Raw genomic sequence first — 72,089 nt, forward strand, 5'->3', positions numbered from 1 at the left:
GGTAGGAAATGATGGGATTAGCCTTTAATCAAAATTAAAGAAGGATTAGAAGATTTTGGAAGAGGTTAGTGGTCTTAAGGAAATTGGCCAAGTTTTGGGCAAAAAATAAATTTTTTATTTATTTTAGATTTTTTGGTCAATTTATTAATTAAATAATTAATAAATAAGGAAATAATGTTTAAATAAGATTTAAACATTTTTGGGAGGGATTCCTTAATTAAATATTTTTAATTAAGATAAAGGGATTTAATGGCATAAAAATAAATTAATTAATAAATGATGATGTCATCAAGAATTTTTCAAAAAATAAAATACTTTATTTTCTAAAGGATTTTAGGTGTCTACAATAGGAACTTTCTATTTCTAGTAAGTTTTTCATATGAGCTTGGAATGATCTCATTTTCTATAGGAAGGTTCATTTTAGAGTTGTAAGCCTACCATAAAAATCTCATTGCTCAAGCATGAGTATTAGAGAAGTTATTGCAGATTTTGGGTGGAAAAATTTGCAGAAAAATCTTTAGGCTCACCGTTGGAGGCCTCAGAGTGCTTGGATGAGGTCTGAAAACTCGATGGAAGAGTGCTAGCATAATTCCAAGCTTGTAGATTAGGAGTTGGCATTTCCAAAAAGTGGTTATAATAGCCAATTACAGCAATGGTTCATGAGTTATGGCCTTTCAAAGTTGGGCTACCCAAAATATCTAAAATAATTGTCAAAGATGTATTTGGCCGACTCTATATGTATTGTTAAGGTCTGTCAGCCCTAGGTATTAAGTTTTAATGTCTAGATCCTTCCCAGGTGACATAAAATTGCCTATTTAAGAAAGGCCTAAACTGTTAGAATCATGATATATTTGTCATTAGTGCAAACACTTATTCAATTCTGAATGCTTATCTAGCTTATCACGTATACCGAGCATTCAGTGGTTACCTTATAAGTTCAGCAGTGTTCACCGAGCAAAGCAAGGTTAATGAAGAAATCAGTGTTCACCGAGCAAAGCAAGGTAAATGAAGAACTCAGTGTTCATCGAGCAAAGTAAGGTAAATGAAGAACTCAGTGTTTACCGAGAAAAGCAAGGTAAATGAAGAAGTTAGTTTCTACCGAGTGATACTATATCTATCGAGTCACCAATGGTTACCGAGTTCCAAGCAGTGTTGTGTGGCTAGTATGAATCGAGCCTCTACTTATATCGAGTGCATGATGATGTCGAGTAATGCAGTGGATGCCGAGTATCAGAAGGTCACCGAGTCAGCTTGAGGAACCTGAGTTTTCTACTATCTGGCCGACTCAGTAATGTTTTGTTCACTTATGTTTTGACCGACCTTGCAGTTGTAAATAATGGAATGGTATATATGTAATGTATGATATCATTTGTAGTATGGTATGGTGTGTGTGAAAAATATATAAAGGAATAGATTGATGTTCACATGTAAAGAGGATATTGAAAATCAGCAGCAAAGTAAAAGGGATACAACAAGTTCAACATAGGAGCAGAAAAGTTATATCTATCACATCAGGTGATCAATGCAAAAAGGATCTTATCAGCAAATAGTTGTAAGCAGAACCACTATTTCATCCTAACAAGTGAATCAGTTTACAAATCCTTTAACAAGGTAGACTTAACAATCTTTTTTGTAAATCTCCTAACAGAGTGCATACTTCACTGTATGTTTGGAAATCCTCTAACAAGGTGGATCTAGCAGTCCTACTTGATCCTAACAGGGAAGATCACCAGAAGTGATCATTGTAAGTCTTAACAAGCCAACTTTATACTGCAGCATTGAAGTTTTGTGGGCATCATCCCCACCCCAGTTTTACTTTCTATTTGGAAGGTTTCTGGGTCACCAAATCTCTATGTACATGTGCAATGAATGTTTGTTCTTTTAGTTATGCAGTAGATTAGATGAATGAATGGTGAAAGGTTAAAATGCTGAATTATATAAAAAATTTATAAGTTGTTGATTCACCCCTCCCCTCTCAATAACCTATCTCATCCTGAATATTTCCAACATGAACATTGTCTAGGATGGCTTTGGGTGATAGTTCACAACTTGTCTTGCAAATTATTTTAATGAAGGTGCCCATGTGGGTTAGCATATTATACTTGTGAATTCTATAATTCTACATTTTTTATGCAAATAAGAAGTCGATATTTTGTTCTTGCATTTTCTATTGTTTATTTTCTTTTTTTTATGAGTTTATGGTATTAAAGGGGGCACCCTTCATCATGTTGTCTAGTGTGGAGCTTGATCAGTCCCCAAGTGGGAGATTGTTAGTTTGTGGTGACTGATCAGGGAAGTATTGTACATACTTCATAACTCTTTGGTGAACATTTTGGGCCCTATTTTATCAGGCCATATTTTATCATAAATATTTCATCAGTAATTATGGGCCGACATATTGTAATTATCTATAACCCTAAAGTGACAAAAATACTTGTATAAAAGGGCTTAGGGTTAGGGATTTTTCTATAAGGTGTGATGTGAAAATTGCTTCTTGTGGTAGTATTGAGCTATAAGGGATTAAAGATTATAATTAGGTTGTAATCAATGGATAATAATAATATTGGACTTGCTATTTGGTGAATGTAGCCCAAGGATTGGTTGAACCACATTAAATCTTGGTGTCTTGTGTTCTCTTCTATGCAATCTATTATTTTCTGATATTGTTTATATTTGCATGTAATTGTTATTTCTGTCTCAAGTGAATCCTAACAGAATGTTCCAAAGCCCACTAAAGAAGTTGTTCAGGTTGATGATATAAATAATGATGAAGAGGATAGGGAAGATGAAGTAGTTAGTAAGGATCTACATGAAATTTAGAATATTGAAAATTCAAATCCTAAAAAGATTGCAACAAAGGTAATGGCCTTGCTCCCTAACTCTTTCAGCAAAGCATTGGTAACATCAAGCTTAGAGGGGACAACATCCAAGTCACAAGAAATTGGGTTAAACATTGTTTAACCAAGCACTCAATTGACTATTGGATCTATCTTATTGAGTTTAGAGATGAATACAATTATCACTATTTCATCGACCAAGATACAAGCTCCACTCATCCCAAATTCTAGCCAAATTGAGTTACAACAATGCATTGTAAGTACTTCTACAATTGTTTTTATTTCTCCAGTTAGTAATTTTTTTTCTATTGTAAGTGATTCCACAATAAGTGCAAAGATAGTTGAAGTCAAGCCTTAACCGAGCACTGAGGATTTGAGTAAAGGTAAGGAAACTGTTCCTTCACCTCTTCCAAAGGGAAAAGGAAAAGAGACAAAAGTCTCCATTGATGAAGCTGATCTAGAGGAAGACATAGTAATTATAGATTGGGATCTATCCAATCTTACTCCTAATCAGATGGACACTCTTGGAGAACTTTGGAAGAAAAGGGGTAGATAGCAGAAGCTAAGAGCAGAAAAAAAGAAAAGAAATCAAGTGCTTGAAGATATCAAAGGTATATTTATTGATAAATTAAGCATTGAAGTTGATGAGAAGAAATCTATCTTAGACCAAATTGTTGACATACTTCACAATTTTAATGAAGATTTGAATGGTCAAGAAAAGCTACTACAAAGGGTAGAGAGAAAATTTGAGAATAAATTTTTGGATCAAGTGGCATAGAAGATTTCCATAGATCAAGTGGAATTGTCCACTATTCTTAATACTTTTGAGAGCACTATAAATAATGGTGTTTCTTTGTTTGTAAAGTTCATGATACTACAAATTTTACCAAGAAAATCAAAGACAAGTTGTCAAAGATTGATACCAATCTAAAGGCAACTTCAAACTAGTTGTCACTTGATCCGAGTACTAGCTCAAAACATTTTGTTAAGATAAGGTATCTAACTGACTTACAGATAAAGTTATTGAGAGAAGAAGCAAGAATTAGGGCTACACTATGAGAAATTTAGAGAATGATAATTTCTAACATGGATGTAATACAGAAAACACATTGTTCATACAAAGACATTAATCCATGACAACAACTTTTCTATTGTTGATCATATGATGGAATTGTCAAAGTTTAGATAACTTTGCATACTTCAAAAGTTGTGCAAGAAAATTGGGACAAAACCGTATCTCTAATTTTGAAGGTACATAGTGATTTTCTCTCACATTTTGGTATTACCTTGTAGATATGTTTTTTTTAGCATTTCTATCAAAAATAAGGGGGAATATAGAATATTACATATATATAAGGGGGAAATATGATTATTTAGCAAGAATCTATGTATACAATAGAGCTACAATAACAATTTTAAAAGATAAAAAATAGAGTTAGTGCTAGCCAAGTATCAACACAGTAGTCAAAACTGAGCTACAGACCCAAGTATGCTGATAGGGGGGAATTTTGACTCATCATTTTGACTATTTAGATTTTTTTGGTATGATAAGTGTTTTTGTCACCAATGCCAAAGGGGGATATTTTTGACCTTATTGTCAGACTATTTTTCAATTAGTGCCAAAACACTTAATCATTTGGTTGGTTACATTATTACCAAGCACCACGGAGTTAACCGTGTAGACAATGTCAACTAAGCCACTATGGAGTGTTAACCGAGCAAGAGAAGAAAAAAGAGTTGTTGGAAATCTGATTGAAAAGCTCATTGTTGAAGATCACAGAGGGAGATTGTTGCAAAGAAGGAAGATTGTTTTCAATCATTGTTTTGTCATTGATGTCAAACCTGCTATTTGTAGGAATGATATTTGGTTATAAGATCCAAGTACTATCACTTAGTTGATTGATGAAGAGGATTGATCAACAAGATGTAACAAGAGCACCCAAGGGAAAGGTTGAGTTATGATGTTGTAATGAAGTGCAAGGATTAGTTAAGACAATGGTTAAATGATGTATTGATAGCATACTCAAAGATATAGAGGTTGGTCACACTTAGAAACATTGGAGGAAGAAGTTTTAACAAGGTGGAATGCAAAGCTTAAACTAAGATCATTAGTGGGTGTCGAGCAAGTTAGTTGAAGTTGAGCGAATTCTCAGCAGGAGACAAGTAACAGTAAATTCTAGTGTGTATCAAGTGATCTTTAGGTACTGAGTGAAAATCAAGTGTTGAGCATCAAAAAATCTTAGTTGGTGCCAAGTGAAGATCAGGTGCCGAGCATCAAAAAATCTTAGTTGGTGCCAAGTGATCTTTAGGTGCTGAGCATCAGGAAAAACATAGTTGAAGCTGAGTAACATAGAATATGCCGAGCACCAGTAATTCAATAGTGCCAAGCTACTGCATTATTTAAAATGACAAAGATTCACCAAATTTGAGCTGACAAAGTGCTTCTATTGAATTTTTTGAATGACTTGGAAGATAAGGATGATGAGTTGTTGGCACATAATTCTATGTAAACCATTTTTGGGCAAATTTAAGAAGATTATTCAAGAGGTTTCTAGAGGAAACAAAATATGGGTTAGATGCAATGAATCCTACCTAATCCATGCGAATTGAAATCAAAGAATGGAAGAATCGAGCAGCAAAAGAACTCCAAGCCTTCTATTTAAGGAGTCATAGATCAAGAAGCAAATGTTGCTGGTACTATTGCTGTTAAAGTGCCAAACTACAAAGTAGATAGAAGGGTATCAAGGAAGTGACATCTAGGAGAAGGAAGAGCACAGAGGCTCTGCTTCGATAAGTGGTCATGAAGAGATGATTGCACTAGTACATTGAACATGGAGACTCAAGGAGACTAAGCTTAAAAGGAGGGCAAGCTGTCAAGAGTTGCAAAGATTGAAGGCTAGGCAAGGGTATGAGTTGAGTAGTGATCTAAGATCTGCAAGTTAAGTTGTATGTTGTAGTTAGGTCAAAGATTTTCTAATACTCTCTAGCCATTTTATTAGATATGAAAATCCTATGGACTTAGGTTGGTCTAACAACCATTTCTAAATCCCTTAATAGGGTGGCATTCCAAGTGAATGTTCAAAAGTCCTCTAACCAGACCCACTTCTAACAGGGTGGTTAAATCCTCTAACAAGGTCACATTTGACAGTATGTTGTAAGCCTTTCATAGGGCATCACTTCAGAAGAGTGAGAATTGAGTAGCATGTTACTGGTGGTTTTTTCCAAATTGGGTTTCCATTTAAATCATTGTGTTATGTGTTGATTTCTTATGTGTTATGCTTGCATGTTGATTTATAGTAACTTGTTGATTGGAAAAGTTAAAGCTTGGATGAATGAATAGTTAAATAGACTCACTACACTTACTGAAAAGTTTGAATAGGACATTTGGACCTTGAATAACTGATTCACCCCCCCCCCCCCACATTTATAACAATTGGTATCAAAGCCATCTACTAATTTAGTTTCAAGGTACTAGAAGTAGGAAGATCAAGATGTCCAAGAGAAAAGTTCCCAAGCTCAACAAAGACAACTTTGTTGCATGGCAGAGTCTAATGAAATTGCACCTTGGATCAATAGGTGACTATGCACAAACCTCAATTATAATAGAACATGTAAATCCAGTAGGACCTCTTACTATAGATGATTTGAACAAAAAGAAGGAGCATAATCAAGCAATTCTAGAGATTGCCTCTGCACTTAATTATGCAGAATATGATGACATCAAAGACTGTGACATTGCATTCAAGATGTGGAAAGCCTTCTCAGATCTCTATGGAGGAGATCAAAATGTCTAGAAAGCAAAGAGAGAAAGCCTAAGAGGAAATTTTGATGACATAAAAATGGAGGAAGGTGAAAATGTTTCTCAGTATGCTGCAAGAATGAAAGAAGTGGTAAGTGTAATAAGAAGTCTAGGTGGTCAATTGGAAGAAGAAACTATCATCAGCAAATACTTAAGAACTCTACTCCCTATCTATGCTATTAGAGTTTTAGCCATTCAAGAGTTGAGGTGTGTACAAGGGAACACACTAACCTTTAAAGGAATAGTGGGAAGACTTATTGCATTTGAACTGTCCAATTTTGACAACTACAAACTTGAGAACCTTGAATCTACTTTCAAGGCCAAGATGATAATAAAAGACATCAAGGAGGAGACATCAAGCAAGAAGAGAAGAAAAAGAAAACATGCATCTAGTGATAGTAGTGCAGACGAGGAAGATGTGGAACAGTTAGAAGCACTCCTGGCTAAAAGATTCCATAGAGGCAAAGACAAATTCAAAGGTAAGCTCCCTATCATATGTTTTAATTGCAATGAAGTAGGTCATGTTGCTACAAGATGTACATAGAAGAAGAACTACAAAGAAGGAAATAAGTACAGGAACAAGAGAGAAGATGATAACAAAGACTACAAGGAGAAAGGCAAGAGATGTTACATTGTTGAAGAAGATTCTGATGAGAATGATGATGAAGTAGTGTATGTGGCCATGAAGGATGAATCAGATGAAGATGAAGAAACAACATTGGTTACATGTGTGATCAAGAATGACAATTGGATCATAGAAAATGGATGCTCACATCACATGACAGGAAATAAAAGTAAGTTCATTACCTTTACTCAATATGATGGAAATAGTGTTAGATTTGGTAATGATGCTCCATTTCAAATCAAAGGAAAAGGCTTTATTAAACTCACAGAGAAAATTTCATGTGATAATGCATATTATGTTGAAGGATTGAACTACAACTTGTTGAGTGTATCATAGTTAGGCAATGTAGGTTGCAAAGTTGAATTTGGAAACAAAACTGCCAAGATCTATGACACTGATGGAAATCTAATAGGAAAGGGTGAACAAACTAGGTGTAATTTGTTACCTAGATATGGAACATGCAACATGTCTTGTTGTTAGATTTGATGATGTGTGGTTGTGGCATAAAAGGTTGTGTCATGTTAACTTTGATAGTCTAATTAGCATCAGCAAGAAAAAGAAAGTCAGAGGGTTGCCCAAGTTGAAGAAACTTGAAAACACAATGTGCAAACAATGTCAACTAGGGAAGATGACTAAGTCTAGTTTCAAAATAAAAACATACACTTCCAAAGAAGTACTAGAGTTAGTCCATACAGACTTATGTGCTCCAATAGAAGTACAAAGCTACCTAGGAGACAGATACATAATGCTATTTGTAGGTGATTATTCTAGGATGATGACTGCTATGTTTTTAAAGAAAAAATTTGATGCATTTCAAATGTTCAAGTGGTATTTGGCTAGAGTTGAGAAGGAAATAGGAAAGAACCTGAAGTGCCTAAGGTCAAACAGAGGAGGTGAGTTCACATCAAAAGAATTTGAAATATTATGCAATGACAAAAGTATCAAAAGAAAAACATTAGCACCAAGAACTCCACCACAGAATGGTATTGTTGAAAGAAGGAATAGGTTAGTGATTGACTATGCTAGAACCTTGATGATGGAGAAAAATGTTGCTCTAAAGTACTAGAGAGAAGCTGTAAGTACTGTAGTCTACAGATTGAATAGAGTTCAAGTCAAGAAAGGTACAAATGCAACACCTTTTGAATTGTGGTATGGTCACTCACCCAATGTTAAAAATTTCAAAGTATTTGGTTGTAAATTTTATATTCTTAAAGATACTAGAAATGGCAAGTTTGATGCAAGAAGTGATGAAGGTATATTCCTTGAATACTCCACTAGAAGTAAAGCATATAAGTGTTTGAACACTAATACTAACAAGATTGTGGAAAAAGTAAGTGTAAATTTTGATGAGGATGCAAAAGTTCAGGTTGATGAGTCAAAGAAAATAAAGGACTATAAATCCTTTGTATATTTATATAAAGGAATGATTTTAAAGACAATATTGCAAACCAAGTTAGGAATTAGCAACAAATTTCAGTATTTGCTGAGTCTCAGCTAGTGAATGTCGAGCTACATTCAGAAGTTGAGCCATAGAATGTAGAAAATGCTCATTCTGATTCTGAAAATAGTATACATGAGAAGAATGATGAAGTGCCAAATGAAGAAGAATGAAATGACTCTGAAGCTGAAGGATCAAACATGGAAAGAAGGACAGAACCAAGATCATCCAAGTATGTGAGAAGACATCACCTTGCAGATCAAATCATTGGTGACAAGGATGCCAGACCTATGACAAGGAATAGACTGAGGAATGAATCATGTCTGCTAAGCAAGGTTGAACCTAAAATAGTGAAAGATGCACTACAAGATGATGATTGGTATATAGCCATGGAAGAAGAGATAGATCAGATTGAGAAGAACAAAACATGGTCTCTAGTTCCAAGACCAGCCGATAAGAATGTGATTGGTACCAAATGGGTGTTTAGAAACAAACTTGATGAGAATTGTGAGATAACAAGAAACAAAGCCAGATTAGTCTGCAAAGGCTATGCACAAGAAGAAGGATTGGATTATGGAGAAAAATTTGCCCCTATTGCAAGAATGGAAGGAGTAAGAACATTACTTGCATACACTACATATAAAGGTTTCAAAGTGTACCAAATGGATGTGAAGTCTGCTTTTCTAAATGGTATACTAGAAGAGGAAGTCTACATAGAACAATTAGAAGGATTTATAGATGAGAAGAACAAGGACATGGTTTGCAAACTGCATAAAGCACTTTATGGCTTAAAGCAAGCACCTAGAGCATGGTATGAGAGACTGCACAAATATCTTATGAAGATATGATTTGAGAGAATAGATGACAACAACAACTTGTACATCAAAGTTGAAGAAGGAAAAGACATTTTGATATCAGAAATCTTTGTTGATAATATAATATTTGGAGAAAAAGATGTTCTTTGCAAAGATTTTGCTGATCAAATGAAGCATGAATTTGAGATGTCAATGTTTGGAGAAATCAAATTCTTTGTTGGATTACAAGTACATCAATTGAAGCATGGCATATTTGTGACCCAATCTAAATACATCAAAGAGATACTCAAAAAATTTGGGTTAGAAGATTCAAAACCAGTCAGCACACCAATGGCAATAGGACACAAACTATCCAAGAATGATGAATCTGCTAAAGTAAATTAGACATTGTATAGGTCAATGATTGGAAAGCTGCAATATGTTGTACATAGTAGACTAGAGATTGCATTAGCTATTGGAATAGTAGTAAGATTTTCTGCAAATCCAAGAGAAAATCACTTAATGGCAATAAAGAGAATACTGAGGTACCTGAAAGGAATTGATGACTTTGGTTTGTACTACAAGAGGAGTGAAAAGTTTGAATTGAGAGCCTACACTGATGCACATTGGGGAGGTAAAATTGATGATAGAAAAAGAACCAATGGAGGAGCACTTTTCTTAGGAAAAATTTTGATTACATGGACCAACAAAAAGCAAAGTTGCACCTCACAGTCCACTGCTAAAGCTGAATATGTTGCAGCTACTATAAATTGCACGAATATTGTATGGATCAAACATTTGTTGCAAGGTATGAAGGAAGAGGTAACTGGGCCTAAGATACTTTATTGTGCTAATACAAGTGCTATCAACATATCAAAGAATCTAGTAATGCATGCTAAAACCAAGCACATTGCAATCAAGTATCACTATGTAAGAGAGTTGGTGGAAGACAAACAAGTGAAGATGGAATATGTTAGCTCAAAGGAACATATTGCTGACATCTTCACAAAAGCACTATCTAAAGATGCTTTTGAATACCTTAGAGGTAAGTTAGGGGTGATACCCCTAGCCAAGGCTACTTGAAGCAAAAGCAAGACTGCCCTGCATCAAATGAGCTAATTGTAGAAGATTTTACACATTGATGCACGTGATGTTTACTTTGGGATTCATGCCTAAAGTAGTAGATGTGCTGAAGTTCCATATTAGTCACAAGCAAGGTGACAAAGGGAGACACTAAATGAACCTGTAAAAGCTACACTTGCATATAGATGCTAATATGTCTTTGGCATTGTTGTCAAAGAGGGAGAAATAATAGAAAATTGATCAACAATTGTTGAAAATAAAGAATAAAAAAAGAGGGCGAAGTTGTGAGAAACTGATTACATGCTGATGATCTGGTGATCAAATGAAGATAGAGGGAGATGTTGATTAGAACAACAGAAGATGAGCAATACAGAGGGAGAAAGACAAAGAACAAAGAGGCAATAACAAAGAGGGAGAAGCTGAAATGAAGAAATTAGAATAGTAGAAGGAGATGTGAAGCTACAATTTACTTTTTGGCATTTGACTTATTGTTCTAACCTAGCTAGCATCTGGTTGAATAATTTAGTCTAATGGTTGATCAGTTTGGATTGCTATCAATGCCAAAGAGGGAGATTGTTGGAAATTTCATTGAAAAGCTCATTGTTGAAAATCAAAGAGGGAGATTGTGGCAAGGAAGGAGGATTTTTTTCAATCATTGTTTTGTCATTGATGTCAAACTTGCTATTTGTAGAAATGACATTTGCTTATAAGATCCAAGTACTATCACTTAGTTGATTGATGAAGAGGATTTGATCAACAAGATCTAACAAGAGCACCCAAGGGAAAGGTTGATTTATGATGTTGTAATGAAGTACAAGGATCAGTTAAGATAATGGTTAAATGATGTATTGATAGCATACTCAAAGATACAGAGGTTGCTCACACTTAGAAACATTAGAGGAAGAAGTTGTAACAAGGTGGAATGCAAAGCTTAAACTAAAATCATTAGTGGGCGCCAAGAAAGTTATTTGAAGTCGAGAAAATTCTCAGTAGGAGCCGAGTAATAGTAAATTCTAGTGTGTGTTGAGTGATCTTTAGGTACCAAGTGAAGATCAAGTTCTGAGCATCAAAAAAATTTAGTTGGTGCTGAGTGAAGATCAGGTGCTGAGCATCAAAAAATCTTAGTTGGTGCTGAGTGATCTTCAGGTGTCAAGCATCAAGAAAAACACAGTTGACGTTGAGTAACACAGTATGTGCCAAGCACTACTAATTCAATAGTGTCGAGTTGCTGCATTATTTCAAATGATGAAGATTTTCCAAATTTGAGCCAATAAAGTGGTTGTCTTGAATTTTGTGAATGAGTTGGAAGATAAGGATGATGAGTTGTTGACATAGAATTCTATGTAAACCATTTTTATGTGAATTCAAGAGGATTATTCAAGAAGTTTCTAAAGGAAACAAAATTTTGGTTAGATGCAATGAATCCTACCTAATCCATGCAAATTGAAATTAAAGAATGGAAGAATCAAGCAGGAAAAGAACTCCAAGACTTCTATTTAAGGAGTCATAGACCAAGAAGCAAATGTTGTCGATACTATTGCTGCTAAAGTGCCAAACTACAAAGTAGATAGAAGGGTGTCAAGGAAGTGACATCTAGGAAAAGGAAGAGCATAGAGGCTTTGCTTCTATAAGTGGTCATGAAGAGATTATTTCACTGGTACATTGAGCATGGAGACTCAAGGAGACTAAGCTTGAAAGGAGGGAAAGTTGTCAAGAGTTGCAGAGATTGAAGGCCAGACAAGGGTATGAGCTGAGTAGTGATCTGAGATCTACAAGTTAAGTTGTATGTTGTAGTTAGGTCAAATATTATCTAATACTCTCTAGCAATTGTATTAGATATAAAAATCCTATGGACTAAGGTTGGCCTAATAGCCATTTGTAAATCCTTTAATAGGGTGGCATTCCAAGTGAATGTTCAAAAGTCCTCTAACCAGGCCCACTTCTAACAGGGTGGTTAAATCCTCTAACAAGGTCACATTTGACAGTGTGTTGTAAGCCTTTAATAGGGCAAGCCTTTCATAGTGCATCACTTTAGAAAAGTGAGAATTGAGTAGCATGTTACTGGTGGTTTTTTCCAAATTGGGTTTCCACGTAAATCACTGTGTTATGTGTTGATTTCTTATTTGTTATGCTTGCATGTTGATTTATAGTAACTTGCTGATTGGAAAAGTTAAAACTTGGATGAATGAATAGTTGAATGGGCTCACTACACTTGGTGAAAAATTTGAATAGGAAATTTGGACCTTGAATAACTGATTCACCCCCCACCCCCCCCTCTCAGTTATTCTAAAGCATTTCTAACAAGAGTTAACTGAGCTAGCTATGTTAACCAAGCATAAAGAATAGTAGTGTTGACCGAGCATCTATTCTAGTCAAGTCGTTGCAATGTCAACTAAGCTCTATAATATTTGCTAAGTCATTAGTGTTAATTGAGTTCTCACCTACTCCTGAGTGATCAATGTGGACTGAGCACTAGTTTCAACTGAGTGCTAGAGTTTTTCGAGTTCACTATGTTGTCGAGTGTCAGAATATCACCTAAGTGGACTTTTGAACCTGAGTGTTAGCATTGAGTCAACTTAGTGAAGATTGTTTAATATAATGTTGTAGCTAACTTTGGAAGGTAATTATTTGGATTGTTATTAACATGAGATAACTTGTCATATCCAAGTATGAATGAAATGTATGAAATATGAAGAGTATGCAAGTTTGAAGGCTACAAGAAGTATAAGGAAAAGTAGAGTCTCATTCATTACATTAAGGTGATCTTTCTACATCAAAGGAATCTCATTCAACAAACTAAGTTGTAGAGTAGAGATCAGATACTAATTCATCCTAATAGGTGCATCATTCAAATCCCCTAAAAAGGTGGACTTAACAGTCTTATGCAGAATCTCCTAACTGAGTACATACTTCATTGTATTTTATAAATCCTTTCACAAGGTGGACTTAACAATCCTTATTGCTCCTAATAGGGTGGATCCCCTTAAGTGATAATTTGTAATCCTTATGGGCCAACTTTATATTGTAGTACTAAAGCTTGTGGGTATCATCCCCACCCCAGTTTTACTTTCTATTTGGAAGGTTTCTGGGTTACCAAATATTGTGTCAACTATTATGACTATTTTATTGCTTTCAGTATTTCATGCATGAAATTAGATTAGATTAGTTTATGAAGAATTAATTAGTGAATTGAATTTAAATTTTTATTGGTTCCTAATTCACCCCCCCTCTCAATCACCTAGCCTTTTCTACATTTGCAATAGTTATGTGCTTCCCCCATATCTTGTTTGCTAAATGCATATTTATATTTCTTTAAATGACCCTTTTTGTTCTTTTGGTGCAAGGTGATAAAGAAATCACCACGTTGTGACATTCTTCTATTTGTATCTTACTTCTTCTATTTCTTGTTCTATGTTATGTTGTATAAATGCTATTATTCATACTTATATCCTTGTGTTGTCTGCTTAGATTTGTGACATGGTAGCACCAATAAAACTAAGCATAACTAACATGTATCCTTCTTCGTCTTCTCAATAGATTTCTAATAAAATAAAGCATATCTGACATGCTAAAAAATGTCAAAAGAATTGTCAAGCTCATGCTAAAGCTTGTATCGATGCTTCTCATCAGCTCATGTCTATTGAAGAGGTTAATGATATGCATATTCCTATTTTGGATACTATTACTATTAATTTAGATGAGAAGGACACTTTAGAAGATGAGCATGAGATTATTTATATTGAAGTTGATTTACATAACATGGTTTCTATGCAACTTACATTTACATCTACATGTGAGCATAGTGACTCTCCTAAGAGCCCTTTATATTTAGCTATTGTTCCTACTATGTTGGACATGGCTCCTCTTGAAAGTTATCCACCTTCTCTTATTACTATTGACCAAGATAGGGGAGGAAGGCAACATGCTTGAAGTGAGCTCTCTAGCATAGTAGCATTTTGTGTGTTTTCTTGTTGTTATATGCTTCCCCCATATCTTGTTTACTAAATGCATATTTAGATTTCTTTAAATTACCCTTGTTGCTTTGTTGGTGCAAGGTGATAAAGAAATAACCATGTTGTGACATTCTTCTATTTGTTCTTCTATGTTATGTTATAGATATGATATTATTTGTACTTGTATCCTTGTGTTGTCTGCTTAGATTTGTGACATGGTAGTACCAATTCTTTTTGATCTCCATGATGGTGGTCCAAAAAGACTCTTCTTCATAACTCTTACATATCTTTCTTCTATTGTGTTTTAGATCTGCTTCCTTTAGGGGATGATGACTTGTCATACTTGGTATAATGCTTACATATTATCCTATGATCATATTGACCCAGAGTTAGTAGATTCCTTATGTTCTCATGCATATTATGTATTCATTTCCCTTGGTTTGTCCACTAATGGGGGAATCTCATAGTGGAAACATCCTTTGATAATCCATTAAAGCCATTTCTCATGTTAAATTTTTAGCAATGACTTTAACATGGGGGCATACGCTATACTTATTCTTGCATTCCAATCATGGGGTAGTAAATACAAATTTTAAGTCTAGCTTAGGGTACTTTAGTCTTAGTTGCTTGGTATGCTTCATAAGTTAGCATCAAATCTATGCATTAATACTTCATCCTTCTGTTGCAATGCACATATTTCATGAATCCCTTTGTGGATCATGCATGATCCTAAAGAATGGATTCTCTATACACACATTCAATCTAGGAAGTGTACATTCTTGACATTGGGTATTTCCTTCCTTCACATGCTCACATGCTAAATCTCATCTATGGGCTATTCATACCAATTTTCTAAAGTATCATATATGGGTAATGTATCCTTTCTAAACCTTACCATAATGATATGAAGAATGTTGATCTACAAGTGGGTAATCTAATGGGTTGACTAGAGGGTTACCATCCTATTAGACTATTTCAATGCCATCTTTTGTGGTAGTTCTTTCAGTGATTCATAGTAAGGTGGGCACTGTACTAGGTGAGATAATCACCCTTTTAGTTTTGAGTTAGTGATCACTCTCTCATTATAATTTTGGAGTTAGCAAAGTCTTAATCCCTTAGGGACTTGATTCTTTCTCTCCAAGATCTTAATAAGAGTATCTTATGCCTTGTGCTCTACTTTACCAAGAGTTTAGATCAAGTCCATACTCTTGCTAAAGTGGGAGCTATATCTATCATCTTAAATTGGAAGCACTCTAATTTAATGAAGGTTTAGCACCTATTAAATGTGAGATCATCAATTTCCCTCTCTCTTTCATTTCTTCTTCCCTTTTCCATCCTCCTCCTAGGTAGAATTGGGGTAAAACCTAATAGATTCTCTTGAAAGCTCCTATTTTCATAGTGATAAGCTTGAGTTAGGATCTATTTACCCTAGGTCCTTCCTTTTCATCTACCTTTCCACTTGGAATCTACTCCTAGCATTGAAATAGGGTTTCCTCATAATCTAAACATGACTTCTAGGTTTTGAGACCTGTTTTGGGGTCCCTAGAGTATCCCTAGTGTTTGTGCTCCTAATAATTAGGGTTCCACATTGTGCCTCTGATTCTTTAGGGAACATTTCACCTTTGATGGGCCAATTAGGGGCACACTACACATGTGATGAGGCCTTATTTTGGCCCCTTTTCTTCGGGTCCCGTGTTTTGGATAATCAGGTGTTAACTTCTAGGATAGTTAGCTTGCAAGAGTTAGTATATCCTGATCTCTATATAAACCCTTCCATTTTCTCTATTTTTCATATCACAACATATTTATCTCAAAGATTCAAGTGTCCACAAGCTCTAATTTCAAGCATTCAAGTTTCAAGCCTTCAAGAATCCATTCAAGCATTCCTCCATTGAAGATCAATGATTCAAGCACTCAAGAAATTGAAGGAGTTTATCTTCAAGCTCTCCTTTGATCAATTCAAAATCATTTGGAACATCTTCTATATCCATTCATCTTCATCTCCTTGGTCTAAACCCAATAGTGAAGTCAAGCACATTGCATTTGATTCAAGATATCTAACTTTGTAAGGTGAATTCATACATTTACTTTGCATTCATGCTATTTCAATTATTTCAACTCAATAGCTCAAGGCTAATTCCTAAATTGGGCTTTGACTAAGGAAACTCCTATTGGGATTACAAGTAGAAAGAGTAAACTTCTGAGTGGGGGGGTGGTGAATCAGTAGTTTAAACTTGGACCTATAAAACTTTCACCATTCATTCATCATATGCATTCAATATGTAAACTAAAAATAACATGCAAAGCATATGCATCTAAATCATGTAAACATGTAAGCAATCACACACATAACACCAAATATGATCACCTAAAAACCCTCCAAGTGAGAAGGTAAAATTGGGGTGGGAATGACACCCACGAATCTTCACTACTACAATTGTAAAGTGTATCCAATTAAGATTATAATAATTTGAACATGAATCATGGTCTACCCTGTTAAAGGCTTACAAAGACTATTAGGTCTCACCTTGTTACAGGATTTCAACACCTGGTTAGAAGTGTTCCTTTTTAGAGGACTTCAATTTACAACTAAGTAAGCACCCTATTAGAGGATTTCACATAGCTTATTAGGAATACATTGTTTAAGAGATTTGATTGAAATCACCTGTTAAAATGTCTCTACATAGATCATGTGATTGGTACTTGCTTGTCTAATGACAGATTACCTCTACACAATGTCTAATTGATCCTTTACGATCAGATGTCACAATGTTGTATCCTTCTCTCTATCCTCTATTCTTCTCTAATTGATTCTACAATTCACTCTTACTTTTAAGTCACCTTGAATGCTCTGCAAACTATATTGTTCACTCCTCCATCCATTTCCATCCATTATAAAGAGTTTAGGGCTTCATCCTCCTTAAGAAGACTTTGGTGGCTTAGGGTTAGGTATGAATCTACAACTGAGATTCATCCATTTTGATGCTTAAACCTTCCCTTTTTTTGATTGCCTACATGTAATTACATAGGGAATCAAAATATAGATTTGTCCTTATTTTCAAAAGATTGTAATCTATCCTTAAGTCAGCTTTAAAATGGTTTACATAGTTATTTGTGCCATTATAAACAAATATGTCAAAATTGTGTCACTCGGCTTATAAAGTCACTGATGCTCAACATGCACTATATTTTTGTTCTTGACTCGGCGTTTGCACTACTCAGCACCCACTATTTACTCGACTCCTGAATCACTCAACATGGTCTATCTACTCAACACTTGAGTGACTTGGCACATGAGTGACTCAACACTCAATGCAACTTGGCATGGTCAAATATTTACATGTTGTGCTTGACATGTATTACTCGTTCAACATGAACTAAGTAAATGGCTTAAGTGTGTTAACACTCACTTGTCAAAACCAATCTAAGATCAACAATCTCCCTTTTTGGCATGAGTGTCAAAAACACTTAAATATACATAATCAATCTCAATCTTCTCAAGCATAACACATCCATGACTCGACTTATATATAAAACTTCAAAATTTGTAAAATTTTATAATAACCTATATACCTCAAAATTGATAACTCCCCTTGAGTTAATGTGTTTGTGTTGTATTAAAACCTGTGCTCCCTTTGACTTCAATGTGTTGTATCTTATACTCTTTCATCTGATATGCTCTATCTTAGTTGATATCTATATCTAATTACTTCAATGTTGTATCTCCCCCATTTACTGTTATATCTCCCTCTATTCTTTATTCTCCCCCTTTTTGACACTTATGTCAAATGGGCTATACACATATAGTGTGTTTTTCTGAAAAGGATTTATGGACATCCATTATGATTTTGAGGGCTGCATCCCAGTTGTCACATAACATCTAATGACTTGATTTGGATTGCAAGCTTGACAACAAGGTGCACTAGGCCATCTAAAGTAGAAAGATTGGGGTCTTTGTTTAGTAGGGTCTCGACATAACCTAGTTCCTTGTGCAGTATCTCCATGTGTGGGGTAAGGGATGCCTATATACATGTCAATTTAGCTCTTATGCTAGCCTCATCTACTATTAGTACAACTAATTAACTTTGTGTCTAAAGCAATGTTTTGAAATGCTTCTCACTTTGAGCTAGGTTCTGAGATAGCTTAGTACTTGATGTGTTTAGGTTTCTCTCTAGACTCAAAATATGACTCCTGGTCTCTTGAGCAAAGAGTATAGGATCACATAGCTTTGTATACAATGAGAATATATTCTCAAGTACCTTCTTTACCTCTTCAACCTTAGTTGCCAATGCAACTTGAGTTAGTGCTATCTCACTATATATTTTTGTTGGTGTAAATAAGTATTTACTTATTACACTTTACTTAAGTTTACTTAGGTCAATGCATTATTTAATTATTTACTAGTTTGACACTTAGGAGTTTGCATACTCATATGAGTTGTCATGTTGACAACACTAGAGTAAGCAACTCTAATTTAGCACATGGTGTCTACAAAACTAGAGTTTGCATAATTAACTGACTTGTCATGTTGACAACATAGTTATTCACACTCTTATTTTGACACATGGTGTCTACAACATAATTTTACATGCTACACCTTTGTAGGCTTATCCTCACATCATCACGCTAACTTCTATGCTTAATAGAGGATAATCCACTCCTGGTGGACATGTGCCTTGTTGTAAGACTTATCAGTATGTAGACTCCTAGTCAGTCTAGAGGCCTTTATATTTAGGCACTCCTAGTGTGCATATACATCAATTTAATATCATATTGTTATTTTGATCATACTTTATTGGTCCATTCTATGCTTGTGCTTAAGTTCCTTGATCATGGGTGATTTTTCCCTAAGGAAAATTCTTACATCAATGATGTCTCCCAAATCTGTTATGTATGACTCCATAAACAAACCTGAAATATCTATTATGTAGTCATCCCTTGATGCTAGAACTGGAAAACAAGGTGTACCCAACTGTATTGAATTGCATGGACCTATCACTGTAGCAATGTATGCATGTGGAATGTGCGAATGTTGTGACCTTGTTCTGCATCTGTCAATAGGATCCCACATATTTGAATATGTTGAATCACTATCACTATTGTCACTATCAATTTCCACAATGTATGAAGTATGGAGAGGATTAGAGGATACGCTTGGTGAACTTTTCTCAAAGTGAACATTCTTCTCTATGAAAATCTCATGAGTGTCATGATCCATAAGTCTATATGCCTTAACACTATCTTCATATCTGATGAAAGTACAAAGCCTTGGTGGTGGTGCCTTGCATTCCCTTGAAGAGATGTTTTCCCATGTTGGACAACCAAAGACTTTGAAGTGTTTCACAATTGATTTTCTTCCACACCATGCCTCAAAAGAATCTTTCCATCTAGGACATAATGAGGAGACCTATTAAGTATATGATTGGCACTACTTATAGCTTTTTCTTCAAGTGATGGATCAAGAGACTTGGTGTGAATCATGCAACTTGCCATAGACTTAAGAGTTTTAATCCTCATTGTTGCAACACTTTTCTTTTGCAGACTAAATGCTATTGGATTCTAAAGATGAATACCCTCAAGTTTACAAAAGTCTCTAAGTCTTGAGTTCACATATATACTTTCATTGTCCATACAAAGAACCTTGATGGCTTTCCTTGATTACTTTTCAACATGACTCTTGAAGGCTAGAAACTTGTCAAACACTTCATTCTTATGATGAAGAAAGTAGACCCATGTGTAGCGTGAAAAGTCATCAATGAAAGTGAGGATGTAGCGACCCTTGCTAACTGATGTCACTGCAAAGGACCTAATAGAACTGTGTGAACCAACTCAAGAACAACAGATACTCTCCAAAACTTCCCTTTGTCATAATTTTATTTGAGATGCATATCCATTAAACAAGTTGAACATTCATCCTTATAAAAGTTGATTGTAGGTAGACCTTTGACCATATTGTTTGAGCTAAGTTGATGAAGATAGCAAAAGGCAAGATGTCCATACCGCTCATGCCATAATTTGCTTTGTGAATGAGATTGTGTCAATAAGGCATGTGAAGGAGACTTAGACACAGAGTGGGAGAAGGAATAAAGCCTTTTGTCATGATTGACTTTACCCACTGCAACCAATGAATCATCTTTAAGATTGTGCACCATGACTGAATCAAGAAGGAACTCAACTTTATTACCATCTCCATAGTGAGTGATTTGGTAGATTGAGAGGAGATTAGAGCTAAGATTGGGAACATAAAGAACATCTTTGAACTCTCCATTTTTCATCTCAACTTGTCCTTTCCTTTCAACTTCCATTCTTGTATCATCCCCTACAAAGATGTGAGGTAACTTGGACTACTTTAATGAAGAAAAGTCTCCTTTTGAAGAACCCATATGATACAAGGCACCTGAGTCAAGAATCCATTCTCCTAAAGAACATGAACCTACCATAAGTGCTTTTCATTTTCCCTTTGAAGTGGATGGATTTCAATCCTCAGAAGCATTTGACACATTGATTTTGTTCTTTCTAAATAAGTTTTCCAACTCATCAATTCTCTTAGTCTTGCGATGATGCTCATCATGATTCGATTTCTTGCAATATGCACAAAACAATTTATCCTTCTTGTCATTGTTTCCCTTCTTGTTGGAAGAAGAACTACCTTGTTGTGAGGAGGTAGATTGCCGTGTCTCTGATTTTGATTTTTGCTTCCACTTCTTTTTCTTTCTACTGGTAGAACTTTTTCTACCTTGATCTGATTGGTTCTCATTGCTAGCCACCAATTCCTTTGTCTTTGATGACTTGAGAATTCCCATATCTATGGATTGTTCCAACATCAACATTTTTGCAAATGCATCAAATGTAGGCTTAGTGAAGGCACTTCCCATCGTCAACCTGTAAGTGTTGTAACTCAAAACAAAAGATGCATACTTTGAAGATAGCCTCTTAAAAATGTGATGAATCAATCGATCATCCTTCATGGGATTGCCACAGTCTTTAAGTAGTGCTCTAAATTCATTGGCTTTGTTGATGTAGTCTTGAATTGTGTCAAAATTCTTTAGATCCAATAGAAGTAGATCATCCTCAATTTGGAATCTTTTTTCCTCATCCACCTTAGCATACAACCCTTCAAGTTTGTCCCAAGTAGCCTTATCTTCCTTAAAGCTAGAAATGTGGAAGAAGAGATCTCTATGAACACAACTCTGAATGATTGCTAAAGCCTAATTGTCTAAAATTTTCCAATCAACTAGTGCTATAGCATTAGTGGGTTTGGTAATTGTACCATCAACATATAGATTTAAATCTTTTTCCATTAATCCACTCCATACAATATCTTTCCATGTAGTATAATTGTGTAAAGTTAGAAGTGGAGTTTTAGGGTGAACCCATGATGCAGAAAAATAAAAGAGCACAAAAGAGAGACACAAGAACACAAGACACCCCCGACACCCCACCCCCCCCCCCCCCCCAAATGATGCTTTTGGCACTTTATGTGTAGTGCATTTACAATAGGCCACTTATCAAAATGTACAAAGTGGACTTCTGATTTTTCTATTTACAACTACCTTTTGAGGTTCAAATCTGGTACTAAGCACTGTAGCTCAAATGTACAAAAATTTTGAAGAGTAATCAAAGCAATACAATGTAGAAAAGGACCTAATTTTGAAATTGGTATTTTTGTCCACACAAGCTTATAATTTGATTGTCGATCTAGAAAGTAGATGAAAAATTAAGCACTTCAAAAAAAATAGAACCTAAAAAATGTGTCCAGATGAGCCCATACGGAGCGTTTGACGTTGTAAAATGTAGGATTAGACAGGTATAGTCACCAAGAAATGTAATTTCTAATAAATCTGTATACCAAAACAAGAAAATAACAACACCACTAAAAAGTTCAAGAAATTTTACCCAAAATATTAAAAAATTGCACCTAATTTGGAGTTTGGATGATTGAGATATGGCCTCCCAAAGTTTGACTATCAAATCAAAATTGAATCTGGAGAGGGGTATGGGCAAAAAATTGCAAGGTTAAATTTGACATCCAAATTGCCATTGTGATAGTGTAAATTAGTATGTTGATGATGGTTAGATGACCATCAAATTTAGGCTCGTGACTTGGTTGATGTCAACAAAAAAGGTTGCTTGGTGATGTGGCAGTAACATCAGTTGTTTAGAAAAAGATGACATGGTAGTGTACAGTTGTATGGCCTATCAATGTGTCAAGTTGAGATGATGATGACATAGGATGTTGAGTCACTGGGTAACGTGGCTTGTATAGTGTTACACGCTGGATGTCGTGTCGCCAATCTGACGAGGTAGTCTATTGGTAGATGACTGTATACAAAGGTTCACTAATGGGGCTGACTATAGGTACATGTAGAGGTACATAGTGTTGCATGTCAGAGTTGAAAGGTCTATGTTAGAGGTTGGCATGGTCATCAAAAGATTGAAGATGATGGCCGGTGACTGTTTGAAATGCCAGTGAGGATTGAAATCAGACAACGCTGAAGATTTGAAGTCGATGAGAGGTCCAGCAATGGTTTCCATGAGAATGAAGTTTGACACTAGTTTAAAACATGACTGAAAGGAAGATTATAAATTTGATGGGTGGTTATATTTGTCCCACATGCACTACACAACTCTGATCCTCTTGTCCATTCTCTACATGATCTATCTTACTAGGTTGATATGATTGTGGATCCTCATGTACAATAGTTGTAGGAGGTTTCTTTATCATTTAAGGAGATAGATGGTTCTTTGGGATATGTTCTACATCCATCCTTGCTAGAACTACACTCATTCTTTTCAACATTGTTGGAAGGGGCGACCATCAATATCGACACATGGACAGTTGAGTAAGTCTTAGAGACACCATTCATCTTTTGGATTCTTTATACACATTGGGGAAGCATCTCATATGTACCTATGATATTGTTTCTTCCAAAGGGGAGGAACATTATTAAGCAGTCATGGATCAACTTCTACATTAGAGTAGCTATCATTGATTGACATTCTATATTGGGGGGGGGGGGGGGGCTACCTTGTCTCCTTTCTTCTTCTTCTTCTCTTTTATGTGGGGGACCTTTTCCTCTTTTGGGATAGTGTTCTTCTCATACTTCTCTATTGTATATACATGATGTATGTCATAATGGGGGGGGTTTTGATTACTCCATCCATCCATGCATCTTATTTTTTTATCTCTCTTTTTGGGGGAGGTTTTTTCCCATGAGGTTTTCCCTCTTTCTCCACTTTATGAGAGATTTTTTTGCTTTTGTACATGGGTACCTAACATGGCCTAGTAGCCGAGACCCATCATGCATTTTCATCCTAGCTTTTGTAAGCTTAAGTGCATTCCCCTAATTTGCACTTAAGGGGGGGTGTTGGTGTAAATAAGTATTTACTTATTACACTCTACTTAAGTTTACTTAGGTCAATGCATTATTTTATTATTTATTAGTTTGACACTTAGGAGTTTGTGTACTCATATGAGTTTTCATGTTGACAACACTAGAGTAAGCAACTCTAATTTAGCATATGGTGTCTACAACACTGGAGTTTGCATAATTAACTGAGTTTTCATGTTGACAACACTAGAGTAAGCAACTCTAATTTAGCATATGGTGTCTACAACACTGGAGTTTGCATAATTAACTGAGTTTTTATGTTGACAACACAGTTATTCACACTTTTATTTTAACACATGGTGTCTACAACATAATTTTATGTGCTACACCTTTGTAGGCTTATCCTCTCATCATTGCACTAACTCCTATGCTTAATGGAGGATAATCCATTCCTAGTGGACATATGCCTTGTTGTAAAACTTATTAGTGTGTTGACTCCTAGTCAATCTAGAGGCCTTTATATTTAGGTACTCCTAGTGTGTATGTACATCAATTAAATATCATATTGTTATTTTGATCATACTTTGGTCCATTATGTGCTTGTGTTCGAGTTCCTTGATCTTGGGTGAATTTTCCCTAAGGCAAATTCTTACAATTTTCTCATTCACCTTTCCTTGAAACTTCTTCTCAGACTATTCTAAAAGTTTTGCAATAGTATCAAGGTCTTCATTACTGACCTTTTCCACTATATCTATCAGCTATTCTATCAATGGCTTGGTCTCTTTAGGATTTGGTAGGTTGAATGCATCTAAATAGATGTCTTTAATATCTTGGAGTGCTTGTTTCTACTTGTGTTCTCTTCTAAGCATTTCTTGATGCTTTTTCTTCTCTAAGGCTTGTTGTAAAATGCCTTTTTTCTCCAATTTCATTGTGTCATAGTCAAATTTTGGAATCACAATTTCTTCATCAAGGCTTGTGTCACCATAGTGAATTATCTTATCAACCTTTGATGAGCTAGGGCTTGGCACTGGGATTTTTTAATGGAATGACTTTCGTGCTCGGCTTTTGAAGAACTTGTGTAGGTGGACTGCTAGATGCTGGTAGGGCTACTAGTGCTTGAATGGCTTCTTGTTCCTTCATCTTAGGTGTTTTCTCACTTTCTTCGGGCTTGCCCTAATCTATCACTATGATTTGAATTGCACCTTGTTCTCTTGCTTTAGGTATAGATGAATCTATTTTTCCTAGTTTCTATTGTTGACTTGTAGTTGTATATTTTTCTTCTTCCTTCTTCTCAACAGTATCAATTTTAACACTTGTATCAACCTTAGTATATGTATCCACTATTGTTTGAACCAAAGGTTATACATTTGTAACTAAATGGGTGTCAAAAGGTGGTTCTTTTGTATTCACCTATTCCCTTGTGACCTTAGTTACTGCCTTTTTCAATTCTTCTACACTGACCATAACTAGATTTTCACAGAGTTTTGCTTGGAGTGTAGATTGGTCTAGAATCTTCTTCAAGTCTTCTGTTGTAAGTGGATTGATGTTCTAAGCTGATGCATCAAAAAAATCCTTTATAGTTATAGTCTCAGTTGTCACACTTGTGTCATGAGGAGGACTGGCATTAGGAATTTGTGTGTCATGCACACTCTGTTCATCTTGCTACTGAGCAACTGTTGCCTTGTCAATGTCTTTCTTTTTTGTTTCCTCCCCAACTATATTATCTTTATCATCATCTTTACCCTCTAAAGGGTCAACTTCTCCTTGTTTCATAGTGGTCAACCCATAGATAAGTTTCCATAATTGGGTTGATTTCTTGACCACATCTTCAATGTTATTTTGAAGAATGTTGAAGGATCTATATTTAGGTGTGAACCTAACTGCATATCTCTTGACAACCTTAGCAATCTATCCTTTTGTCAATTCGGGCATCACTTGAGCTAATGTGGTTTTCTTGATCTATTTCTCCAAATTCATATAGTAATGCCATTTTTGCTCAACAATATCATATAAACCTTTTGGTATTGAGTTGAAAAATTCTAGTGGAGTGTTCTTAAACTTTGACATCATGGCATATAATTCCTCTTCCACTTGATTTTTCTCTTCCTTTTCAATTTTATCAAAATCAATATGTTTAAAACTAAATAAATTTGCATTGCTTTTGATGTTTTCACATAAATTTTCAAGATCAAATAAAGGATTGTGCCTTACCACTTTAAATTGGTTATTTTCATCTGATTCTATCCTTTCTTCATTAGATTTTGGTCATGTCACATATTTTCTCCTTTTTCTTTTCTACTCTTGGCCACCTTGCTCTATTTGTTTGGTCGTTTCCTTGGCCTTCTAATTTGTATCATGCATCCTGGCTCTAGTGGTAGGAATAGTGGGCTTGGCTAGGCTAGGTTTCACAATCTTCTTTGCCTTTTCCACTGGTTATGCCTTAGCTTTCCTCTTCTTTGGCTCGATAGGAGTAGATGCTTCCTTGACTTCTTCTCCCTCAACACCTTTAGTATTCTCCTCTACCTTGTCTTCTCCCATGCCTTGGGTCAATGTAAGAGGTTCTTGTGCTTGTGCTTTTTCTTCCTCTTCGTCCTCTTCTTCTTCTTCCTTTGCTCCTCCAAATTTTTCTTTTAGTTTCTTCATTATCTTATCTTTCTTCTTAATAGATGATGCAATTTTCAACTCCATGGTAATCTTTGATTTTACCAGCTCATAGTTGCAAAATATCTTTGTACTTTTATTGATTTCCTCTGCTTGGAGTGCAGTGATGGCTGCTGAGGCTTCATCAATATTAATTTCATAGCCAAGTGGTCTTAACCATCTTACCCTTGGTGTGGTAGCTTGCACAAAAGTGTAATAAACATCAACTAGAAAACATATGTCATTGTAATGTTGTTCAACCAATGAAACTGGTATCCTCATTCTTTCCTTCATTGATTTCTTAAAATCTTCAAAGTAGCTTATCATCAAGGTTTCAAAGTCTTCTCCCATCTATTCAATGTACTCATTGATCTACATCACAACTGATCTATTTTTTTTCCACCCTACAATACCAAAAGAGGGAAATGTGTTTTGAACATAAAAGAATATGTAAACGAGTATTGAACCAAATTTTCATTGTGCACTCTTGGTTTTCCTAATAGCTCCAAGATTCTCCATTAGTTTTTGTAATTGTAGTTTTGACAGATCATATGTATGATCTTTCTTCACAATCTTGTAGCCAACATCTATAGCTATACAAGGCACACTATTCAATCTACTAGATTGATAGAATTTGTGTGAGATTACTCTTACAAAAAAGTTCAATAATGGATCAGCAATAGTATCTATTGTCATGCCGCTCTTATTCCATTTTGCTCCAGTGTTCTTCTCAATTACTTCCTTGGAGTCACTTCTAAGTGTCTTTGGTTGATCTAGGGTTGAGTATCCAATTACCCTATGAATTATTCTTTTGGTGATCTTAATAGGTCCTCCCTATAGCCATAAAGAAACATCATGAATTCTACTTAGAACAATTCATATCCACTCAATTTTAAACACATTAGGAAAATCCAGGGCTCATGTTAAACCTTTTTCTCAATAATTTTGTATTCCTCTTTCAAAACACCATTCTCACAAAATATGTTGTATGCATCTCTTGTCTCCATGTCTCCTATACCTCCTATCTTTCAATTATGACACTTTCTCATATCTTGTACCATAATCACATTTGGCAAGATCATTGACAATATGCCAGAAGGATCTTGTTTATAGGCAATGTCAGGAATGGCTTTAAATATGGGTTGCTTAACTTCATTACTGACAAGATGAACATTCAAAACCTCCTTTCCTTCGACATTTTTCAAACTAGATGCCATTCTGTCAACCTAGGGTTTATGAACAATTAAACTATATAGCTCGACTTGTGATAAATACCTTGTGAGATCTGAGAAACTGGTGTGAGATTGTTGCTAAAATCTCTACAAGTGCCTTGAACAAGTTTCTAAATCACCTTTGCTCTACTTACTCTTGCTCAAATTTGAAATGATGAATAATGAGAAAAAATCGATCATATACCCTTCGAAAACCTTGCATTTAATGCTAAGTGCTTACATAGCTATAAGCTCAGCATCAACCAATTTTAGAATCACTCAACATCCATTGATATTTCCATCACTCAGTAGCTACTATGATTTTGGCATCTACTAGCTAGTCTGGCAGCTTGGCATCAACTAGTATTCCACTTGGCATACATAGGAAGCATTTCATGCTCGGCAACAACATGAAAAATTTAAAGATTTAACTTGAATTTTCAATAACATCTTGCATCTTTATTTATGCTAATGTAGTATTTTTAGTACTATCTCCTTTGGAACTGATGTATGATATAACACTTGAATATCAATGCCACATACCTCTTGATTGCCTAGTTTGATGAGGTGTAATCACCTAACCCATTGGGTGAAGTGATCCCTTGTCTATTTGATGTGTTGCAACCATCTTTCTTTTTCCATGTCTTGTTCATCTCATCTCTGATGTGTTCAAAATCTACCTTGCCTTTTCCTTTATCAAATTCACAACTTAGTGCCTTTGACCTAGTTGGACAATGCTTATTGATGTGACTAGTCTTCAAACAACTAAAGCATGTGGTTTGACTCAACCACCTTTTGTAGTTACCATTAAAATGTGTCCTAATACAATTCTTAGGAACATGTCCATATTATTGACAATAATGATAGCTATATCTTGTATTATAATCCCAATTATAAAAGTTCTCATAGCTTCTTACCTTTGTTGGCTTGTTTGATGACCACATGGATTTGGATCTACATTCAAAATCTCTATGTCCATACTTCTGATAGTTGTAGTAATATCCTTCAAATCTTTGTTTATGCATGGTCCTACTTTTGCATTCATGTGCTTGATGGCCTTACTTGTTGCACTTATGATAATGAGTCATGTTCTTAGGCTTGACATTCTAATTTGTATTCTTGCTCATGCACACATCAATAGTATGTCCTTTCTTACCACAAGTATGAAAAGTAGGTTTGGAGTTCTTACCTTTGATGTTCCTTTCTTCAGCAACTTTGGATGATTCTCCTTCTTTAGTGCTTGTGTAGCCCAATCCTAATGTATCATTGTTGGGTTTAGGGGATCTCAATAATTGCTTAAAGTATTTTATGGCTTCATTTGGCTTATTCAAACTTTTAGCAAATTCCTTTTCTCTTTTCAGGTTACTCTACAATTGTTCATTTTGCAACTTCAATGTGGTCACTAGTGAATTTTGACCCAAATTTTGACCAATTTTGGTCAAATTTTGACCAAGGTTTGTCGCTATTTTTCTCGTCCAAATTTTAACCAAATTATAGGTTGGTCAAAATTTTAACAAACAAATTGTAGGTTGGTCAAAATTTTGATGAATGTATTCGTCAAAATTTTGAGCAACTTGCAATTTGGTCAAAATTTCAATGAGAAAATTAGTGACAAACCTTGGTCAAAAATTGGGTCCAAATGTACTAGTGGGTTATCTTAATGTCCTTGACATTCAGTTCATATTTGGCATTCATCATTTGACTTAGAGTATCCAATTGCATGTTGGAAATTTTGGTTAGTTCTATTGACTTCTTTTCCAGTTTGTTAGCCAAAACTCTTTTGTCCTCTTCAATCATGGCTTTGTCTTCCATGGCTTTCTTCTTCTGTTCAACCATTTCACATACCAGCATGCCTTGTGATTCTTATTCTAACTTGAGATTTTTGATTTCCTCAGCTTGGATTCTATTCTTTTTCATTAGATCTACAACTACTATATCAAATTCATTTGATTTTCCATCTACAAATAGCTTGGTAGTGTCTATCTCTTTGTATTGTGTGTCATTCTCCGCAATAGCAATTTCTTTCCTTCCCTTTAAGGATTTCTTTAGTTCCTCTCTTTCCTCATCTAGTTGATGTAGTATGAGATGTATTTCAATCTCCTGGTTTTCAATAGTCTTTCCTAACTTGTAGATTTCCATTTCACAATATTTCCTCAAAGCTGCAAAGATTCTCTTTCAGAGAACAAGGCTCTGATACCAATTGTTGGAATTACAAGTAGAAAGAGTAAACTTCTGGGGGGGGGTTTGAATCAATAGTTTAAACTTGAACCCATAAAACTTTCACCATTTATTCATCATATGCATTCAATATGTAAATTGAAAATAACATGCAAAGCATATACATCTAAATCATGTAAACATGTAAGCAATCATACACATAGCACTAGATATGATCAGCTAGAAACCCTCCAAGTGAGAAGGTAAAAATGGGGTGGGAATGACACCCACAAATCTTCACTACTATAGTTGTAAAGTGTATCCAAATAAGGTTACAATAATTTGACCATAAATCATGGTCTACCCTATGAAAGGTCTACCTTGTTAAAGGCTTACAAAGAATATTAGGTCTCACCTTGTTAGAGGATTTCAACACCCTATTAGAAGTGTGCCTTGCTAGAGGACTTCAACTTATAGCTAAGTAAGCATGCTATTAAAATATTTCATACAACCTGTTAGGACTACTCTGCTTAAGAGATTTGACTGAAATCACATGTTAAAATGTCTCAACATAGATCTTGCGATTGGCACTTGCTTGCCTAATGACAGATCACCTCTACACAATGTCTAATTAATCCTTCATGATCAGATGTCTCAATGCTATATCCTTGGTTCTTCTCTAACTGATTATGCAATTCACTCTTACTTTTAATTCACCTTGAATGCTCTGCAAACTATCTTGCTCACTCCTCCATCCATTTCCATCCATTGTAAAGAGTTTAGGGCTTCGTCCTCCTTAAGAAGACTCTGGTGGCTTAGGGTTAGGTATCAATCTATAGCTAAGATTCATCCATTTTATCACTTAAACTTTCCCTTTTCTGATTGGATGCATGTAATTGCATATGAAATCCAAATATAAATTCGTCCTTATCTCCAAAAGAGCATAATCTATCCTTAATTCAGCTTTAAAATGGTTTACATAGTTATTTGTGCCATTACAAACAAATATGTCAAAATTTTGTCACTCGACATATGAATTCATTGATGCTCGACATGAACTGTATTTCTGTTCTTGACTCGACATCTGCACTACTCGACATTGACTATTTACTTAGCTCCTGAATCACTCAGCATGGTCTATCTACTCGACACTTGAGTGACTCAGCATACAAGTGACTCAGAACTCATTGCAACTCAACATGGTCTAATATTTACATGTTGCACTTGACATGTATTACTAGTTCGGCATTAACTAAGTAAATGGCTTAAGTTTTTTGACACTAACTTGTCAAAACTAATATGAGATCAACAACTCCCCCCTCTCCATCAACAACAAAAAACATTTTTTATTGTAGGTTACAAATATTGAATCAATGAACAAATTACAGATTGAAGTACCCTTTCTAGCTTTCTTTGAAATTGAAAAATCAGAATCAACATCAAACATAGTTAATTAGGGTCACACTACACCCCTGATGCACTGGTTCTACCCTAATAGATCATCAAAAGATTTACAAGTTTTTTCTGTCATGTAGTTTCAAGCCTAGATTCTGAAGATTTCCTCACATTTTGATCAGAATAGAAAGTAGAAATAGACTTTAAAGGCAAGTTCTTTCTCCCTCCTTTGTCAACTTAGCATATCTATATTTAGCATATACACACACATTACATATCTTTATGGTTTTAGACATCTTTCCCCTATTCTTCTAAATCTAGTTTGCATTAGTGCTCCTTGTTTTCTTAGTCTACACTAATCTCTCTAGACCTAGTCTTCTAGAATTGGGACTAAAAGGTTTATCTTCCTTATCCTCCCCTCTTCTATATCACACACTTACACATATAGGTAGGTTATGTGATGAACTTAGGTCTTATATCTTGAATTCAGATTTTCTACCACACACACATATACATAGACATTCTATATGTATTCTATACATATACATATACATATATATATACACATAGACATTATATATATACATATACATACACGCACACACACAAACACACACACACATAATATTATATATATATGTATATGTATATGTATAGAATATATAGAATGTCTATATGTATATAGATATGTATATGTATATGTATAGAATATATATAGAATGTCTATATATATGTATATTTTTATATATGTATATGTATATTTATATGTATATGTATATGTATGTATATGTATGTATATATGTATGTATGTATGTATGTATATGTATAGAATATATATGGAATGTCTATATATGTATATGTATATGTATATGTTTATGAATATAAATGTATATGTATATGTATATGTATATGTATATGTATATGTATATGTATATTTATATGTATATGTGTATGTATATATTTATGTATATATGTAGTCTGATGCCTTCCTTGTTGCCAACTGGTTGGCTCCTATGAAGTATTTTAACTATGGAAAACATGATCATTTTGTAGCCAAGTGTCCTTACTCTAATCAAGATGAAGAAAAAGGTTTAAAAGAGAAACAATTTTCTATGAATCAAAAATATTTTCATAGAAAAAGAATTTTTTTATATGTTTTTGATTAGATAAATAGGTTTTATAGGGACCCTAAAATCCAAGAGTTAAAACATAAACAAGGCTAATAATAAGCATTAAAAGCCCAGCCAAAAAAGAACAAGTCTAAAGGCTAATAATAAGCACTAGGCCTAGCTAAACAACAAAGGCCATAAGAAAGGCCACACTTTTTTTAGAAAAATGAAACAGGCAAAAGCCAGGACAAAAAGCCAGACAAAAAAGGAACAACTAGAAACAAAAGGACAGAAAAGAGCTAATCCTCGTTCTTTCTTTCCAGCTCTTGCATGACCTAGGTAGCCTTGTAGGCCATCTAGTTCTCCTCAGCCTCCTTCTTATGAATCCTATGTACATCCTGGTCCAAACAAGTGTAAGTGATACCCGTGGCAGTTTCATCATCAAATTTGGCTTTTCCCCTATCTTTTCCTTCGTCATCCCCCAACATTCCTCTATCTTTAAGCAAACCAATTAAAGATAGGATATTTTCATTTATTAAGTTGAGCAATGAGATCATCTAGTTTGACAAATTGTGGTTGTAATTTTCTAGGTTGAGAATCCTCCTTTCTACCAGGCTAATTATTTCATCCTGGTCTATCCCTTTCTCAAGATTGGTCAGATTCCTGGCTCCTTCTATTTGACCCACCTTCTCCTTAACCTCCTCCAACTCATGAAAAAGCCACTTAATTGACCTAAAATTGTCAATCATGTTGTTGTGAGTGTTGTTCAAAAGGTTCATCCCAGTTTCCCTGGCATTATTAGAGATTGCCACAATTGTAGGGTTAATTAGCTCTTCAAGCCGTAGCTCCTCTTGGTTCTCCACTAGAATCTGGGGATTCATCACTTCTCTGAAAATATCCATTTTAGTTGTCCTCACATTAAAATTCCTCCAGGCTTTCCTCATGTCTTTGGCTAGCACTTCCCCCCCCTCATCTCAAATATTGTCCTTTTTCTGCTCATCTGGTTGGGCTTGAGGATGGACAAGGGAGAGAGGAAATGAATACATGTCTAGTTCTTGCTGCATCCTCTCATCCTCCAATCCCACCCACTTGCATTTCTTCCCACCCTGGTCTTCCTTTTTATCCTCCTACTTATCCTTATCCTCATCTTCAGTCTCCATGTCCTCCTCTTCATCACTGTAGTCCTTCTCCTCATTCTCAAGCATCTTCTAACCATGACCCCTAGGGGTTTTTCTACTAGGGGTAATGGGAGAGGGCAACTTCTTATCATGAGGTGTAACTTTTTTACTAGAGAAAGTTAACCCCCCTTCCTTAGAGTTAATGCTTTGAATATCATTTGAGTTAGAAGAGTAGCTTGAGCTACCATTTTCCTCTTTCCTAGCCTATGAGGGGATGTTACTTATCATTTGAGCCTTAAAGTGCTCATAGATAAGCAATAACAGCCCCTCATGCAAAGCGGGGTTAATAGTGGGCTTCTTTTTGAAGCTAGATACCACCTTGCTCATGGAAGTCAACGAATAGAAAGGAAATAATACTTTACTATCATGCCAAAAATGATTCAAAAGAACAAAATGGTGGGTGCAAACATGATCAAACCTAGGGTCAAGAGTAATGTACTCGATGACGGTGCACGGAACATACCTCCATAATTTCATTATGGAATCTGGATCATAGAATGTATCACTCTTTTTTAGGTCATTTAGCTCCTTAGCTCCTTAGTGTTCTCAAAAAAGTCCTTCACTACATTGGATGAGAGCTTTTTGTCCCTAAAGAACTTAAAACCCTCAACCAAAATCTTAGTTACAATCGAAATCACCTCCTCTGTTATCAAAAATGAAACCCCATTCACCTTGACTCTACCATCGTTCCACAAGCTGACCATGTTGTTGGTCACATCTTGATCAAAACCATGCAGCTTCATGATATATCTTGCAATCCCGCCCTATTCCATCTTTTCCTACACTTTGTCCCTACTCCATTTTTCCATCTTTCTGACCGATTCTTTTCTGCACCTTTCACCCACCATTTCAGCACTTTGCACTCCCACAATTCTCATAAGCACAGCACACTGTGACTTCACCACCTGATGGGGACCTCTATGTTTAAGAAAAAAGCCAAAAAAATTAACCTTACAGTAGCATAGGTTGCATATGCAAAAAAAAACCCATAAATCGTGTCGAATAAACTGTAATAAATTCCACCTCGTGCACTTTTCAATACAACCTTTATGAATCGTACCCTTTCCCCAAAAACCATTCCTAGTCATAATTGCAAATTGATCTCCTCCATACTCCCTTGGATCTTATCTAGCTCAATCAAGCTCTTAACATCCACCAAAAAACTCTTTCCTAGTTGCTAGGTCATCTTTTGGTCAGATTTGACACCTTTATTTGCGAACCAAATTGCCACTGGGTTTGCTTCCCGAAAAATGTGAGTGACATGAACTCTATTAAATTTAGCAAGAGTCTCATGTGTCTCTTCAATTAGATTTGCAATCAACCATGAATAATGAGAATTTCCATTAATACATTTAATAATGTTATTCGAATCCCCTTCAAGCCAAAGATTAGTAACTCCAACTTTACAAGCCAGTTTCACCACATGGCAAGCAACACTTGCTTCGGCAAAGTGATTAGTTTGGAAACCTAGTAGGAGAGAGAAGGTCACTACTCCCTCACCAAATTCATTCCTTATTATGCCTCCACTTCCCGAGGAGCCAGGAAGATAATATGTTATATTTTAAGGAAGATAATAATGATAATTTTAATACTAGAAATGTTGAAATTACAAAATGTAATACATATTTTTTAAAACACGATGAAGTTAAAAATGACATTATCAGAAATTTGAAAGTTGAGATTAGAGAGTCTAAAGGAAAATTAGAAGTTGTAAATTGAGATTAGAGTCTCTAGTATCCTAATGTTGGATCATGTAGTATGATCCAAAACGTTGATGTAAAAAAACTATACACAATCAAATCCAGAAATCTAAAAGCATTATCATGGATTGTGGATATCTAATAGATCTCAAGTTGTAAATTGTGAGCTTTTGTTTAAAATTGAAAAGTACTTAAAATTAGAAAGTGAAATGGTTGCATTAAGGAGTGAAATCAAGAAACTAATTATGATTCTTTACAAGCAAATAAAATTCCTAAAAAGTATAGAAATATTGTATCAATAGTAAGGCACTAACATCAAAATAAGATTAGAGTTTGAAAAAGGACAAAGTTTAAATAGTGCAAAAGATAAAAAAGAATTATACTAAAACTAAGAAGTGGTTTCCTAGAATATTTTACACATTCTATTATTATTGCAACTTTTGCATCTATTTTAGTCATAAAGTAGTAAATCATAGGTTTATGTCAAGGAGAAGATTCAATTTTATAATTTCAAACTTGTTTAATGCCTTAAAGAATTTTAACTTGTTTTTTGTCAAATGTAGAATGTTAACATACTACAAAAAAGTACCAAATGATTTTTTCTGATACACAAAATAGGTTCTTTAACAAAAAGGAAACAAAAATTTAGAGAGATAGAAAATAAGTCTCTTACATCTTTACATGCTACAAAATAAAACATTTGATTGTGGTTGCTAAAATCAAACAAAAAATGATAAAAGGGAAGTTCTTCATGTTTATAGAATGGAATGACGATCTTGTGAAAATTGGGGGCAAATCTTCAAGTGTAGATTCACAGTAAAGGCTCATTGAGTATTAATGGTATGTTAGAAGCAAATAATATATGGAATCAATGGTTTAAAATACAACTTACTAAGTATTAGTCAGTTATGTTACAATGACTAATTTGTAAATTTTAATGCTAAAAAATGTGAGAAAAGAAAATTTGATTATGGAAATTTAATTGTTGAAGGTTAACTAATTGAAAATAATGTGTATGATTTGAACAAAAGAGTTGCAGGTAATGAGATTCAACTAGAGTTTGTATTCATATGGAACTAGTTGGCAGATATTTTTACAAAACCTATTCCTCTAGCTACTTTTGAAGCTCTTCATCAAAAGCTTGGGGATGTGGCTTTCCCACATTAATTTCCTATTACGACTTGCACATAAGGGATCCTCTTCTTGCTTTTATTTTTTCTACCTTATCCCTTGTTGATGTGAAGTGGAGGGAAAATGTGTTTTGGTTATGTTGTGTTGTTAGTGTTGTAGCAAATCAAATTTTAGATGTGTTTTGGTTATCATATTTCAAAACAAAATTTGTACTATAGATATTGCAAATTTTACAATTGTCTTTCCATCAATGACACTAGGAGATTGTTAGATTTTGGTTATTGATGTCAATATGACCCTAAAATAAGAATGAAATGGGATGAAAGGCCATAATCATGTGATGTTATTAACACAATCTTGAAAATGAATAATATACAGTATCAATTAGATTATTGTTGTAACCCTTCTTAATATTTGTTAAAGGTTTATTTACCAACCCACACCATATTCAAGGACAAGAATTCCAGTTGTTTTAAGAATGAAATAATATAAGACAAATCAACATACAAAATTTTTTTATCAATTAAATTATCTCATCTAATTTAGCCAACACAAATATTTCCATTAAATGTTGGTCATAGGGTTGTCAATCTCCAATGTAAATGATGTTGTTAGAATTTTTAAATAATTAATTAATCCCAATCTTTAGTGGGCAAGTTTCATATAACAGAATACACACACACACACACACACACACACACACACACTTGTGTTTAAACTTTATTTTTGTCTCAACTTTGTTTGCAATATTGATTTGTACTTGAAGCATCATCGAAGTAATTTCTAATATGATTACAACTAAAAGACAAAACATATCACTCGCTATAAATTTTTTTTTAAAATATATTGCAATTTGGTTATAAAATCTCAATGGAAGACCATCTATGTACAAGGAATTTTATGGTATTTTTGAAACTAAATCGCAAACTACTTGCAGTTATGTGACACTTCAAACTTTAGAAGTAGACAACCATTCATTTATTCATGCCAAAGGTGTTAGAGAGAGAAAGAGAAATGAATGATATGATTATATAACTTTTGATTAGTATCAAAATCTTTCCTTAGAATTTTTTCAATTGAAGACATTGGAAAGGAAAGATTATTTGACAAAAAGATGGAGACTAGTAATAAAGAGAGATTTGGGGATAACAACTATTGTGAATTAAATTTTGAGTTTGATTATTGATCTATCAGTAGTTTATCTTAAAAATTATTCTTTCCTTTGTTCAATTCATTCCAACATAATGTTAGAGTAAAATGTTTAACTCAATTGTTTTGTTAAGTTGCCTTTTATGCCTTCTTAAGATTTCACTTTATGCATTGTTCACATTTAATAATTACATTAATTATTAAACATTTACCTTTTATGATTTACCTTTTAGGTCTTGATCTCCTTTTATAAGGATTGATCCTTTGTATTCTATAATACAATTCCATTATCTGTGAAATAGATCGTTCCTATTTTTAGAGCCATCTTCTTTCTTTTTGCTCCATTCTTCCTAGTGATAGGTTATTTTTCAAGCAAGTGTTCTTCCAGTTCTATGAAGTTGTATTTCTCAACTTCTACATGGTATCATATCCTTGACCTATTGCAACCTATTCTTGTTTTGAAGAATTTTTGGAGCTTCAAGGGTTTGATGGTTTTAGAGGTTTCTTTATTGGATATGGAGGTGAACTTTTTTTCAGAGCACCTTGGGCCCAAACAGACATCATATTTGGATTCACAGGACTTGGAAACCTTTATTTCCATATAAAATATGTCTAATTTGGAGATAGTTGAAATATGAGGCAATTCTTTTTATCCCAAGGTCTTACAACCTTGGGATCAAAAAATGAGGAGACAATATTTTTTATTAAAAAATATATTTAAATTCAAATCTTTTTTGGAAAATGTTTAACAATATATACATTAACTCAAAATAAAAAGTTGCATTCTTTTGAATGCATGAGTTTATATTACAAATAATGTGGATTTTCTTTAACAAAGGTGCTCTATACTTTGGCTCTACCCACATGGCACTAGACAATGAGCCCATCCTTTTTTGGCACACAAGGGCCCACGTCTAATGGTATTGTGAACTCCTTTGTTTAAAACTTGCATGGACTTTTTTGAATGTGTGACACCCTCCCATTTTAGACTTGCACGCATAGGCCAAGGACACTAGCCCATGCGGGTCTCTATACCTGCCTTAGTTTTATTACTGACATGTTGTTAGCTCTTGCCTTGGGATCTTCTCAGCATCAATGTCAACACTAACTAAATTGGTGCATACATGAGAAAAATTCCAAGAAAAAATCTTTTGGAGCTCAAGATGGAATCAAATTCTCCTCCATGCAAGCCTTCAAACTCCCTCCACCGACCAATCTAGCTCTACCACTTATTAGTGGTGGATTTTTTTTTAATAAAAAGTTTGTTAGGCTTTTGGAGATGAGCCACATCAGCCCTACAAGTTTTTTCCCAAGCATTTTTTTGGCATAGAAGTGGTTTATTGATGCAATAGGCTTTTTTGTAAGGCAATTTTCCCTCTTTCCTTGGCATTTTTGAGTGATTTTAAGGCCTTTTTGACCTTTTAAAGCCAATTTGATGGTGGTATGTCATTTTTGATATGTGTTCCTTATTGGGGTGGTTTCACAGTAAATAATAGTGGTTTCATGGCTCACAAAACATTTTTGCAACCTGTAATGGTGGTTTTTAATTTTTTCCATGGTGGTTTTATGATTATCCGAGTGGTTTCCTGACAACTAGTCTTTTTTTGGTGAGGTGGATTTTTTTTGGTGAGTTGGATATTTTTTTCTAGGCACGTGGGAGTTTTTTTCGGTATTTTTTTGCCTCAACAACCATTTGACCATCAAATTTGGGCTTGTCATTTGGTGATGTTAGCATTGCATCAATATGTATGTTAGCCCTTCTAGCTCTATTTGGGCCTACCTTCAATATTTTTCTTATATCTCAAGCATATAATCTCTATTTTTTGCAAATAAGATATCGCCAAAAAGATAGTTTCAAGCCCATCGCAGTGGTATAAGTATTTTTTCATTTTGATGCTTTTATATAGCTTTTTTCTACCAAAGTTAGGGCTTCTATTTTGTACTCTAGGAGAGATTTCTTGAGCATCTAGTCTCCATTTTGAGAAAAAATTATATCATTCGAAAGATTGTTCTATTCTCATTCCAGTGATGTTGGTTATTTTTACAAATTCTTCTCCAAGTACATTCTATATAGTTGTATATATGAATTCCAGTGGATATCTTGGTTGTTTCAGGTCTATGGATCATTTTTGATACATGTGATGACTCATATTGGGTTGTACTTTCTATTATAGCATCTTATGTCTCTTATGATCCTTGTTGACATCTTTGTAGCATGTTTATGCAAACACACTGAGATAAAGTTACGTATTCCATTTGTATTTATGCTTTAGTTGTTTGACTTATTTTGCCTTCTTATTTGAGTAATGTCATTTGAGGGCACTCATACATATCACTATCTTCTTGGGATCTACCATATGTTGTGCCTTATTATACATTAATTAATCTAATTAAGTCTTATTGGGGATTCATGTTTTCCTTTTTTTTTCATCGACCTTTTTGAGTCAGTATTCCTCCTACAACATTAGCCTCATGACATGTCCGAGATTGATCACCTCACAAAACTTATGTATTTTTATGTGCATCTTGATAGTGGTTCCTTTATATTAAATTATTCTTTTGGGGGGTGGGGGGGTGGGGGTGGGTTCTCTTTTTGGTTCTTATGCTTCCTTGGTTTGATGGAGTGAGGTATATATACATTATTATATTAATTATCAAATATTTATCTTTCAGGGTATACCTTTTAAGTCTTGATCTCCTTTTATAAGGATTGATCCTTTGTATTCTATAATTCAATTCCATTATTTGTAAAATAGATCTTTCCTATATTTAAAGTCATATTCTTGTCTTTTGCTTTGTTCTTCTTTGTGATAGGTTATTTTTGCATGCATGTGTTCTTTGGGTTATGTGAAGTTGTATTTCTCAACTTCTACACATAATACATAGTATTTTGTATATGTTATATCAAAATTTAATGTATTTTATTTCAGATTTAAAGAAGGATTAAGCATCAAATTTTACTCTTGTATATAAACCTTCTTTCAAATCATAGAAATGAAAGTTTACTTATAGATATGAAATTGAGTATTTTCGTCAAAACATAGATTGTGGACTTACTGTCACAAAGAGATCAAAATATCCCAATATTTAGATTAATTTTGAATAAATGCTAAGATCTAATCACTAGATACTTAGATTTGAGAAAAGTCATTGACAATTTGTGATAGTACACAATTCAAATAGTAGAGATACTACGATAAGTTCAAAATTTAATTTTGCTATAGTACTACATTCTTAAAATTGTTTCATATCAAATTTACCTTGTTATCAGGATCAAATTATTTAGTGAGATTCACAGAATATCCATATTTATTCAAAAATTTGCAATCCTTTCAATGTACATTTTTGGTGGGCTAGAGCCCACATAAGATTTTTTATATTGTAATTGTGTTTGTACACAAATTGATTGAGTGGGTACTTAAGGTTTGAAAGAGTTGATGCTCTTTAAAGGGACCTTGGTGATTTCTCAGGGTTGGAGCTTTTGAAAATTATAATTGGATTAAAATTTTTGAGGTTGGATTAGTATAGTAGATCCTAACAACATCATTCACCATGATTTTTCCATGCTAAATTTCCATACCATACTTTTGTGCATTGTCTCTTGATCTCATCGTGTTTCACTTATATGGTGTAGGAGCAACTAGTACCAGAGGTACACTAGGAGGTCAATGTTAGAGTAAATAATTAATAATTAATTATTTATTATATTTACTTAAGTTTACTTAGGTTAATGCATTCATTTAATTGTTTTAGTGATGAGTTATTGACAACACGAGAGTTTGTTCCCTTCTAGCATGTTCCACCTTTTTGTGGATGCTTTGTTGTCAACCTTATCTTCTACCACTTTTGAGCTTGTTCTACAAGCTTCCTTAAGGCCTTTATATTCAGGCTCTCTCATTGTATCTCACATTCCATTTTCACTATTTTGCAATATGTTCTCTCTCATGTTCGTTTAGGGTTTTTTTGAGCTCCACCTCTTCCTTCTTGGTTTCCCTTCGATAGGTTATTTGTATGCAGGTGATCTTGGTGAGCTATGGAGTTGGATTTTATCAACTCCTACATGGTATTAGAGCCACCCTACCGCTGCTCCATTGAAGGATTTTTGAAGTTGCGATTCAGAGACACAAACCCTAGTTTGTTTATACATTTTTCTTCAATTTGGGGGAAAAACATTTTTTCAGAGTACATTGGGCCCAAATAGATGCTACCATTAGATCTGGAAGGCCATTTACAGTCAGGATTCATATAAAATTTGTTAATTTTGGAGACAGAGCTCCAGGAGACAAATTTTTTTTGCTTGCAGGGTCTGCCATACGGTCGTACAAATGATTTTGAGAAAAAAAAAAAATTAAACTTTTGGGTGCACCACCTAGTAGCCACCACAAGGCTACCCATCCTCTACACACACTCAGGCAGTCACCGGTGGTGCCTCCCCTGCACTTCTTTGTCCTAGTTGCGGCCCTCATGCCGCTCTCCCAACAACGCTCCTAATCGCTCCACCAGAGGTTGCCACCAGTTCTATGCTCCACCAATGGTTTCTCCCATAGTGCCACCCATGCTCTTCCTACATAGTCAATAGGGACGGTTAGCAACCCGCATGGTTTTCTATGATAGTTAGCAGTGGTTGGTGTTGACACATGGCATGGGTGCCACGTGGCCCCTGCCATGTAACCCTGCCATATCAATAATTTTCCATGTGGCTGCCATATGGACCTGCCATGTGGCACCCTTTTTTTGCTGCGATAGCTACAAAATCATAAAAAATTTTGCCATGAAATGCTGACATCAGTGTGATGTCAAGATTGCATCATCGGCCCTCCAGCACCTCTCTAGGGTCATTTTGGAGCTACAGTCAATTTTTTGGCCATATCTTGAGCATACTGAGATATTTTTTTGATCAAAAAGAAGCACCAGAAAGCTAGTTCCAAGAAAGAGACATTGGTGTAGGTATTTTTAGGTTTTGATATAGTTTAGTTGCTCATTTTTGTAGTTGAAGTCTAAAGTTCTATTTTTGACTCCAGCATGCATATCTTTTGCATCCCATGTCCATTTTTTGAAAACATTATATTTTTGGAAAGATAAATTTTTCATCTTTTCAGAAATGCTATCATTTCCTTCAGATTCTAGCCCATGCTCTTTCTATCATATTTTTGGCATTTTTGCTCTATGGTGGATATCTTGGGTGTTCTAGGTTAGAGGATCATTTTCATGGCATGGGATCTTTTGTTTTGGGTTGTACTATCTTTTGTATCAGCTTTTTCCCTTTTCTAATCATTGTAGACATCATTTGTAAGCACTTTTATGTAAACACACTGAGATAAAGTGCCACTCTTGCATTTCGGGTTCATGAACGTTGTTTTGAGATAGTTGTACTAGCACTATTTTTATAAAGCACCATGGGGGGATAGTTGTTTGCTATTTTAGGCCTTCTTCCTTTGTCAAGTGAGTGTCCCTTCCATGACATTAGCCCCATGTAGTGTCAGTGTGATCATGTCTTTATAGGTGTTTGTACCTCTTCCCCTCTCTCATCATTCTTAGTTCTGTCTACAGAGGATTTTGGCCCACCTTCTTAGTTGCCTATCATCTCACCCTATCTGCATTAAGGGGGGGTTATTCTATTGTTCTAATGCATCCTTGGTTTGATGGTTTGATAGTGTGAGCTATGTATTCAGTGGTTGATCCTATATACAAGGTGATTGTAGTGGCTGGCTACCTATGCATTTTGGTAAGATGGATCATCTACCATATAGATATGCTCAGTTTGTGCCTTCTTCTTCCATGGAGGTTCTTCAGATCAAAAATTTCTTTCTGATGGTAGAATTTGCAACTTCTTCATGCTTCAGTGATGCTCTTCATGATCACTCTTTCTTCCTATTTTCTAGGACATTTCCCTAGTTAGAGGCTTCTTCAGTTCTTCACTAGGTTCTTACCTCTTTTTGGGGGAGAGTTTTTCCCACGAGATTTTCTCTCTTTCCCCATTTTCAAAGGTTGCACTTCTTTGCATTGTACATGGTTACCTAACATGGCCTCATTGCTAGGACACATTTTGCATTTTCATCTTAGTTTTGTGAGCTTAAGGCATTCCCCTAAGTTGCACTTAAGGGGGGGTGTTAGAGTAAATAATTAATAATTATTTATTTATTCTATTTACTTAAGTTTACTTAGGTTAATGCGTTCATTTAATTATTATAGTGATGAGTTGTTGACAACATGGGAGTTTGTTCCCTTCTAGCATGTTCCACCTTTTTGTGGATGCTTAGTTGTCAACCTTATCTTCTACCACTTTCCAACTTGTTCTACAAGCTTTCTTGAGGCCTTTATATTCAGGCTCTCTCATTGTATCTCACATTCCATTTTCATTTTTTTGCAATATGTTCTCTCTCATGTCCATTTAGGATTTTTCCGAGCTCCACCTCTTCCTTCTTGGTTTCCCTTCGATAGGTTATTTGCATGCAGGTGATCTTGGTGAGCTATGGAGTGGGATTTCATTAACTCCTACAGTCAAGAGGATATACCATGACCAATTTCATTAATATTTGAATCTACAAGTTCATTTGAGTGTATTTCAAATAATAATAAGTTTATATATTTTAAGATTATTCAAGTAATTTGTATAAGGTTGTTCAAAGTGCCCATTAAGGTCCAAATAGGGTCAATTGGGTCAATATGGTCAAAGGGTGCAAAATGAACCAAGGAAGGTTAATAGTGATGTAAATTATCATTTCTAGTCTATTTCAATATGTTCTAGTGTCTATGCAAATTTGTAAATCATTCATGTTAAAGATATAAAGGTTGATGAAAGTTCTCAAGTGCAACATTAACCCAAAAGTTGCAAAATGTATGTGATTTGGTCCTAAAAGGTGGTTAAGTCAGTTATGGTTGAAGAGTTTTACAAATCTCATTTAATGGTCAAGTCTAGAAGAGTGGTCAAGTTGGAGGAAAAAAATTGTAAGGCTATTTATTTTATGCCTTTGATTATCACACCATTTTTGCAGTATAGTTGACAATTATGGAGTCTATGAAACTGTGATTGTAAATCTCTCATGTAATATTTTGTGGAAGGAAAATAAGGCTATTAGACTTTATGGAAGTCATTTTCAATGTGTATCTATAAATTTTTAATGAGAAACCTTAAATTTTTAGTTTAATCTTTTTCATTATACCTATTATAGTTACACTTTTCACTATTTCCATGAATGTTTCTAAAGCTTATCAGGAGTTATAGTTCAATGATTTTTTTTGGTTTTGGCTATGAATTGATAATTGGTCATGAGTTGTAGAGGAAGAATGAATAAAATTTCTTAAAACTGGATTCAAACCTTGTATAACATAAGCATGAGTGAGGGTTTGTAAATATCTCACATATTAGCCATTAAAAATTTATGATCATTTGGTATGTTGGAATTCATTAACATAGATTTTGGATTTGGTAGGTTTTGCATTTAATAGTTTTATCTTGTGGGAGATAAGTGATGTTGTAGTGGGCTTTACTGGTAAATTCTTTATTTTCTTGATAGTTTACACTATTTTGGTCTTTATTAATGTTGTAAATTTTTGGAATGACTTGAGGTGATCAATTAATATTAGGACATCACATTCAAACCCATGAACAAGTATGATGGTGGACCTATGTGAGTTTGGATATTAAATTTGTAAGGGTACCATTGGAATTGTCACAAAATAAAATTTCACAATGTAAGATAGTTTGTTATTAATTAGGATTCAATATTACAAATTAGTTTATGTTGATCCATGGTTGAATTAAAACTTCTCTAATTATTATACATATACCTTAAAATGTGTTTAGTTAAAATGAATTTGATGATGTTTTGCAAGACTGTGGTTAGTGTAGATTATGACACTGAAATTGTTTGTGAAAGGTGTTTATAATACAAAATGTGTAAAGATGGTGTCTATTACTAAGTGATAACACAATGTTACCTTGTGTATGTAAAACTAATAATTGGCAAGTGATTTATTTATGGTTTGTAATCTAGCTTCTATCATTGTTATTAATGAGTATGTTTGTGGACAGTGATAAGATGGCTAATTCTACTAATTGTAAATAGTGAGTTCTCATCCACATGGGCATTATGTAAGGGTCTTCTTTGTGAGGTATGTTGAAGTGAGTGTTTTAATTTAAAAGGTAAGGGAGAAATTCTAGTTGTTGAATATTTACTATTACACTTTCCAAATAAGGGTTAGACCTTAAATAGTGGTTGTGACACCAAGTCCTAATATGCCTTGAAGCTAAATTTTGCAATATGAATTAATGGTGTATATTTTATCTTTGAAAGTAGTTATTGAGTTTTTTAGATGGAATCTTTGAGATGTTTATTAATTGATAATAATGACAATATTGGTAATCATGTTCAAATACTTGAGGTTATTGGTTTTATAAGATAGTGGATTGAATGCCTCTATCATGTAATCTTGTTTATGAACCTATGGTGAGCCTTCAAATTCAATTGTGTTTGATGCCTCAATTAGTATGAGTGTTGTTACAAAACAAGGTGTGATTTACCTTGTGTGAAGGTAATAAAGGGATGCTCCACATCATTACATATTTTATTTGATGTTTTAGTTTTATAATAAAATATGAAGTAACTACATAAAGATTGAAATAGGATGAAAATTTTAAGTTCTATGTACTAAGGGGCTAAGATGTGGGGGTATGTCTTGAATAGAATTAAAATTATAGAAGTTAAAAGTCACATAATTTTGTGTTACAAATTGAATCTTAGAATGATAATTGTAGTATACTTGATCTACAACATGGCCTACAAGTTTCCCATATGGAGCACATGTATTTGTTCACAAATTAATTTGCATTATAGTTACATATTTCTATTTGATCCCTAAAGGAAAAATAGAAAAAGAAATAAGCTTTTCCGATATGGTTATATTACCTATTTTCCTATGTACAATATAAGTAGGCAACAAAAACAACTATTAAAGTACCATCTTCGATGAAATAATCTATTGTCCATAGTATCTGCACTTCCACTGCAATGTTCTACAAATCATGTCTTGATATGGAAAATGATGGAATCCTATTTCTTGGAAATTAAAAGGAGTATCTAAGAGGGGAGGGTTGAACCAATTACTATAACAAATAATCCAAAAGTCCCTTTTTAAGATGTCAACACAATATAAAAACCAAATTCTACTATAACTTGGTTAACACTGAATATTCTGTTGTAACTCAATTAACATTGAATAATTAAATCTTAAGATATTAATGTGATTAGCCTTTATTAAATTAGTTGTAAAAACATACAAGAAATAACATGAACACAAGATATAGTAAGATTTAATGCAGAAACCCAATTTGGAAAAACCACCAATTGTAACTAGTTACTATTTTTCACTCTTTTGAAGTAAGTCATGTTAGGAGCCAACCCTGTTAAAGGTTGTAAAACACACTGTTAGGTGTGACCCCATTAGAAGCTTTAATTAACCTTGTTAGGAGTGGCCTTGTTAGAGGTCTTCGAAAACTTCAATCTAGAAATGCCACCTTGTTAGAGGATTTGCTAAATAACTATTAGGCTAACTCTATTAAGAGATTTGAATCAATGCTACAATTATTAGAGAGTAACAATGAATTCACCTAATTGCTGATGCAATTATCTTTGCTGATTCAGATCTTAGTTTTGGCTTTAGTATTTGATCCCCCTTGATCAAAATGTTCTTTGTAGCTTGGTCAACTTGAATGCTCTGCCATTTACAAATATCCTTCAAGTTCACTTCCTTGATTCATCTTCTTTAATTCCACATTTCAATCCTCAACTTGACCTTTCATATATATGATTCACCTTGTCAAGTCAACTTGAATATCCTTTTAATTAAATAATTTTCATCCCTTAAGTTGGCTTGTATTAACCAATAAATTTATAAACTTAATATGCTGACAGTTGACTAATACAAAAGTGAGTACTTGATCAACATAGAAGATCCCTTCATTAACCAACCCAACTTGGATTGAATAGGAGTTCTAACATTAACTAACCCAACTCAGTCAATACTAATTTTATGATGTCTTCCCTTTGTTAACCAAATGAACTCAACCAACACTGTCTCTAAACTTGGTTATAACTGAATTCTCAACATACACAAGGAATTGTCTTTGATGCCCGAGTGAGCTTGGCTATCATTGACTACTCAGTAAAGACTTGATATTTTGTGTAACATCAAAGACAACATAAAATTGAATAATTGTTTTCAATAATCTCCCTCTTTGGCATTTATGGCAACACAACATGTCATAATATAAATAAATTATAGAGAAAAATAGAAGTAAGGATAATATCCTTACTTTCATTCTAATTCTCATCCATGAGAACTCCTTCTATCAGTGAGAACTCCCTCTATCAGTGAGAATTCCCTCTGACATTAATCTCTCCCTCTAGAATGATTCTCTAACTGAAATCTCTCCCTTTGACTTACTAATCTCTTCTTATGCAAAATGAACTTTCTTCTACAAAAATTTCTTTGATATGACAAAAAACTCTCCCTCTTTGACATCTCATGCCAAAGACAACAATCAATGTATTTTCTATGTACCTGATGTCCTAATTCATATGCAATTTTCTCTAAAAATACTACATCAACTTGATTGATCTTCAAAATTCTTGGTTGATGCATCACTAAACATTGTTTAGTGAGCTTCAGATAGGGGAATGACCCATAGCTTACCTCTTAGATACAAAAATGTATCCTTAGGTAATGGCTTGGTGAATATGTCTACAATTTGTTCCTTTGTATTTACATATTCCAATCTCACCTCTTTGTCTTGCACTAATTCTCTCAAAAAATGATATTTTATTGCAATGTGCTTTGTCTTGGTATGCATCATTGGATTCTTGGATATGTTTATTGCGCTAGTGTTATCATAGAAGATAACTATTGGACCCTTGATTTCTTCCTTCATACCTGATAACAATTGTTTGAACCAAATGATGTTGGAACAATTAATTGTTGTTGCAACATAGTCTTCTTCTGGTATAGAATAAGAGATGCAATTTTTTTTCTTTCTTGTCCAAGACACTAGCTTCTTTCCAAGAAAGAATTCTCCACCACTAGTGCTTTTCCTATCATCAATACATCTTGCCCAATCAACATCAATGAAGGCTTTCAATTTAAAGTTTCCTCCTTTCTTCTACCAGAAACCATAATCTTCAGTACCTTTTAGATACCTCATAACTCTTTTTATTGCCATCATATGATTTTCCTTTGGATTAGCAAAAAATCTTGCCACCATACCAACTGCTAATGCAATATCAGATCCTGTGTGTACTACATACTGAAGTTTCCCAATCATTGATCTATATGTAGTCTAATATACCTCTTTGAAATCATCATTTTTGGAAAGCTTATGTCTAGTAGATATAGGTGTTCCAACTGGTCTAGAATCCTCCACTCCAAATTTCTTCAATATCTCCTTGATGTATTTTGATTGAGTAATGTAGATACCATCTTTCTTCTATTGAATTTGTAAGCCAACAAAGAATTTAATCTCTTCAAACATTGACATTTCAAATTCTTTACTCATTTCCTTAGAAAAAGATTTGCATAAATTATCATGTCCAATGAATAATGTATCATCTACAAAGATTTCTACCAGCACTATCTTCTTATCTAGTCCTTCCTTGATGTATAGACTATTGTTTTCATTTGTCCTTTAAAAACCATTTTTTACCAGATGACTATAAAATCTTTCATACTAGGATTTGGGGGCTTGTTTGAGACTATATAAAGCTTTATGTAATTTGCAAACCATATCCCTTTTGTTAGGATCTATGAAACCTTCAGGTTTCTCAATGTAGACTTCTTCTTCTAGGATTCCATTCAAGAAAGATGACTTTACATCCATCTGATATACTTTGAATCCTTTATATACAACATAAGAAAGTAGTCATCTAGCACCTTCTAATCTTACAATAGGAGAAAAATTTTCTCCATAATCAACACCTTATTCTTGAGAATAACCTTTGCATACTAACTGTTGGCTCCTAATTTGATAGTTTTGAAAATAATCAAGAAACCAGACCAATACATCTAAGGTTAGAAAATTCCTATAATGGATGCACTTGATTGTAGTTTTGGGAAAACTATAAGGTTAATTTCTTCTTCTTCTTTAGGCTCTGTAAGACCTAGGCAGGTGGACCTCAGATTCTTTATATGGTACCAGTGTAAAGGCATATAACTAAATCTGGAAAACAGATAAAATCCCTTAATCTTCTATGTTTATGCAAGCATTCATGGGTGAAATAGCTAATAATAGAGCACATGAACTTGATAAACCAAGCGAGGGAAAACTCTTTTAATTCTTAAACATAAAGGGAAAGATATTCAATTAAAGTTTTGATCTCAGCATAACTCGGGTATGCAACAATAGAGAACATGTAACCTCCAAGCTGACCAGTCCCTTATCCATTGGGCATCAACTAAACCTTCACATACAGATGGATACTTGAAGTATACTCATATACTCAGACATATGATCTATATATTTGACTTGGAAGTAGACATCAATCTTTATAAAAACTCTCATACTTATGGTAATATCCTCCTAGTGTAACCCACAATCCTATCAATGTAAACAAGAATTTACTTGGATCTTGTTCCAACAACAAATTTATCTTGACATACAAACTTAAGGGATTGCAACTGAGTGCAAGCTCTTCATTCTCAAACACAAAGCATTACATATAATAGAAGAAGGAGATGATAATCATAATGAAACTAAAAATGTGAAGCTCTTGCATTAATTTCCTTGAAACTAGTACATAATCTATATGTTAAAACTTAGAAAATACACAAAGTATGATTGTATGAGCTAAAATGCTTCAAAAAAAATATAATATTACTATTCATAACAAAATAACACTGAGAAAAATGGTATCATAGTAATGGGAAAGGATTTCAACCAGACTTGAACCACAAAGTAGTTATGTTGTAATGAAAAATATCCAAAAATTGGAACCCTTACAAAGAGCAAAGAAGGAAGATATATAAAAAAGAAGATATTTCAGGAATTGCCATATGAAATTGGCATCTGTCCCTCTAGAAATGTCTTCAATTTGAAGTTGTTGAAATTGAACTTCCTTCAACTACCTACAATCAAAAATCATAAATGATGTAGCAAAATATCTAATATATCTCATTAAAACAATTAACAAAATATCTTGTGGAGAACATATCAAGTACAAATCAAATCTAAGCTGGAGGCTCAAAATTTGATTTAGCTAGTCACATCTGCTTTTTCCATGAAATCAACTTGTGCTATTGACAAAAACACTTGATTAAATCTTTTGCTACCAACTGCAATTAAAACCATCAAATCTCCCTCAAAACTGATGATGAAGTCAAATTTGATATAATCTGATCAAAATATGATATCAAATCAACCTAGAAACATATTCACTAAGAAGCCCCCAAAATTACAAATTGTCCTATAGTTGCTTCCAGCAAACATCTGCACAAAATCTAACTGCAAAAATGGAAAGTTCATTTCTTGCCAGTTCCATCAGTATATTGTACGGCCTACTTTAGATAAAATTCGTGCCCCTGAGATCAATCTGAAAAACTGGCTACTAGACCATGAATAGTCATATAAAATTGATTTTTTTTAAAAATTACATAGTAAAAACTATATAAAATCTTAAAATTATTAAAATCTTTCAATTTTATGAACTTATGCATTGAAATCTCTCTGATATTTTCTATTTTATTTTATATTCATTTTCTCTTACTCCCCTTGCCACTTGTCCATTTTTAGTTTGTCAATTATTTGGGTAGGTCCCCACATTTAAATCATTTGAAATACTTCAAAATTTACATCCTATATGATCTTAAGATTCAACCTTTCATTCTATGATATTATGATGAAATTATAGCGTCGTGAACCTTAAAACTCCACTATCTAACCATACGCCAAACTTTCAATTTTTTCTTCTTGTCGTAGCATTGCACATGAATGAAATCTCTCTATGATCACATGATTGGGTAGATTTTGTAGCATCGGAGCCCTTCAAAATTTATGGCCCAATCCTACAACAGTCGTAGCATTGGGGCCCTTTATTTTTCCATCTATGACTATATGACACCGTTGGACCATCGTGCAACGCTAAGGCCGGTCCCCCCAATCACATGATGAGTAGTCAAAACTTCACTGACCACAGAGAAAGCTATGGGCGGGCCCCTCCACATGTTGATCGACTTCCACAAAGAAGTGTTTCTTAAAGATAACTTACCATTTGCACGTTTCGGCTTTTAAAATGCCTTGAGAACAAAATCCCAATCAATGTGGGATATATTATGATTGTCCAATCGGGACCTTCTCGAAATGGCTCTCCCCAAGTTGTAGATTTTCTTTGCATGCATGGACTATGGCATCGATGCTACCCCTTGTACTCTTAGGAGTGGAGATCTTTGTATTTGGCTATGGGCTTTCCTTGCTGCGACCTGCTCTTGTGCTGCCCCTTGTACTCTTCATTGCCTATCATCCCCTTTGCCCTGCATGCTTAATCCCAGCCATGGGCCTCTATCTTATTCCCTGTGGGTCTTGTCTCATCCATGCTTATGTATGTTGGAGCTTGCTGCCCTTTGCTAAGGGAGTCCCCTTTCATGCAACGACTTCCACAAAAAATCAAATAGACATCCATCATTGATGTATGATATTTGGAAACTAATTGCTATATGCCCAAAATCATAAAAGGGAGAAAAATGTGAATGATGACTGCTGATTGTAAGAGGAAAACACATGCCCAATCTATCACTGATCATGGTTTTCCATCTTAGAAGAATGCCAGACATCCCAAGCATCCACTACCAATGATTTGGGCAACACCATATGATTCAAATGTCATGAAAGACTGAAAATCAACAAAAAAATAATCACAACCTATACCTATTGATTTATCATGAATTTCTTTTCCATTAGTGTTGTGAGAAAACATCTCTTGCCATGGAGCTCATTTCTTTATTTCTATCATGCCCTTCCCATTCATCATGCCTTGTTCATGCTTTCACATTTTGCAATAATAAAAGTCTTCCCAAGCACATCCATATACTCTTTTTTATAAACTTCATTTTTCTTGTACTTAATTCCCCATTTTTACATTATCAAGACACCTTCAGGATTCTACGAAACTCAGGCTCATCTGATGGAATCAGTCGGGCCCCAAAGTGGGTCCAGCTAAAAGAATTTTTGTTTTCAAACCACTGACATAACAAATTTATCCATTGATCATCTCAAACTGTCTGAAATCAAAATGGAGCACCGAATCACTGCTGAATACTTATTTTAAATCATTTTCACACTACTATGAACTTTGTGTCAGGAGGCCTATTACCTAGCTTTAAAAACTGATTTAAACACCTGGTCGGGTTCTGAAACTCTGGATATCTGATCTCTGTGACACATTCAACAGGCTTGCCAAATCTCATCACATGATAACATCAGGGTCAAAAGACATCAACCTCCAAAGTTGCTTACTTAAAATCACCTGCAAATAAACATGTCAAAAAACCACAAAGTGCATTTTGTTTTGGCTTCGCAAACTAGGCAAATGGGCACTTGAAATTTTGCAAACTGGGGCATCGGTGGACACTGACATAGAGAGTATGAATTTCCAATTTAGGCTTATGAAAAATGATAGGGTGCATTTTTTGAGCATGCAAAGTAGGCTACCTGGATTTTTAGGACTGGGGATATTGACAGGATAATGATTTTTACAAATGAAAAGGACCTGGGAAAGTGTGCAAAGGGATTCATCAAGACTTGAAAACTAGCACACTTATAGTATTTTTAGTATAGAACATAGTGGTACACTCCATTTGGTCCCACCAATCATAGATTTAAAGATATGACATCCTAAATAGGGCTACCAACCAATTTGCATTTCTAATTACCAGTGAAACTTTATAAATTGCAAATGGAATCATGTTTGAAAACTGATCAAATAGATTCATCAAAAGCTCAAATTTGGTGTGTAGAAATTATCTAACCCCTAGAATATGATGCAAAAGGTAATTTATTATTTGGGTCAACTGGTCAAAATTTATATCTTGTCAAACAGGGTTACCCAGGATTATGAACAATGTGCAGATTTACAACAGAGGCAACTAACCAACTTTGAGACTTTCAAAACCTAGTCTAAATATGTCAAAATGACTTGATACTTGGAACATAGGTTCTTTGATATGCATACTAAACATCCTCAAAGTGGTGAGTCATGAAACATAACTAGGTGAAATATATTCATGGGCTTCTTGCCACTATTTGACACAGGCAAAAAATGTAGAATTGAAGACTACTCAAAATGAAACTTTGCAGAATGGTTTGGAATGTCAATTTTTCAATACAAAACACATGCACAATCTTAATGAAGGGTTTTAAAAACATAAAACACCTCTTAGACCATATTACGACAGTTGGGTACATATGCACGAAAAACATTCATAGGGGACTCACAATGAGTCAAAATTTGAATGGACACTCAAAATGAGAATGCAATTTTGAGTGCCATCACTAACCTTGCCCTATTTCTTAAAACTTCTCCATTTTCATTCAACTTATTTTTGAATACTCATTTTTTCCAATTACATTTTTTTCCTTGGGTCTAGGAACAAGAGTCCAATTTTTGTTTCTTTCAATTTGATAAATCTCTTCAGTCATTACCTCAATCCAACTTTCATTGTCTAATGCACCTCTAATAGTTTTAGGTTCAAACTCAGTAAGAAAACATGTACCTTTTAGTTTGTTCCTTGTCATTATGCCTTTTGATTGATCTCCAATGACTTTCTTAGGTGCATGATGCCTTCTGACATATTTAGCAAGTACATGTACCTTCTCTTTGGATTTAGAAATTGTTTCACTATGTTCACCATGCTCAAGATGATCTTCTGAATCATGATCAAGTCCCACTATTTGTAACTTGGGTCTGTCTGACTATGACTCAGTTGTGCATTATAAGTAATATAAAATATTAATTATATGTACCTAAGAGATAGCTTAACTAAATTAGAGTAATAAAAAACTTAATTAATTAAATCAAAATGATCTAATTAATGAGCATAAATAAATAATTACTCTAACACCACCCCTCAAGTGAAGCTCATGAGGTAAACTAACCTATCAAAGCTATGAAAGTAGGAAAATGGGTCCAGACAACAAGGCCTGATCAGTTACCTAAAACAAGGAAATCTCTATAAATTGGAGACAAAGGAGAAAAATCAGTGGAAAAAACCCCTCTCCAAAAAGAGATAGAACAAACATGCTGAAAAAACATGAAGGAAGGAAGGCCTCAATAAGACCCCCCAAGGACAACTTCCGTAACCGAGAGCATAGACTGCAATTGAAGTTAGCTTGGTGATGCAAAAGATTTGGTGAAGATGTTAGCAACTTGTACGTCAGTGGGAATATACTCCAAAGAGAGAACACCATCCTCAATCTACTGATGGATGAAATGCATATGAAGCTCAATGTGTTTAGTGCACTGATGCTCCACTAGGTTGTGGGAAATATGAATAGCACTCTGATTATCGCACCACAAAATAGTGGGATGATCAGGAGAAAAAGAAAACTCAGTTATCAACTACTGAAGCCATAAAATCTCCTAACTAGAATGCATTGATGCTCTATACTCAACCTTTATAGATGAAAGTGTGCAAGCATGCTACTTCTTGCATGACCAGGTGATAGGACTAGAGCTAAGACAAAAGAAAAATTCAAAAGTAGACTTCCAATCATCAACATCACTAGCCCAATCTGAGTCAGTGAATCCAATAATGTGAGGAGTCCTAGATGTGTAATGAATGCCATACATAAGAGTGCCTTGAATGTATCTCAAAATATGCTTGGTAGCTTGCCAATGACTCTCATGAGGCTCATGTGAAAATTGAGAGACAAGACCAACTACAAAGGAGAGATCAGGATGAGTATGTGTTAGGTACAACAAGCTACCAACCAACTATTGATATAATGTGGGATCCACTGAAGGTGAAGTGCAAGAGGTAGACAAAGTAACACCTAACTAAAAAGGTGTGGGAGTAAGCTTGCAATCAAGAATGTCAAAGTGTTGAAGCATGTCAAGAGCATACTTCTACTGGTAAACAAAGATCCTAGTAGAGGACTGAACAATCTGTAGACCAATAAAGTAGTGTAATAGACCAAGATCAGTCATTTCAAACTATTCCATCAATGCTCACTAAACATCTTAAAGCATAGAGGATGAGCTACTTATGAGAAGAAGATCATCAACATATAGCACAAGGATCAAAACCTCAGCCTCAAGATGTTGAATGTATACTATAGGATCAGAATGGCAGTGTGTGAAGCTTATAGATTGTAGAAAGGAGTCCATCTTATCATACCAAGCCAATGGGCTCTTTTGAGACCATACAATGAGATGTGAAGTCTATAAACTAAGGAGAAATCTTGCACAAATCCCTGAGGCCGCTCTATGTAAATTTCCCCAGTAAGATCACTGTGCAAGAATGCACTCTTCACATCCATCTGAAAAATGGGCCATCCCTAAGAAGCTGTGAGGGATAAGACAAGGCAAATAGAGTTCATCTTTGTGACAAGGGCAAATGTCTTAGTGTAATCAATACCCTCAACATATGAAAACCCTTCACAACAAGATGTGCCTTGTGCTTATCAATAGAACCGTCAACAAAAAACTTAGTATGATATAACCATTTGCATCACACTAACTTTCTCCCCTTAGGAAGAGAACAAAGATCCCAAGTATGATTCTTCATCAAAGAAGAATACTCCTCCTCCATGGCACTGTTCCACTCAGATTGTCCTGTCACTACTACAAATGTTTGAGGATCATCACAAATAGCATGACTAAGAAGACTAGAACCCATAGTATGAGATCGGGTGCAACAGGAAGTGGAAGGGTCACTAGCTAGAGATCCTGCAACCTCAACTGAAACACAAGCCCATTTAGGCATCTATGGAGGATCTTTTGGTGGAGGTACATGGGGATCACCAAGATCATCATCCTCATCATCTAGAAAATAGACTAGAAAGGATGAGGGAGTAGTGGTAAGTGAAGTAGGCTCTGGAGATAGGGTATCTACTATAGAAAGGCGCTCATCAAACTGGACATCTCGTTAAAATAGGACCTATTTGGAATCAAGATCAAACAACCTGTATGCCTTAACATCCTTCTAGTAGCCAACAAAAATGAGGTGTCAGCTCTTCTGCTCCATTGCTCTCCTCTAAGCATCAAGTACAAATGCCCATGCTCCACTACCAAAAACTCAGAATGAAGATACATTAGACTTGACATGAGACCAAGCCTCCTCAAGAGTCATATGTCAAACAACCTTATGAGGCATTTGATTTTGAATATAGTTGGCACAATTGACTGCCTTTGCCCAAAAAGACAAATCCATGAACTTGGAATGTATCATATAATTAGCCATCTCTCGAAGTGTTATGTTCTTTCTCTCTGCCACACCATTCTACTGAGGGGTGTAGGGAACTAAAGACTAATGTTGAAGACCATGTTCAAAGCAAAAATCCCTGCAAGCTTGGTTTGCATACTCCCCCCATTATCTGTGCATATCTGCTAAATAGAAAGACTAGATTTCTTGTCCACAAATGTCTTGAAGACTCAAAATGAATCAAAGACATCAGACTTGTACTTCAAAGAGTACACCCATGTGCACCTAAAGAAGTCATCAATGAAAGTAAGCACATATCTAGCACTAGAAAAAGGAGTGGGAAAAGACATTAGGTCACTATGAATCAACTCCAATGGTGCCAAAGCACGAGTAGCTCATCCATGTTGAAAAGGATCCCTATGTTGTTTGCCAAGAGCACAACCCTAACAAACACCATCTGTGCAGGAAATCTAGGGAAGCCCATGAATAAGTGCCTGTGTGCTCATCTACTAAAGATATATGTAATTGACATGACCCAAACAGTCATGCCAAAGTCTACTTGCTAAATCTACATGTGCTACAAGATAGGAACTTGTGCCATCAAAAGACTCAAATCCATCAAATTTGTATAGGTGAGATGTAGAGTCAACACTCCCAATAGCTACAATCAACTCAAAATCATGTAAGTCCTAAATAACCACATTGTGTGGTGAGAACTCAACTATCTTACCAGAGCTAGAGTGGAAAATTTGATAAATAGACAATAGGTTTATCAAGATGTCAGGGACAAAAGAACATCCTGAAGAGAACCCCCAACTAATGCAACAAAACCAAAACCCAAGACTGAAAGATGTTATGAGTTCCTAACAACAATATGTGAGGTAGCACAAGGAGCAAGTGAGGTGACCAAATACTAAGTGTGAGTCATATGGTGAGAGGCATCAGAATCAAGAATCCAGGTACGCCTAGAAGTTAGTGCTCATGTAGTAAGAGCATGAACTTTCCCTATAGGGGGGATGAAGACATAGGAGGAAAAATGTGATGCTCTTGCATGGCTTCCTCTAAAGCCTCCAAACATTTCCAACACCTAGAAATAGGATGTCCATCCTTTCCACAAAAATTGGAGGTCTCAACTAATTTCTTCTTAGTCTTGGAGGAAGACTCAATAGACTTCAAAGAAGATTTTCCCTTGGAAGGGTTAGTTGGAGGTTTAGTATCAATTTTTGGTGTATCTTTCTTCAGTTTGGCTTTTGGTTTTAGTTTCCCCTGAGAAAACTGAGCAACCAATGCTTAGTTGGAAGAGCCAAAAGCATATACCTATTGGATCTTTGCCTATTCCCATGTCAACTAATCACAAAATGTCTCAAAAGAAGGCATTTGATGTCTATTGCCCAAAACATCCATAATGGAGTAGAAAGTGGAAGAAAAGATATGATACTATCCTCACAACTTTTAGAGTATCAAAAAAAATACACTCATCATCTTCTTCTTTTTTCCCACATCCCTACAAAACTATACACAAAGATTTGAACTTCATCAATAAGTCCTTAATAGTGGGAAAACCAATAGGTTTCAAAGAAGTCAACTTTGAAGCTGTAGTGCCTAGAACTCATTCACTATGCCAAACAAGTTGTGAAACTTGGTCCAAATAGCCTGAGGAGTGACCAAACCATCCAGATGAAATAAGAGACTATCGGAGATGTTTATTGCAATCAAGCCCATGGCTTCATCCATTTTATTTCTATGCTAAAGAACGTCAAAAGAGTGTTGCAAAATAGGTTGATTCTCATCCAGACATGACCATAAGCCATGTGACATAAGAAGCTAAGTCACGCATGCTTTCTAATTGTGATAGTTGTGTGTTATCAACCGAACCACAAAGGGGTCCGACATTGAGAGAAGAAGACAAAAGTAGAAGGGTTGATTTTGAATTAAATGATAGAAAGGAAAATGCACCCCCCTAAAAAGTATAAATATATCCAACATAAACCAAAGAAACAACTATGGAAAGCACAAAAACTCAGAAGAAAACCTAGATGCCAGATGTAGAGAGGGAGGAAACTGAAGCCTCTACTTCAAAGCCAAAAATAGGAGCTCAAATGACTGCACTATAAAATGAAACTAGCATCATCATCTTCATCTCAAAACCAACTTTTTGACACTTCTTTCAGATTGAAAAAAGACCTCAGTATGCTCAAGTTATGACCAAAAAAAACTACTCCTCCAAAGAATGAGCTCTCTAGAAAATTACAGACATTGGAAAAAATTTGACGGCCATATGGTCATCAAATGGCCATCTACCAGAAAAAATCCAATCGCCAAAAAGATGACTTCAGCAGATCAAAAAATGATGTTAGCACCTGCAAAAAATCCACTAGAAAAAATTTCTTGGTGACCAGGAGATGATGTCACCTATCAAGAAAATGATGTCACTTGACTAGAAGGTGACATCACCTAGCTACGATGGTCACCAAGTGGCACAATGGTGGTGGCAATGACAGGTGAGCGGTGCGCTAGTGGCAATTGGGCATGGGTCAGGCTATGGTGGTGCACCAGCAGAGGTGTGGCTCTAGTTGGGCTTGGGCAGCCCACTGGTGGTGTGTGGGTGGTGTACTAGTGGCCCTGCTTTAAAACACTTTTAAAGAATTTTTTATGATTTTTGAATCCATATAGCCTCCAGGAGGCCAATTTTTTTTCAGAGGCTACTATGGCCGAAATTGACAAATTTTATATGAATTTTGACTATACTAGGCCTTCTGAGCATGATGGCAGCATCCATTTTTGCCCAAAGTGCACCAAGAATTGTGCCTTCTCTAGATTGAAGAGAAAAGACCATGAAAAGATGGGTTTTCCATCGTTGAATCATGGCTTCAAGATCTCTAGACTAGGCAGCAGCAAATAAGCTCTGATACCATGTAGAAGTTGTGAAAACCAACTTCATAGTTTGCCAAGAACACCTACATGCAAATAACCTATTGCTAAAAGAAAACCAAAGAGGGAAAAAGAGCAGCTTGGAAATCTCAATGGAGTGAGAGAAAATGTATTCCAAGATAATGAAAAATAAAATACAAGAGTTCAACCTTAAAGGTGAATGAAACCCTAAAAAGGGAAAAGAAACTAAGTTGAACGTTATAATTAAAATAAAATATTAATTATATGCACCTAAGAGATAGCTTAAGTAAACTAGAGTAATAAAAAACTTAATTAATTAAATCAAGACAATCTAATTAATAAGCATAAATAAATAATTACTCTAACAAAACTTGGGTCCTTCTGACTATGACTTGAGTCCTTTAGACTATGACTTGGGTTGCATTGGCTACAACTCAAGTTGAACTGGAGGTTTAGGGGACTTAGATGGTGAAGACTACTAATTTCCAATTGCATTTGCTTGAATTTTAGGTAAAGTATCAAGTTCAAAGTAGATAAAGTTTTTGTAGTTTTTAGGTTCTTTTCTACTTTGTTCTTCACTCTTTTCTTCAAACTCATAAAATTTTACATGTGCACTTTCTATGACCTTAGTAGTAAGATTTAGACACTTATATGCTTTGCTTTTGTTGGAGTATCCTAAGAATATACCTTCATCACTTTTCACATCAAATTTTCCTTTCCTGGATTCTTTCAAGATATGAAATTTTCTTCCAAATACTTTGAAATAATAGACATTAGATTTATAGCCATACCATAGTTCATAAGGTGTTTGATTTGAGTCCTTCTTCCACTGAACTCAGTTTAAGGTATGAACTACTGTACTAATTGCTTCCTTCCAGTATTTGATTGCTACATTTTTCTCTATCATTAGTGTTCTTGCACAATCCATAATGGATCTATTTCTTCTTTCTGCTATGCCATTCTGCTAAAGTGTACTAGGTGCAAATACCTATCTTTTGATTCGTCTTTCATTGCTAAATTCATTGAATTCATTTGAGATGAATTCTCCTCCTTTGTCTAATCTTAGACATTTTAGTTTCTTTCCCATTTCTTTCTACACTCTAGCCAGATACCATTGGAATTTTTGAAAGGTTTTAGATTTTTCTTTTAGGTACATCACTGTCATCATCCTATAATAATCATCAACAAAAAAAATGAAATACTTATCTCCATAGTATATTTCTATGCCAATAAGTCCACAAAGATATGTATGAACCAGCTCCAAAACTTCTTTAGAATGATAATTCTTGCTTTTAAAACTTGTATTTCCCATATTCCCAATTTGACAATTTTTGCACATGCCCATATTAGGTTTCTTTATACTAGGAATACCTCTCACTCTTTTATTCTTTCTTATGTTGACCAGGTTATCAAAATTCACATGACACAATCTTTTATGTCATAACCAACTTTCCTCTACTTGAGCTAGGAAACATGAACTCTCAATTAAATCTAGATAGAATAGATTACCTTTTGTTTGATTGCCTATCCCAACTAGATTTTCTTTTCTATCCAATAGCTTGGCCTTACCATTCATGAATTCTACCTTGAATCCAATGTTGTTCAACTATGCCACACTAAGTAGATTGTGTTTCAGCCTGTCAACCTAGAAAGCATTGTCACATTTGAGTTCATCAGTCAATGTAATGCAACCTTTTCCTTTTACATAACAATATTCATCATTTCCAAATCTGACAGTCCCATCATCATAGTGTTCTAAGTGCTCAAATTTTGATTTATCACCAGTCATGTGGTGAGAATAACCACTATCAATAATCCATGTGTCATTCTTGCTAATATGACAAATGAGGGCCATCTTATCATTTGATTCATTTGATTCATCTTTAATAGATATGTAAACTATTTCATCTTCATCACTACTATCAGAGTCTTTAGCCATGTAACAAGATTTATTACCTTTATCCTTGTAGTCTTTGTAGCTTTTGAAATGTTTCTTGCCTTTTTACTTTTCATGCTTCTTTTCTTCTTTTCCTTCTTTGTTTGGATGCCTTGTAGCAATGTGACTAACTTCTTCACAAGAAAAATAGATTAGAGGTATTTTACCTTTGTACTTTCCTTTGCCTTTAGGGGATCTTCTTGCAAGCATGGATTCAATGACTTCAAGGTCATCATTAGAATTATATTCATCTTCACTATCAAACTTTTTGCTTTTAGATTTTCTACTTTTCGTCTTGAGTGATAGTTTAGCTTCAAATGCAAACTCAATGCTACTAGAGTTAGGAACATAGTTATCAAAGTTATAGAACTCAAAGGTTGTCAACCTTCCCACTAGTGCATCTAAAATTATATCATTTTTGGGATCACATCTCACTTCTTGAATAGTTGAAACTCTAATCATATAAATAGGAAGAAGAGTTCTAAGTACTTTGGTGACTACTATCACATCATCTATATTCCCTCCTGAGGTTCTGATTGCACTTACACTTGCTTTGATTCTTTCACTTCATCCTCATCTGAACAAAATGACCTCTTGTACTTTCTACTTGGCTCTCTCACATTGTCATCTCCTCCATAGATATCTTTCACCTTGTTCCACATTTCATGAGAAGTAGGACAATCTTTGACTTCATCAAAAGCAACATAATTGAGAGTAGAGGAAACGTCAATCATCATTATATTGTGTTCTTATTCTCCATAATTTTATCCATAGGCAATGGACCAACATGTGGTGCATACTTGTTCTCTAGGTATTTTAGGCTTGTGTCTTCAATGGTTGCCAAATCCGGCTTCATGAGTTCTTGTGATGCTTGGAAGTTATCTCTGTTCAAATTAGGAATTTCCCTTCTATAAGACATCTTGATCTTTAGCTTAGGTCCATGAACCCTTATCTATAAGCACCAATAGCTCTAATACAAATTGTTGGAAATGGAAATGAGTAACTAAGAGGGAAGGGGTGAATCGGTTACTACAAAAACAAATCCAAAAGTCCCTTTTTAAGATGCCAACACAATATTAAAACCAAATCCCATTGTAACTTGATTAACACTAAATAGTCTGATGTAACTCAGTTAACACTAAATAATTAAATCTTAAGATATTAATGTGATTAGCCTTTATTAACTTAGTTGTAGAAACATAAAGGAAATAACATAAACACAAGAGACACTAAGATTTAACATGGAAACCCAATTTGGGAAAACCACCAAATGCAACTAGTTACTATTTTTCACTCTTCTAAAGTGAGCCATGTTAGGATCCAACCCTATTAAAGGTTACAAAACAAACTATTAGGTGTGACCCTATTAGAGGATTTAATTCACCTTGTTAGGAGTGACCTTGTTAGAGGTCTTCAAACACTTCAATCTAGGAATGCCACCTGGTTAGAGATTTTTTGAATAGTTGTTAGGCTAACTTTGTTAAGAGATTTGAATCATTGTTACAATTATTAGAAAATAACAATGACTTGAACTGATTGCTGATGCAACTATCTTTGCTGATTTAGATCTCAGTTCTAGCTTGATTACTTGATCCTCCTTGATCATAATGTTGTTTATAACTCCTTCAACTTGGATAATTTTCCCTTTACATATATCCTTCAAGTTTTCTTCCTTAATTTATCTTCTTCTATTCCACATTTTAATCCTCAACTTGACCTTTCATATATATGATTCACCTTGTCAAGTTAGCTTGAATATCCTTTTAATTAAACATTTTCATTCCTTAAGTCGACTTGTATTAATCAATAAATTTATCAAACTTAATATGATGATAGTCAGCTAATACAAAATTGAGTACTCAGTGAACATAGAAGATCCCTTTGTTAACTGACCCAACCCAGTTAGAATAGGAGTTCTAACATTAACTGACCCAACTCAATCAATACTGACTTCATGTTGTCTTCCCTTTGTTAACTAACTAAACTTGGCCAATACTATCTTTGAACTTGGTTATAACTGAATGCTTGACATACACAAGAAATTGCCTTCGATGCCCAAGTGAGCTTGACTATCACTAATTTCTCATTAAAGACTTGACATTTTGTGTGACATCAAAGGCAACATATAGTTATTTTCAATAGTTATTATCATTGTATCATCTTTAAATGGATACACTTAATTTTGAGAGCTTCGATCCCTCCTTAGCATGGTTTTGGCTTCTTTTTCCTCATCTCCTCTTTCATTTCTCTCTTCTTCATCATATCTCACTTTTTGACATGGTTTTCTAGGTGTTTCTTTGTTGCCATTTTGACCTTATCTCCTGATCAATTTGATATCTTTTAATTTCACTACTCATCTCTCTAACCCTTTTTGAGGCCTTCATGTCCTATCCTATAGGACCAGTTTGATCCAAGTCAACTTGGTTTGGACTAGATCAAACCATGTTGACCTGGTCTAGACTAGATCAACCCAAGTTGACCTAGTCCCCAATGGTTGTGGGGTTCAAGGCTCAAATGTCCTCGAGTTTACCAATTAGTTTATTTAACTCCCCTATTGGCTCAAGTTGTTTTCCCACCTAAAAAACTAGTATAAAAGGAGGCTTGGGGGCTTCATTTTCATATCTCATGTTCTCAAGTTATCTCACAAGAAAGAAATTAATCAAAGCATTCTTCTTCAAGTGTCTTCAAGTATTCAAGTCTAAGCATCTCCTTCTTGCATCAAACTTCTTCCTTCAAGGTGGTAGTGGAGTTTAGCTCTAAGAAGAAGATCCATCATTCTATTCAAGTTCTTATATTATTCATCCATGACATGTCACATACATTTCCATTCATGAGGTTTTGATTTCTTTGACGTCCTTATGGTTTCTTTGAGTCAAGGCTATTACACTTACACACTTGATCACATATCAAAGTCAATTGCATCTTCTAAGGTAATTGTATCTTTCATTTGATATTATTTAGATCTACTATGTGTAATCATTTACTTTATCAATTAAATTTTTATTTATGGTTAATTCCTTAACCTAGGGATTAACCAAGGCAAACCCTCATCAAACCCAACCACAAAAATCCTTCTTTTTGTGTTTATTTATAGGATATCAATTAGAGCTTACAATATAAAACCTACTCCTCAGGATCTTTCTGGAGAAGTTCATAATAGAATCGTTGGACTACATCAACCTAGTCCTTCAGTGACCTTTTGCTAGGAGATTTTTGGGTTTTGTTGGTTTTGTTGTTTCATTTTGAGATTTATAGTTAGATGTTTAGAAAATAGTTTAGATCCATAACTTTTAGAGCTAAAATATATCTCCCTCTATGTATTTTAGGGTGAGTCTTTCATATTTTATTTCCTTTCACATATTTATCCTAGATCTATATCTTAATTGGGCTAGTTGTATACACATAGCATCTAGATTTATATTATTTAAGAAATAGGATCAATTTCACATTCACATTATCCTATTAAGGGCCAAAGAGTACATTTCCTTGTGTTGCATTCCCCTTTATAATTCAAATTTAGCATTGGCACCCTCCTTTCTTTGGGCTCTAGATAATCTAATTTGGATTATAAGTGGAATCATATTTGGAAATTCCCCCCTTTCCCTTTCATACATATTTGAATGCCTCAGTGGCCCAGATAAGTAGAGATCTACAACCCTATTAATGTGTGTCCCTTTTCCCCCTAAACATTTTGGTGAACTCGTCTGTTTACCCTTCTTTTTGGATTTATATTATTTATAGTGGGTGTTTACCTTCTTTTGGTAAACCTTGTTAGAGTGGGGTTTCTATTGCACCAAAAGACCGATCTATCAATGCTCGATTCAACCACTCAACTTATAGTACATAGGAGACAATTAAGCCCTTTTCATGAATCCCAAGGGGAGCACTAACCAAATTTCCATCTCCCCCTTAGGGTTACCCAAGGATTTGAGGTTTTGTACTTGTGACCAAGCTCTGATACCACTTGTTAGGAACTTTGTCTGTAAATTATCTTCTATATATCTTGAATAACTACTACCAGTCTTTGACTTTTTGTGCACACTCTTAGCCACATCATCAAGACACTCTATAGAACATGTCCCCAACTACAATTTACCTCATCTTAAATCATTTAATCATATGATATTGATCTTTGTCTACTACATTGACAATCCTCTTAGTATGTTGACATCAATGATAAATATAGTCTTGAATGCAACACACATTCATTCTATCAATATCTCCAATGCTCCAATAATGCTAGGATATTCCCCCATAGGAATATCATCAACATTCATGCTAACAATCTCCCCCTTTGGCATTGATGGAAACATAGATTAAAAACATCTAAGTTCCAAGAATACCAAATCCAACTCTATCTATTCTTCCAATAATTTGATCAACAGGGTGATTCTTTATCAAATTCTTATTTGGTGTCATTGTCTCAACATATTTTCCCTATTTTTTTAGACTTTGGAGTTAGATCTTTTTGATCTCCCTTATTTCCTTCTTTACATTAGGTATTTTATAGGTGTATCTAGATATACTTTATATTCTATTGTTTACATTAGACTTATTTAGATCTCCTTTTGTATTTACATTATTTTTAAAGGATTTTGAGCAATACAAATCCACAAAACCTAAAAAACACCTGCATGCAAGAACCTATCTTAGAGAAGAAAAGACAAAAAAGAGGCAAGGGTTTGGATCTGAAAATATGGAAAAATACATTATTAGACTGAAAAGAATGAATGAAATTTACAATTTATCAATCCTTATAGAAGGAGATCATAGAAGCTAAAAGGGAAACCTTAAGAGGTAAATGACATTTAATAATCAATATTTAATTATTAAATGGAAATGCAAGTGCATAAAGTGAAATCTTAAGAAGAGAGTAAAGGTAATTTAATAAATTAAATTAAATTAACCCTTTACTCTAACCCCACCCCTTAAGATGAGCAATAATGTAGCTACAAACAATCATGAAAAATTAAGGAAACTACAATGTTGAAAGCAAACTTGGGTCCTAGTAACAAGGCTTGATAAGGTACCCAATCACAACCAAATCTTTATGAAAAAGAGAAATAGGGAAAACCATGTGGGAAAAAACCTACTCCAAAAAGACATAAAAGAAGCTAAAAGAAAGAAAAGAAGGAAGGAAGGACTCATCACTAAGACCCCCCAAGGACAATTTCCTTCACCCCAAGCATAGAATGTAACTGAAGGTACCACAAGGATATAAAAGGTTTAGTGAATATTTCTTCAACTTTCTCAACAATGGGAATGTACTCCAAGATAAGAGAGCTATCCTAAATCAGATTTTTGATGAAGTCCATGTGTAGCTCAATGTGCTTGGTCCTTTGATGCTCAACTAAGTTGCAAGAAATGTGTATAGCACTTTCATTGCCACACCAAAGAAAGGTGGAACTATTAGGAGGAAATCCAAACTTGGTCATCAACTATCAAAGCCATAAAACCTCCTAACTAGCTAGCATAGATGTCTTGTAATGTAGCTCTGTAGATGATAATGCTTGAGCATGCTACTTCTTGCAAGACCATGTGATAGGACTAGAACCAAAATAAAAAACAAATCCAAAGGTAGACTTGTGATCACCAATATCACCAATCCAATCTAAGTTTGTGTAACCAATAATTTGAGGATCCCTTGATGTGTAGTGAATGCCATAATATGTAGTACCCTAGATGTACCTCAAGATACATTTGGAATATTTCTAATGAATCTCATGTGGATCATGTTGAAACCTAGAGACAAGTCCAACCACAAAGGAAATATTAGGATGTGTGTGCACACGTTAGGTATAACAAACTACCCACAAGTTGTCTTTATAAAGTGGAATCCACTGTAGGAGTAGTACAAGTGGTAGATAAAAAAAACACCCAACTAAAAAGGTGTGGGAGTAGGCTTGCAATCAACCATGCTAAATCTTTGAAGCATATCAAGAGCATACTTTTGTTGGAGTATGACTATCCCATACAAAGATTGAAAAACCTATAGGCCCAAAAAATAATGTAGAAGTCCAAGGTGTGTCATCTCAAAATGCTCTCTCAAAGCTCACTGAACACTTTGAATCATGAAGGATGAGCTACATATATTTATGAGATCATCTACATAAAACACAAGTATCAATAAGTTAACCCCATGATGTTAAATGTACACTATAGGATCAAAATGACACCGAGTGAACTGTAAAGCAAGCAAGAAGGAATCCATCTCATACCAAGCCCGAGGGGCTTGTTTGAGACCATATAAAGACCTTCAAAGCGTTCATACCAAAGAAGAGGCCTGCACAAAGCCATGATGCTTCTCCATATAGATCTCCTCATGTAGGTCTCCATGCAAAAAGACACTCTTCATATCCATCTAAAAAATTGTCCATCCCTGAGAAGCTACAAGAGAGATTACAAGGCAAATAGAATTCATATTGGCAACAAGAGAAAAGTTCTCAAAGTAATAAATACCCTCAACCTATGAAAATCCCTTCACAATAAGATGTACCTTGTACCTATCAATAGAAACATCTACAATATACTTGGCACGATACACCAACAGGCACCAAACCAAATTTCTTCCTTTTGGAAGAGGAAAAAGATCCCATGTGTGGTTCTTAATCAAAGAAGAGTAATCCTCATCCCTATCCCTATCCCACTCAAAGTGTCCTATCACCTACTCTATGGATCATCTGAAATGACATGATTCAATAGTCTAGTACTAGAAGTTTGAGCATGAGTGAGATGAGAATATGAAGGATCACCTACCATAGGTCTTGCTACATCAAAAGTACCATGAGTCCACTTGGGAATTCACTAAACAACTAGTAGAGGAGGTGAAGGGGGATCAACATCAAGATCTTCCTTAGAGGATACATAATTCTATGGAGGAGTAGAGGAAGTACTAGGTAGTGAGGGAGAATTTGGTGATGGAGGCTCCATCTGAGGATAATGCTCATCAAATTGGACATCTTTCCAAAACAATACATCTCTAGAATTAGGTGTTTCCATTACAGTCAAGTTTTTTTATTAGTGACACACACACTTAATTAGATGGTTAGTAGCTATCAAGCTTATCTTGTATTTTATAGTGTTAACTAAGTAATTTAGGATCTACCAAGTTCTACAATTACTACTAAGTTCTAGGAAAAATATTCAGTTCACACTAAGCAGTATCTACCAAGTTGGTGATTATCAGTGTAAACTGAGCTTCATAGTGTTTACCAAGTTTCTCAGTGCAAACATAGTTCTTTAGTGTTTACTGAGTTCATAGCTTCAATGATGTGAATCTAGCACTGACCAAGTTGTGCAGTGTCAACCAAGTGATTTAGTTTATACTGAGCTCACAGTGATAGTGTTGACTAAGCTATGAAGTGTCAACCAAGTGATTTAGTTTATATGTTAAGTTTTGTAGTGTTCATTGAGTCACCAATGCAGACCAGGTTTAGACTACTTGGAAGTGATTAGTATGAGCCAATCTTCTACATCTATTGAGGGCATGATGATGTCGAGCATTGACAATGGTTGTTGAGTGTCAGAACCTCACTGAGTTTGTCTTTAGAACTTGAGTACCAACAGTTGGGCTGACTTTGTGTATTTTGGTGAAACTTGTATTATAGCCAACTTTGATGAATTTTAATTTGGATTGGTATATATGTATCACATCCAAAGAAGAATATATAGAGATAAGAAGTATGAATATATGAGAAGTAGAAAGTATGAAGTGAAAAGGCTACAAGCTAAATATAAGGAGCAACATCCAAAGAAGAATATATAGAGATAAGAAGTATGAATATATGAGAAGTAGAAAGTATGAAGTGAAATGGCTACAAGCTAAATATAAGGAGCAACAAAGATTTATCTATCATAGTAAGGTGATTTTTACAAATGAATCTTATTCAAAAAATCAAAGTTGTAGATCAAAGATTAGTCACTGGTTAATCCTAATAGGTGGAATAGTTAAATCCTTTCACAAGGTAGACTTAACAATCTTTCATAAGTCTCTTTACTGAATGCATACTTCACTATATATTTCTAAATATTTTTGCAAAGTGGACCTAGCAGTCCTTACTACTCCTATTAGGGCAGATCATTAGAAGTGATCATTGTAAGCCTTAATAGGCCAACTTTATACTATAGTACTAAAGCTTGCAGATAGCATCCCCACCCTAGTTTTACTTTCTATTTGGAAGGTTTTTGGGTTACTATATTGTGTGTCAAAGTGTTATGAATGTTTTAATGCTTTCAATTTTTCATGCATGCAATTAGATCAAGAAATATATAAAAGGATTAATTGGTGAATTAAGATTAAGTTTTATTGGTTTCTGATTCACCCCTCCCCTCTTAGTAACCTAGCCTATCTTATATTTCCAACAATTGTTATTAGAGATTTATGGTTCTCAAAGAATAAGTTTAACAACTTGAGCAAAGATTAGAGGCAATGGAGGTATTCAGACTTGATAAGTCTATTGACAATGAAAAGCTAGATTTAGAATTGGCTATTGAGCAACTTAAGAAAGCAATGGAGAAACTCTCTCAATCCCTAAAAAGAAGAAAAGATCTTGTAGTGCAGATGAATGACAAACTCTACACTAAAGAAAGAATTGAAGATATCCATTCAGAAAGTAATTCAGATGAAGCTAATAAAGAAATTAGAGAACTATTAGAAAAAAAATGGTAAACTTCAAGAAGAAGTTAGAAAGCTAAAAAGAGAAAAAGAAATTTAGTTAGTAAGATTGTGTGAAGTCATAGAAGAAAAAGACAAGATAAAAGAAGAGATAAAAGAAAAGAACAATAAAATTCAACATCTATCCCTTCAACAAGTAGACTTCATTGATTTGCTTACCAATGCAAATGAAGAAATCATGAATCTAAGATTAGAGAACGAAATATTGCAAAGTGATCTTAACACTGGAAAGAAAACCAATGAGAGGATTATGAAATCTCAAGTAGACATGAATCAATTGAATGAACAAAACCAATATAGACAGAAAGGAAAAGCAAGAATTAGATATACAGAAGAAGGTGAATCATCTAAGCAAGAAGCTCAAAAGAATTAAAGACCTACGTGCAATCACTATGGTAAGTTAGGTCATACATCAAACAAATGTTGTAGTAATGGTAAAGCTAAATTCAACAAAAAATGCTACAATTGCAATAAGCATGGTCATAGAGCTAATGAATGCAAAGAGAAATCTAAATTTGAGGGAAAATGTCACAAATGCAAGAAGCATGAGCACAAATCTTCTAAATGTAAAACCAAGATATTGAACCCAACAGAATATATTGTAAAAGCTATATTTGGTTGGGACTACAACACATGGTATAGATGCTACTAGTGTGGAGAATTTGGACACATTGGAATAAATTGTGTGAACCATCACATGAGAACAAGAGACACCATTAGAAGATGTTTTATTTGGACAAAACTTGGACACCTTTCCAAGAACTATATGAACACTCGAAGAATTGAAGATGAAAAGAAAGCCAAGGCTGCCAACATCAAAAAAAAGATGAGACATCAATGGATTTTGAAATCTTTTGAGAATGCAAGTTTGAGCAATGAAGCACATGTCACTCAAGAATTGGGTGACTCAAGCATTTCTACTTGATCTCCCACATGGATAACTGGAACTAAGATTTTGAAGCAGACATCTTACATTAGTTCCAACTAGCTAGAAGGAAAGATCCATATCAACATTTAAGGTGTAAAGGGATCATCGAGTGTCTAAGGAAATTCTAGACCTTACCAAGCTAGGTCAGGTTGCAAGACCCCACCGAGCAAGGTCAAGAGTAACTAAGTCATTGTGTGGACACTGAGTCATGGATGAATCTACTAATAAATTTGATCGAACCAAATGGAAGACAGTCTATCACTGAGGAAGTGAACATACTAAGCATTTATGGCGCTTGAAAGTGAAATTTGTTAAGAAGGATGAAATCAAATTTATTTGCCACCATGAATTTTCAAAGAGCTATATGAAAAGAGTGATTTTGTGCATCCAAGCGATCTATGTGATTTGGTTTTGAAGTTTTTCATGTTTTTGTAAACCCTACTGAGCATAGCATCCTCCAGTAGCAAAGCCAAGAAGGTTTCTAAGATGTTGATTCGAGGAGTTGATTGGAAGGCACCAGACTTCAAGTTAAGTCCAAAAATTGTAAAAATGTTTGATCCAACCAGAGCTCAGTCACAAATTCCACCAAAGGTACTACTGGTTAATGATACTCACTTGCATTTTCATTGTTCAATTCAAGACATTGGAACCTTAGAAATGGATGAAACTCTAGAAAAGCTGTGTGTGAATGGTGCATTGAAACTTGAGCATCAACACTTGGAAA

This window comes from Cupressus sempervirens, chromosome 10 (assembly GCF_028749045.1).
Source record: "Cupressus sempervirens isolate cs-2001-9-10 chromosome 10, ASM2874904v1, whole genome shotgun sequence".
NCBI classification, from domain to species: domain Eukaryota; kingdom Viridiplantae; phylum Streptophyta; class Pinopsida; order Cupressales; family Cupressaceae; genus Cupressus; species Cupressus sempervirens.